General features: G+C 39.2%; 3 protein-coding genes across 4 annotated transcripts in view; 2 read left to right on the plus strand and 1 right to left on the minus strand.

Annotated features, from left to right (window-relative positions):
* Positions 1–11,052: 11,052 nt before the first annotated feature.
* Positions 11,053–16,616, minus strand: LOC109032480 (small ribosomal subunit protein uS7). The gene is made up of 6 exons (XM_019044635.2): positions 16,473–16,616; positions 15,598–15,762; positions 13,927–14,136; positions 13,118–13,246; positions 12,542–12,640; positions 11,053–11,190 (listed from the first exon to the last, which is right to left on the minus strand). The coding sequence occupies exons 2-6, from the start codon at positions 15,745–15,747 to the stop codon at positions 11,122–11,124; spliced, it is 657 nt and encodes a 218-aa protein (XP_018900180.1). The 5' UTR covers positions 15,748–15,762; positions 16,473–16,616; the 3' UTR covers positions 11,053–11,121.
* Positions 16,617–16,709: 93 nt separating this feature from the next.
* LOC109032479 (protein Fe65 homolog) lies at positions 16,710–49,496 on the plus strand. Of its 2 annotated transcripts, none has more exons than XM_072297045.1 (14): positions 16,710–16,847; positions 24,065–24,250; positions 30,420–30,660; positions 36,343–36,462; positions 37,163–37,371; positions 38,080–38,299; positions 38,646–38,844; positions 39,461–39,588; positions 41,458–41,624; positions 42,771–42,857; positions 43,636–43,838; positions 44,353–44,529; positions 45,357–45,530; positions 46,638–49,496. In XM_072297045.1, the coding sequence occupies exons 2-13, from the start codon at positions 24,109–24,111 to the stop codon at positions 45,507–45,509; spliced, it is 2,046 nt and encodes a 681-aa protein (XP_072153146.1). In that variant the 5' UTR covers positions 16,710–16,847; positions 24,065–24,108; the 3' UTR covers positions 45,510–45,530; positions 46,638–49,496. The 2 variants fall into 2 exon arrangements, with proteins under 2 accessions (XP_072153146.1, XP_018900179.1); XM_019044634.2 differs by lacking the exon at positions 16,710–16,847 and adding an exon at positions 21,796–22,129.
* Positions 49,497–70,275: 20,779 nt separating this feature from the next.
* The window catches only part of LOC109032420 (uncharacterized), a 14,683-nt gene continuing 12,869 nt past the window's right edge, over positions 70,276–72,089 (plus strand). The window contains exon 1 of the mRNA XM_019044540.2: positions 70,276–72,089. This exon is cut by the window's right edge and continues 616 nt beyond it. Within this exon, the coding sequence (XP_018900085.2) occupies positions 70,286–72,089 (1,804 nt within the window). The 5' untranslated portion in view covers positions 70,276–70,285.

The raw sequence follows: 72,089 nt of genomic DNA on the forward strand, positions 1-72,089 counted from the left end.
AGTATAACTGATTTTAGAGAAAGATAGATCAAGGTTTATAGAGCAAAACAAAGCGACCGTGCAATTTCTGTTCGAAATTTTGCTGATTTTTACACGCGTATAGAAGAAAAATCAATACAATTTTTTGTCAGAAATGTCGGACAGTTTTCGCTTGGTAAAATACGATTTGTGTGTGTGAAAGTTAGGTATGCAATGCTATATCGGAGTTACCTTATTTTGTTTTGACCCTGTATGGCTCCTGGGGGGGGGGGGGGGGGGGTGAATCGAGGTCCGTTCCAAGGTTGCTTCGTTGTGCGATAATATGGGATGGATATTTTACATGGGCTTAGATGGGAAAAGTGCTGGTTTTTCAGCGCTATCCGGCAGCAATGGTCTATTTAGGGTCATAAAATCCTAAACGGACTCCAATACATTTTGATCTGAGTGGGTGAACTTCAAGCATTTTCGAATAAGAGCGTTTGTAAATCACCGCACTAATGCAGCATATTCGAGCCTTAAAAGTTGAAATACATTAAGGGGGGGAAAGAAATCCGTGAGATATCATTTTTCTTTCGTACTGATTCGTGGTCTCTTGAATGCGAAATGTTCGAGCTCGCTGAAAAAATGGATTGCGTTTTGCAAAAAGGAACCAAGAGCATTGCAATGTCGCCAGGTTTTATCTTCATTCTCAGTTAACTATAAATTCAAGACGAAAATTATCTTGGTGAAAATTTGTTGCACGATTGCAGTAATTTGATTGCGAAGAATGTAAGTTGCACAATCCCAGCAACATTGGAATGCTCTTGGTATTCCTTTTTTCAAAATGCAATCGAAATGTCGTGTCGGCGTGACGTGGCGTCGACACGACGGTGAAACTACCATAAACCACGTATCTCGTTTGCGGTGTTTAAAAATCTACGCCCACATTTTATTTTTTTGAAGTAGACCAAATCAATATCATTCCTTGAAATTTTCACGGAATTTTCTCCGCACAAAGAGGAAAAATCACAGAAATTTTCAAGACTGGATGTTAAGTAGTTTTTCATTTAAAAAATAAAGTATGACAGGAAGTCTGCGACGTCGCAAACCGAGATACGTGGTTTGGTAGTTTCACCATCGCGACTGCGGTTTCTAGTCAGTTTCTACTGTTGGGTCCAGGCGTTTAAAGGACAAAACCTCCTTGACTCCCCCGACCCCCTTTCTCCACGAACGGATCCAGTGATGTCAGCGCATCGAATTGATGACTAATAATTATGACAGGAACATAACACTGTAACACTCATATGAATAATTACCATATCGGCCGAGTTTCGCTTTTCCTCTCCCTCGTAGAAGGTCCCTCACGTTTGCCGCTCAGAATTACGTCAACGAGTCGTCATCTTCATGTTTTGAGTCTGCGAATAAAATAAAAGACCTCACCAGATCCAAGGTGCTAACTGGACCGCGTTTAGCAGAAAGGAACCAAGGCACATCATCTATTGCCTTTAACCGAGCACTTTAATTTTTTACAAGAGAATGTTTGTGCGGATTTCTTTGAAAATGTTTTTTGAGATGAATTATTTGCTTCGTACTACTGTGCAGAAAAATCATCAGATTTGCACAAAAATCAGCTCAATCGTTTTTATGTAAACAATTAAATTGCCCAATTAAATTTGACTATAGTGGCAATGTGGCTTGGTTCCTTTCTGCTTAACGCGGTCCAACTAATAAACAATTCACAAAAGTGCTCCAAGGAATCCTTCTTAAAATGATTTGTCCTATTTTCTTTGTTGCAGGGCTAGTTTCTTTTCCATAGTTAAAAAATAGAAAGGAGACAGTGTGAAAAAGAGTGTTTAATGGCAATGATCACTGTACTTATGACTCATTTATATTTTGGCTGATAGACAAATTGACGCAATTCTTTGCATCGGTAGATTATCCCTACACGAAAGTCTGGTAAAGAGATTTTACTTAGGTACCGTGTTTTTTTAGTGGATTTGGTCTGTACCATACCGTAGCCTTGAACTCGTTTATTGGCGAAAAACCACAAGATAGACCACTGAATGTCCCCAGTCGGTGTCCCTGGTCAAAAGTTCCGAACATCCATAATCAGCTCTTACGTGAAGAATTAATATTTGCAGTTAGTTTGTTTTGTCAGTCATAATTCAAAACTCCTGTTCGCAACTCAGTAATTTAGTGTCGTGTTTTCACAACTATGTCATTCGAGTATTGGCCGAGCTTTTTTTAATTCATTTATTTATTTATATTAAACTCGTAATTTCCGAAGAGAAAACTCTTAAAAAAAACTGTTAAAATATCCGCATTAGAAAACTCCTTTCGTTCTTTTTCACGCAAAAATGCCATCGCGTTTCATACAAGTTTTATTTGATTCAGTAAATTTTACGTACATTTAAGTTCTGTATATTGCATATTTCGCAGTTTGAATTATATTCAACGTCAATATGAGTGGTTTTTAGAATTTAACACAGAGGATGGGTATGGAAAGGCAAATACTTATCTGGAAGGAGCATCTAAGGAGCAGGCCACTGATTACAATAATTGCATTCACGTAGTAAAATTATTATTGCCAGTATTGTATCAGAGTGTCGTGTATGTTGCCAATTCACTAATTGAAGGGGCTCCTCTTTGTCGTTTATTTCGATAAAATTGAAATAACTTGCAGTTTTTTTTTGTATTGAGAGAGATACAAAAAATGCAATGCAATGAAATTGCAAGCAATTCGCTGTGCTGTGCTACTTGGTCATTACAATTTTAAATTAGAGTAACTTAAGATGATAATGGAGAATTTGCATCCAAATGTTTTATTGCTTCATCTGGCAGTCCTTAAAGAGCTGATTGCACAGTATTTTTTATAATTCTTTTCTGATATGGGAAATAGTATAAAAAAGATTTAAAAGTGAGAAAATGTACAGCCTAGTGACGTCATCTGGCGGCATTTCCCATTTACACACATGTATTTTAGCAGATGAGATCATTTTGTCATATTTTCTCCAATAATTGTTCAGTTCATGAACCAAGGGTATCCTCGTGTTCAGTTCACTCAGTAGTTTCCACTTCAACATGAAATTCTTCAAATTTCAGACACCTGCGAATTCTCCAAAAGCGTCCTCTGAAAGTTGGACTGCGTAGTAGCCAGGGGACGGTCCCCTAAACCGTAGCAAACCGTCCTCTGCCCCCGCGCATCCGCAGGCACGTGCCCTCTCTTCGCGAATCGCGCCTCGTCGTTGACCCTCACTTCGTTTGGTCTTCATCATCGGAAACCGTAAATTAGCGGTTTATTTTTTCGCCTCCGACAACTCAATCAAGCAATGGGGTCGCATGCTTTCGCCTTCGGTTTTCGGTCTCAAGTCCATTGCAAGCGTCGTTTATCGATATCTCCCCATTTGATGCTATGGCAAAGGATCGATTATTAAGATGTTTGTTGCGAACACCCTGTTTATCGATCTTTTTACATAGGTCTAAATGGCAGATCAATCGATTTATCGCAAAGCACGCCACGCCACTGATTGCAAGGAAGGAGTCGGACAAATTAAGATTTAGTGAAGTAAATAACTATCCATCTGAGAGGCCAGACGAAGGTCACCGCACTGCCTGACCCCCCAAAATTTCTCTTGTCCTGTCATGTCACTAAAATTAAGTCATTGACCTCAAGTTTACAGTGCAGTGTAAGTAACGTAAAAAAAAATTATGGAATGAAAAAGTGAGGGAACCCTCTTCTTTGCACTTTTAAAGTACCTAGATAAGAACAGGAATTATATAAATTAAAAATTGTGTGTGTGTGTGTTTTTTTTTAGAAATATTAAAACATATAAGTTACTAGTTTAATTGACATTCTTCCTTTCGCACTTTATTCATACAAGACAAACAAAGTTTCTATTGAAATATTTTGTGAATTTTATTCATTCAAACAAAAAAAAAAAAAAAACAAAAAAAAAACCCATCAAATTGTATGGAAGCACTTGGATTAATTTTCCTTGAAAACACGTTGCAATAGAGTCACTAAAATGTGTGACATGTCATAATAACACATCGTCGTCGTGTATGTCTTTAACCATCGATATTCTGAACGCATCTTCTCCTAATTTTTTATAAGACCTTTCCTCAGGATTGTCAAAAAGCAGAGTTACGGTAACATTCGGCACCGCAGCATTGCAGGCGCCGCGGAAGTATGCGCATTCAGGACCAATTTAGCCCCGGATCAAAGTGAATCGAAGCATTCGAGCACTTCCATTACGTGATAAATACCCATGCGATCGTGAGATCAACCACCTGATTGTTTACCATTAGCACCCATTTATCAGTAAACAAGGTGGTAAGTACTTATGCCACATTACTTATTGCTGCGAGGCCGCATCGGTTCTTCCAAGCCGGGTGGGAGTCAGTGGCGTGGCGTGAATTGCGATATATCGATTGTTATGCCATTAAAACCTATGGTAAAGAATCGATTGTTAAGGTGTTCGCTGCGAACACCCTGTTTATCGATCCTTTTCCATAGGTTTAAATGGCATAACAATCGATATATCGCAAAGCACGCCACGCCACTGGTGGGAGTATCTTGAAATTTCAAAGAGTCCTCACGCGTTGTCTGGGGTTTGTTTGGGCTGGATAAATTTAAATTTGCATTAGCCCCGAGGATGGGTACCTACAATTTACGAGACCATGCGATGAGAGAATTAGGAGAGCAAATTAGAACGCTATCCATGGCTAAATGCGGAAAAAAAATGCGTATCTTTATTGCAACGTTCCAAAATCTGCACGTCCAAAACCGCTTATCTTTGTTTGCAGTGTTTGAAAATCTTCGCTCCTATTGAATTCTTTTATAAAATAACAAATCGACATTACCCTTCGAAGTTTTCGTAGAATTTTTTTCGCGCGGAGAAGAAAAATCACGGCAGTTTTTAAGAAGTACCGTTGAGTAGTTTCTCATTTTTAAATGAATGACAGGAAGTCTGCTGCGTCGCAAACCGAGATACCCACGTGGTCGTGGACTGACACCGTCAATATGTTTAGTTTTCTTCGCAGAAAACTGATCAATATAAACTTTAGCTCGAAATTTCGCATGATTTTTTTTTTTTTTTTTTTTTTTTTTTTTTTTTTTTTTTTTTTTTTTTTTTTTTTTTTAAGAACCAGCTAAGAAAATTTGCAAAAAAATGTCAACAGAAACTATTGGATCAGTTTTCCTTAAAAAAAGTAATCATTTAAGCAGGAGTCTCAAAACGTTGCGATCTGTTATACGCATTTTTCGATCAGCCAATTGATTCTGGGTTAGAATTTACGAGGTAAAAATGTTTGAGACATTACTCTCATGCATACAAATTTCGCAGCTCGCTTCCCGATGTGTTTGAGGCCTCGTGAAATCCACTTGTGGCTTTAAATGACTCAAATTTCCGATCGACTCTCCGATTTGCCAGGGAGGGACTCCTCACAGTCCTCAGGCTCAGCTAGTAAGGGTGTTTTGAAACGCAAATACGTACCAAAATCAAGAAAACATGGAGAAGAAAAATTTACTTGATTTATTATCTAAGATTTTATGCGAGAACTTTACACCGGCTGCTTTGAAATACATCACAATTGACTCGTTTTTTCTACGAACTCTCTCTGAATCTCTTTTGAACTATGGCTACGTTACAACGTCGTTGTCCTCCTAAAATGTGGGCCGCGATCCTTACCTTCTCCGATGTAATTGGACGACGAATGCGGCACATGGTCTCTTCAAGCAAAATGCGAGTGTGCATCTCAAAAATGTTTTTTTCTCTACTCTGGAAAGTTAGAAAAAAGTCCGGTCAGAAATGTAAATCAACCCATGGTTACGTCAGACGGTGATGCGACATGCCCTGCAACTTGTAGAAATAGCTTGTTATTCGAGTTTCACGCCGACCAGCGATCGCACTAACTTTGGCGCAATGCGTGAAGTATTCCTACAGTCCTGTAGACGCCAATATGCGGTGTGCGCCGACTAGCGACCGCACCGTGTTAGGCGCAATGCGTGAAGTATTCCTGCACTCTCGTAGGCGCTGATATGCTTTCCGCGCCGACCGGCGACCGCACGGTATTTGGCGCAATGCGGGAAGTATTTCTGCAATCTTGTAGGCGCTAATAATATGCGCTTTTCGCCGACCGGCGCGGCGGCCGCACTTTGTTTGGCGGGATTAGAAAAGCGTTAGCTTTGAAAGAAACAGCAGAAACAGAGAGGAGGTAATAAATAATAAGTTTGAAGAATGGCTGGGTAAAATTGATGAAACGGTTCATGCAGAGTGCAGACAAAAGTATTCATCGATAATTCAATGAAAAGAGGAAGCAGAAGCTAATGCGAGTAAATTTTCACCCGTGAAAAAGAGACTTATATCGGAGGAAAATTTTGACGTAAATAAACAGCGTTCATTTTGCCAGTAAATAATTGCTCTGATGTTTATTGAGAATTTGCTTTGCTCTTCCACTTCAGTTTAGAATAATTTTTTTCCATCAACCCGCCATTTTTCAGATAATTGCAGATTTCGTGAGAAAAGCGCGATTTTGAGCAAAATTCGACTTTACCAGCCGCAGAGAACTGCCGCAAATATCTCATAAACCGGAAGTCACAAATTATAATAACTGTACAATGTTTCTTATAGGTTTTGTGTTCTTTATAAAAGGTCCAATAACATTTTTTGGTAAGATTGATTGTTTTTGAGATATATAAGCGAAAAACCGGTCGCCGGCGGCGTATTTTGGCTTCCCGCCCCCTTTTTTTCAAGATCGTGGTCTTGAGGGACATTCGATTCCGGTAAACTTTTGTTATGTTGACCTGATAGCCTCTTGCAACGTGTTTTCGCAAAGAAACCTTCTATATATTGATTTTCCCAGAAAAATTCTAGATTGACTGGACTGAATAATTTCATAAGTGCAATGGTAAAATTATATTGCAGTAAAGTCTGGAAAATATAGTAGTGAAAATTTTATTGTGTTCTGCTCTTTCCCTCTTGAAATGTGGGCAGCCCAGGGTTGCCACAAAAATTTGGAAATGATTTTCCTGACTTTTCCAGGTTTTCCCTGACGAAAAATGGAGAAATTCCCTGACCTTTGAGAACGCGCGCCATGATCGCACAGCCAAATTTACACCTTGCTAGCTACCATCGCACTAATATAGCGTCTCATTTGAAACGCGCTGAAGCTAAGGAGTCAGAAATTAATCGTAGAACATTTGGAAATACAAAAAGGGTTGTTAACTTTTTCTTTTAATTTTGATGCTTTTGACTTTCTTGAGCAACCCAATAATTGTTTTAGAAATGAAAACTTTTGAACGATTGTTCTTTTGAAGAAACACTCTAAAAAAAGGGTCTTCCCTGGTGTTCGTTTCTCTATTTATCTCTCCCTTCCAGGTTTTCAAACCCTATTTTAAGTGAGCTCAAAGGTTTATTTTCAAGAACTTTGATGCTTTGCGTTTGCAATAATCCTAGACACTCGAATTACTTTAAAGAAGAAAATTAAACGGTTAGTGGTTAGTCAGTATTAGTAGTTGAAATTTCAAAAATACACACAAAAACTGGGCATTCCAATTTGCGTTGCTTGTTGCGTTGGTGACCAAATACGGCTGCATAATTTAACTCTTGAATGCATCGCGAGATATGCCACTTCATCGCAATTTATATTGCGTTCAAAACCGAAAAAAGAAAGATTTTAAGCAGCTCGTGAAAATTGTCAATTTTTCCCTGACTTTTAGCTGTTTTTGGTCAAATTCCCTGACTTTTCCAGGTTTTCCCTGAATTCCCTGACCGTGGCAACCCTGAACTTAATATTTTTGCAGTCATGAATGCATAGCTTAAGTGCGCTTCAGCTAGAATTGTATATAGCAAATGGGTAATTTCTATACGAGGATTTTAAATAAGCAAGTGGTACGGAATAAAACAAAAGAATATGAACTATACTATGCAAAACGATAATCCGGGTATCGGAACTTGGCTGTTTTGAAAACGCCTTCAAATACGGCGTTATACCTCACGCATTCCGGAGAGTTCAAATAGTTGTATCATTGCGCCTTAGAAATGCGACGGGAGATTACAATTGAAACAGCCGTCATGCACGCTGGCCTTGTCGATTTCTTTTGACATTTTTGCAGTGGTGAATGCATAGCTGACGCTCCAGCTAGAAATGTATTTAACAAATGGGTGGTTTTTATACGAGGATCATAAATCAACAAGTGTTACGGAACAAAACTAAAGATTATGAACTATGCAAAACGATAATCCGGGTATCGGGACTTGGCTGTTTTGAAAACGCCTTCAAATGCGGCGTGATGCCTCACGCATTCCGGAGAGTTCAAATAGTTGTATCATTGCGCCTTAGATATGCGACGGGCGATTACAATGGGTCACTAGACCATGAGCGAATTTTGACTTGCGAATATAGTTTTCTGAAGGAGAATGACGCGTAGAACACGATGCGCACATTAAAAACGCGAACAAGAAACTCAATAACCGAGAAATGCGCAGTTCAAATCGCTCAAGTTATACGTAAATTTCTCACGCCCTAGTTTCGCGCAGCGTCGAATGATGTCATCCGGCACCAATCAGAAGCGGGCACGGGTTTCCACGACTTCCGTGAAATGTCCATCTACTCTTCGTATCTGAAAACAATACTAAAGTCGAAATTATATCTTTTGAATTCAAGACTTCATCTCATTTATATTTTAGCTGTAATAAACGAGCAACAATTCCACATTGAAACACGTTTTATTTTAACAAACATCAGAGGAAAATGAGAGAAGATTGCGATATGACTACCGCAGTGCGTCAACACCGTCAGTTTCCCGCCATTCGGGTGCGTTAGAAATGTCTTGCAGGTTTTAGATTTTTCAAAAGCGGGTTTCTCCGCGATTTCGGCTCCATAAAAATGCGGGAAAATCACCACGTTATCTACTCACATTGTACTTTCAGAATATTCAATAAAATAAACAAGGTTTAGGGACACATTGAAACAGCCTTCATGCACGCTGGCCTTGTCGATTTCCGTTAATATTTTTGCAGTCATGAATGCATAGCTTAGGCGCTTCAGCTAGAATTGTATATAGCAAATGGGTAATTTCTATACGAGGATCATAAATAATAAGTGTTACGGAATAAAACAAAAGAATATGAACTATGCAAAACGATAATCCGGGTATCGGAACTTGGCTGTTTTGAAAACGCCTTCAAATGCGGCGTGATACCTCACGCATTCCGGAGAGTTCAAATAGTTGTATCATTGCGCCTTAGAAATGCGACGGGAGATTACAATTGAAACAGCCTTCATGCACGCTGGCCTTTTCGATTTCCGTTAGCCTTTAGTTATAATCCAAAATGAAGAAAGAATCACTGCAGACCAAAAAGAGCAAGAGTCTAATTGTTTGTGAATTTGTCGCTTTCATTTCCCACTTCATGCTTCTTAAATAAAGGGACCTAAGTAAAATACAAGATCAACTAGACGTTCCAATGAGACATTCAAAATTACAGAGTGATCTTTCCAGCTAAAAGGGTGGCTCCCTCACCCTTTTTTCCATTAGGCGCTTACAATCAATCATGCACCAGTTAAAAATTTTCATGAATGTGGCACCGAGCACAAATTACCAAAACCAAAGTTCCTTCATTTTTTTCAAAGTCAGCATTTTTACTCACTTGCATACTGATTCTGAGTGACTACAGTTGCTGAGAGATTGACAAACTCTATGATCGGTTTCCGAACCAGGGTTTAAACAGTCTTAAGTTCACTGTTTGAGAACGTAGTTTCAGAGGAGAGGGAAAAAAAAATTCATGAGCTAATCTGCCATGTTTAGGGCTCAAAATTGTAGGGTGAAAAAGTATTCCTATTGATGGGGGAAAAAATTCCAACTGATGTTGGACGAAATCACTCTCTTGAATTTGTCTATAGGATTTAGAGCCCCCTATCCTGCGAAGGGTATCATTCAGTGACTTCTTTATTTTGAAGTATTAGAGTTAACGAATTACAAAAATGAATGTCTTTCAGTATTAATAGGGTGATACTTAAGTTTTCTTGGATTAAAAAATACCCCCACTCTTTGCAGGGCTTTTGAAAAAACAATTCCCTGACTTTCCCATGACTTTTCAATGTTTTTTTACACAGTCTTTTAAAATTAAAAAATTAAATTTGAGAACAAAGAGGCAGAGATTCTAGCATCAGCCAACAGAGCATATTGGTGCAATGGAAAAAGACTAAATTTGGGCAAGATTCTATGACTTCTCCAGGTTTTTCCTGAGTTTTAAAAAAGTTGTCACCCTACATTGAGAAGAGATTGTTTTTTGAAGCAAAGAAGTACTGACAGATATAACTTGGTGTCAATACTTCTCTTCAGTTCTTGATTATTTTCAATTTGATCTCAAAATCATATCTAAAATTCCAAACTGTGGCAGCAATCTGAATTTCTCCGATGAAAGCTGTCATACTTCATACAACTTCCTTACAGTTTTAGAGCATTGTAACTTGTCAAATGAAAACTTCCTCAATGAGCCCCTTTACTTTTTAACATCAGGAGGCTGAAATTCTGTGACACTTCCTGAAACTCTTTCAATTTGAAATAGACTGATTTAGAGGCTTTGTCATGGGTCCAATGTAAACAAACACATAACCTTGTTTCCGATTCGCACCCTTGGAGCCATGGTGGTAAAGTGCGCCAAGTGTTTCTTACAATAAAAATTTCTCGTGTTTGATGAGTCCTTAATTGCTTTAAAACCAATCAATGACTAAATTTTAATAAATTAACACAGTTAACTCATGAAGAATTCGTACAAGTGGTTATGTGAGCTTGTTTTGGTTTGAACCAAGAGATTTGATGTTACATCGAACGACATCATCACTAAATCAGTCTATTCTCATCAGAATGTTATCGAACTAAAATCTTAACACTTCTGACATTTTTAAAGACACATCTTAATCATGTAGGTGCTTGGTACGGAGGCTTTGAATAAAGATATTTGTTCGACAGAAGACTGTCCAACTGGTTTTAGATTTACATTAGTGATTTCAAACTTGGAATTCAAACATGGATGAGTGAATGGTAAATTCAATAAAATGGAAGGACGGTGTTAAAGTAAATACTGAGTATTGGTCAAAATAAGCAAAGCTGTATTTTGAATTTTTTTTAAATTGTATAAAAATTAACAAAGTCTTATTCTATCGGTTGGATTTGGCGACACGTTCTAACTCGTCCTTCTTCTTGATGGCGTAAGAGTTTGATGAACCCTGGAACAAATAGAAAATTGAAATGAGGTATGGAGTCTCAGTAAAATAAGATTGAATCGTGAGAGAGACACAATTGATGGAAAAACAAAGGCACTTTTTGTTGTTGTAAAAGCTAAAATCCAGACAAGGATGAATCACCTTGCATACAATTATTGAGCTCACAGATCAGGAAAACCCATAAATTTGGGGCTGCAATTGCAGCCCCTTATTTATGATGAACTAGCAGCATAGTTTAGATTGAAATTTTGCTGCAGTGATGTCTACTTATCAGACCACTTTCATAGCCTAAACGCTAAATTTATTCAAAAGTTAGGGTATACAATTGTAGAAAGACCAAGAGGAAATTGATTGGGAGAGGCTGCTGTTTCATAATGCTTGAAATCACGGCACAGAAAAAAGCAGTTTTCATTCAACAAGAAACCTTTCAGGTGACCTAAAATTCTATATCAATGCCGATTCACTGGGAGGCCTAACTGAGCCTTAAGATTGCACAGTTTTTGGAATATTTTACATTGTTTGCAACCTTTTTGTAATTTTTCTAAAACACTAAGTTTTTCCCTGGATCTTGTGTGCGAATTGGCAGTATTTTCTTTTTTTGAAGGTAGATCCCAATTTCTTTCAACTGTCTTCACAACATCAAATGCTTTACTATTTTTTCACAGCAAACATTTATCGCTGACAATTGGTTAGGTTAACCTTTTCCTTGCTTTTTTCTTGCACAACATTTAAGTCGCAGGAACACAATTTTTTCTTTTTCTTCAATTGGAACAAACAATTTACCTATCATTTAATGTACCTAAATGATTTGAAAATAAGCATTTGAAAAAAGGGGAATGCCAAAAGAAAGAACTAAAATACACACAGTCAAACTGACACTAGGCAGAAAAATGATGGGCTCAAGCACAATGAGAAATGTATGCCTTTAGGCTATTTTGTAGGATCATCTGAAAATCCCAACTAACTGAACCTTTACATAGGAGATCTAAGCATTTTCCATGTGGCAAACACCCTCTTCATTCGCAGATTTTTCTAGCTCCATGGCTAAATACGAAAATTGCGTACTTCAATTACAACGTTTATGAGTCTCCAATGATGTTTTAATTTATTCAAGGAAAACTGTTTGAAACATGTTTTCTTTCAGTTTTGCAAGATTTTCCTACAGAATGAGAGAAGAAAATACACATGGAACCTGTAGGTTGGGTTTCTTTTGCATAAATAAAATAAGAGAGGAGATTATGTTGAGATATGAGAAACGCAGTTTTTGACTTCAGCCACTGTAATGTCCCTCTTAAATACATGTAATGTTGCTAGCTAAAGTACTCAGTCACGAGTAGAGAGAAAACACTCATACCTTAGCAGCGTTGATTAATTCATCAGCTAAACACTCAGCAATTGTCTTGATATTTCTGAAGGCTGCTTCACGAGCTCCTGTGCACAGCAACCAGATAGCCTAGAAAGGAGTTGAGAAGTTATTGATTAATAAAACATTTCAGACATTTCTAGGGTAACAAAAAAGCTATTCTGCTCCACAAGAATGGGATAGGGGGTATTTCAACCAGTAAAAATACACATTTCTGATCTTTTTTAATTTCTTAAATACCTAGCTCAGCTTGATCGAACTCACTAAAATCAGGAATTATCACTGTTGAATGCATGAATAAAACTTTTGCTTTAGTTGATAAGGTCACTGACTCAGTTGATAGGAAATAATTCTTTGCGAAGAGAAAACTTGAGGTGAGATAATGATGTTGGGACACGTTTTAAACATTTGCAATAAATTAAGAGATGAGAACTGCATGGAAAAAGGTTCTCTTGCAAAAAAATGTATAAGAAAAAGGAAAATTGAAACACTAGGGATGCCTCCCATTCCATTATAATTAAAAAACACCATTAGTTAACAAGAAAGGAGGTAAAGTAGGGTCCTTACTTGATTGACTCTCCTCAGAGGTGACACATCCACAGCCTGTCTTCGGACAGTACCAGCACGACCGATACGGGTTGAGTCCTCACGGGGTCCTGAGTTGATGATAGCGAGCACAAGGATTTGAAGAGGGTTCTGAAATAATAAAAAAGGGCGATTACTAAATGAAAAATATAATTGCAACCTTGACTAGACATTACATAGCTCTCAGTCAATAAAAGGAAATAAGTCAGAATGAGGTACAAAATTGTGGCAGAAGAGACACATTACGCACACATGACAACTTCATGCGTGTAACTTCATATGAGTTATCATTATTTCAATGAAAATTTTCTACTAGTATCATACAGTGCTGATTGTTTTCCTTGAAATTCATGCGCATGCTTTTGAGCCATTGAAAGACTTAAACAATCATTTATTCCAAATTAATCACAGATACCGATGACACTCTTTGCACCTGCAGCAGAAATGGATTCTTAATCTTAAGGTGGTCACGCAAAATTTAAAATGGAATTCTCAGACTTTTCCAAGTTTTCTGGCAACAATTTTGGGATAATTTCTTACTTTTGGAGGTAAGTATAATAGAGTGAAAATTCAAATATTAGAGGATTGCCACAGAATTTAGAAAATGAAATTCCTTGACAATTGAGGACATGCCAGATGGTTGAAAACACATGATTTGAAAAAAATTAGCCCGACTCTTTCTAAAAGCAAATGAAGGTGACTTAACAATTCTTCCCTGACACTTACGCCGGTTCACTATGGAGGATATCGAGTGTGGAGGAGACTATAATGCAGTGTAATAAGCAACTTACCTCTCCAGTCAGGAGGTGAATGATTTCAAAAGCGTGTTTCACAATTCGAACAGCCAGTAACTTTTTACCGTTGTTGCGACCGTGCATCATCAGAGAATTCGTCAGTCGCTCAACAATAGGACACTGAGCTTTGCGGAATCTCTTTGCTGCAAACCGTCCGGCAGAGTGAGGTAAATACTTTGCATTCTTTTCTTTGACAGCGATGTAATCCTGTGAGAGAAATGACACACGAAGTTAGGAACGTAGCTACAATTGGTTTAGAGAGAAAGAAAACAGAAATCCTGATACTGAGATCAGTGTTTCGCGTTGAGATACTCTATTGGAGAGACTAGTAAAATTTCAATTAGTCAATGATGTGAACTGACGTAATTAGCTTCAGTATTCATCAGTAAGTTAACAAAGATAAGCACCAAAAATGAAGATGAAAACGGATGAGTGCATTTCCACTTCTCTAGATGTTGGGTGTTCGTTTGGCAAGGCAGCAGGCAAGGCGTGAGTGATCAATTATTGATACCTCCCCATTTGAAGATATCGTGAAGAATCAATTATTAGTGCACCGAAAAAAAAACTGAAGTTGATTTAACATTCTGGATGTGAAAAAAGTGTGCGAGAACTTCAAAAATGCTGAATTACCCGCTCCAGCAATTACGATAGCAATACTGAGATGTAAAACTAACTGCTGTGGCGGGTAATTCAGCATTTTACAAGTTCTTGTACACTTTTTTTACATCCAGAATGTTAAATCAACTTTACTTTTTTTTCGGTGTGTATACATTACGGACACCCTATTTATCGATTCTTTCCCACATGCTTAAATGAAAGATCAATCAATTTGTCGCAAAGTACGCCGTACCGCTGCTAGAACTGGGGAAGGAAAAAAAAGAGACAAAAGTCGCATCAGTCTGGATGCATCAATCATCAGTTGGCCTATTGGTTAACATGTAAATATCTGTTGAATGGTGCAATTTTTGGATGTGACATTTTTCTCATCTTTTCTTTCCCCAGGTCTACAAAGAGACCTTTCAATGTAATTAAAGATTCTCTCCTGGTTACATAGACTGAGTAAAACGGGAATGTGCAAGGTAACATTCTAGAAAAATTGAGTTAGGATCAGTTTTAATTTTGACTAATCATAAACTATCTCCTGAAAATATTTTCTCAAAAAAATATATTTTGTTGTGAAAATAGTCTTCGATATTGCATTTTACAGAGGTTCAATACTTCAAAAAGCTTTTTCTCCGGACTCACATTAAGTATGTGGCCCAATTCCTGCTAAAGTTCAGTCCAAATTATTTAAATCATACTACAGGGCTTTTTTTTTATCCGAACCACAGTGGACCGCAACGGTACGCATCGCTTTATTATCGCGTTCCACTGGCGCAATCCAGTGGAACGCTTGGACCACTCTTCCGAGGTAGGTTGAGGCTGGTTGAACCAGCCCGAACCGCTATCATCGCGTTCCACGGATAAGAAAAAGCCCTGAAGATTCAATGCTGATCAAACGTTATGACTTGGTGATATGGTCTGTTTTGATGACTTGAGGAAACAGGAAAGAGTGCACAGGTTTAAGTAAGAGAAAGAGAAAAATTGGCAGAAGAGATAAAGGAAGCTCCATTGCAAATCCAGTCTATACTTAGGGTATGTGGCAATTGACTATTCAGAAAACCTTACCTGCAGAGACATATCGTTCACTTCTACATCATCGCAGCTCCACCTGCCGAACAACTTGATTTCTGGCAGCTCAGCTGCTGGGGGAGCAGCAGCAGGGGTAGTGTAGGTTACAGTGGTGGATTCATCGATTCCCCAATCGTCATCGGCCATGGTTGATTAGTTTACCTGCAAATAAAACATAGGGTTATCAACTAGAACGAAACAGATAGATCGCTATGTGGTAAAAAAATTGGGCGCACTTAGTGCTGGCGAGATAAACGACACAACAATACAACTTACGATAATTGAAGGTACATCTGCTGCGATGAAGGAAAATAAAAATTTAATCGTAACACAGAAGTTGTAATCCTGAAACTATGAATCCCGCTGAAAGGGGCCCTAACCTACAAAATACATACATCCAAATTGGCTTCCCAATGCATCTGAAAATAATAACAGAAGGAATGCAATAGCTTCGCTGCACATTATACGTTAACCATTGCACGTGCAACTACTGGAAAGGGACAGGTAATCAAGCAGAACACTGGTTTTGAGTTTTGACATTGTCTAAGGCTTGGTTTGGAGGATGCCTGAAGCAGGTGATCAATCTGTTGGGAGGATGGTGCTGGATCAGAATACTGGAAATTGACCGTAAATTAAACCCACTGGAAACCTCAAGGAATTGAATGCAGCAATTCGGCGTACATATAGAGTTAAATTTCCGCTCCACGTGGAACAATAAAGCGAGAACGCACTACCGCCATTACGAATTGCACCGAGAAAATAGGCAAAACAAGGATACAGATAACGGGCGAAATCGTGACTTTCTAGGGCACATAGAAGGTGGAAAACACTTTGAGTAGATCATGCAAAAGATACCCCGTATTCCAACTTACTTGAAGAGGGCTGCGGTTGTCAAAATCCAAAAAAGAAAGAGAAAATTTATAAAACGTAAACGGTGGCTGTGCACATGGCAGTCAGAAAACGCAAGGAACGAGTGAGACAGAGGGATTTGAGTAGGCCTATGAAGTGACCGGTTCCGCCATCTTGACACTTTTATCATGACGTAATTAGAGCAATAGCCAATGAGAATAAGGATGCTCTATCAGCAGCAGTTTCCGTACGCATGCACTCCCTCTGTACATGCTATGCGCTATCCTATCATAATTATTTGTTTACCATTTGCCGTAATCAGTAGTTAGTGAAGTGAAAAGTGAAACTAATTTTGATTTTTGGAATTTTCAGGCAGAAAATGTCATCAACAGCCGATTGTAAGTCATTTTCCTGAATTTACTTCAATATTTTTATCATATGAAGGCTCTGTCATCGCCTGGCTTTTGCTTGAGTGTCAGAGAAAAATGTTCGAAACTCAGGGCGGTTTGGGAATTGGCTTTGCTGGGTCGAGTTGTGACTCGCATGGAATTTCATCCAGATAATTGCATCAAAGGACATTTGCAGAAAACTTCCAATCATGTTCTTCTCGGTGGAGGCAAAATTTAGGAGAATGACTCCTAACCAATAAATGCTATGTAATTTTGGAGTGCCCAAATTCTACTTGTTGACAGTTCCTTCTTGGAAAAGTTGAGGGCTTGGACTCATTCCACACTGAGATGGGACGGATCGCAAAGGAGTAAGCTATTGTAGAGTGACTCAGCCAAGGTTTCAGTATCCAAAACTACCCTGATTGCTATAAGGAATTGTACATTTAAGAGGACACTGCGTTAATGTTAAGTAGATATCACATGGCTGATCACTAGGCATTACAAATTATATTTGTAGCTGTTTTCTAAGATGATTAATTTATCTATTTATTCCTACTTCTCATCATTAACAGAACCACATCCTATTTCAAGGACATTCTGCAATGCTCTGTTAAACATTGATTTGATCCGATGGAACAGGGTGATATACTTACTTAATTTGGAGATAAGCATATGAGATAAATCTTCGATGGACCTGATTATAAACTTGATTTCTTTTGCCTATCAAAACCTCCCACAGGTTCTCCTGGAAAACTGCTCCATCTTCAAGATGGAAAAACCTGAGAAAATGCAATTTAGTCACAACGAAAAAGTTCTCTCGTACCAATGATACCCTATCAACCAGCAGGTAGCCAGGATTTTGTTTCGAGGGGGGCTTGGTTGGGTGTGCAGGTTTTCATCCCCCCTCCTCCCCGATCAAGGGGTAAGTTCAGGGGGGGGTATGGAATATCTCCTCAGTTCAGAGGGGGGTCTGGGGGTCCTCCCTTGGAAATTTTTTGAAAATTTTAAATCTATTTGGACCATTTTAAGGCTTCTGTTACGCAGATTTTCCATCAAATTCTGTGGGAAAATTCTGTTTTTTTTTTGGTTTACTGATCAACCTAAAATATCTTCAAACTGTTGCATTCAACACATCTGGAAATTTTTGAAATTTTAACTCTATTTGGACGAATTTTGAAAATCAAACTTACCCTTTTCTCGACTTTTCTTATTTTCTGTCTCTTCTTTTCTTCGATGTTTTCCTCCTTTTTATTGCCCCCCGGCTACCTGCCTGCCTATCAAGATGGCTTTCCAAATTACATTTCTTATCATATACAGGCTTCATCCAATACCTGCATTTTTGCTGCTTTTGTGATGGAGAAAAAAACACATACCTATGGGGCCACTCCCATAAAAATTGTCAAAATAATTATGCCCCATTTGAGTATGCAAGTCAACCTATCTTTTGTGAATATGACCCGTGTGTCCGTTACTTTATTAATTACTGAGAAAAAATAAACAAATACTAATTTTAACATCACTTTTTTTTAGGCTCTCTTGCCCTCTACAATTTTGCCCACAGGCAACTGCCCAGGTTGCTTCCTCTATAAATCTTGCTTGCTACTGCTAGATCTTTTAAAGGAAATATTTCACCTAGTATCATTGAAATAGAACTAAAGTTAGACAGTTTATTTTGAAAGTGAATTAACACCAAAAACTTCAATTTGTAATCCTAACTGCTGGACACTTATGATCCAATAAGCCCTCTAGAAGATTAGTCCCTCTTAATTGGAAGGCTTTTTGTTGTAATTAAATGTTTTGTTGGTATAGACAGTTTCAGTTGTTATTTTAAACTGTGTCTGCAGATACCCAAGGATTAAGGAGTTGTTTGAAAGTCATTTTATAAGAAAATTCATTTTTCAAGCTTGAAATGTTTTTGATCTCTCAAAAATTTTGAAGGTTTGTAAGTACCACCAAAATTTGTAAATGATTCTTCCTTCTTTTGACGAAATAGGGAAAACAGGCTTCCAAAAGCAAGGAAAGAGGTAATTTAATAACGTGTAAACCGATTAGTCCTCATTTTACAGAGTAGGCATGATGAGCTTGCATGAGCCGTGTTGGCATTTGACCAATGAGGACGTGCCGTCATAAATGTTTTTCTTAGAGCAGGTAGGTATTCTGAAATCTATTCAGACGCGAAGGAGCCTAATTTTGCCTATCCTATGAATGAAGGCTAATCTTGTTGCGAAGAAAAAGTCATCTCGAGAATTCATGAAACTCCAATGCTACCCATTTCCACGTAATATTTTAATTTTCCCCTGGTTTAGTAGTATTAGTTCAGCCTGACTGAACGAACTCTCTGCATGAGCAACAATAGTGGTATCTAAATGATATATGGGGCGCAGCATTCTGCTTTGAATTTTTATGAGTATATTCTTCATCCTTTAGGAAAAATTCACGAAAAGTTTCAAGACGTTACGTTGTTCAGTTTTTCTATGAAAAATCAAACATAAAAGGATGCATGTAACGTGAAGTGAGTTAGGCCGATTCTATAGTTACATACCTACCTGGACCACGTTTTGAAAAAAAAAAAAAAAAAAAAAAAAAAAAACCACCATTTCTGGCTCATGTTAGGAACAATATTTTGTGCCAACATTTTCCTATGCAGATGTGTACTTTTATAAATGAACAAGAAAATGGTTGTCCCTTATCGCCAAAAGAAGTTCAGTTGGGCTACATTTTGCAATGTGGAATTACTATTTCTGGCTCATTCATGAAAGCACCTATCTGCATAGGGAAACCAACGGCGCATACGTGGCTTTTAAAATAAGCCAGAAATATTAGTTTCTCATTGAAAAATGTAGTCCAGTTATTCTGAAATAAAAGTAACATTTCATAGGAGATCCGCATCTTCGCGAATTGAATTGCGCGGTTTTTTCACCAACCGTATGACAGGACAACACGCATCTACGCAATAAAGCAATCAGTATCTCAACTTAATAATTTTACCTAACCGTTCCAACTCAGTCCTGCGTTTTTACACATCCGTGACACGCACGAACTTAAATATTGTCCCATCTGTTATCGCAGTCTCTTCCACCTTCGAACAACAAGACCTAAGCGCCAGGCGCTGACGGGTACGTTGAGGTTGCAATCTATCGATTGATCCGCCTTTTAAACCTATGGAAAAGGATCGATATTTAGGGTGTTCGCAACGAACACCTCAATAATCGATTCTTTACCGCAACTTCAAACGGGTATATGTCGAGAATCGATCATTCACGTCTCGCCACTAAACTGAAGTACCTACACAGGGAAAGTGCTGTCATGTCCATGTCGCACTCTGATTGGTCCTTTCGCGGCGCTTTTAGGCTTTAGGGCCCAATGGCAGCCAACTGGCCCAGAAGAATGTGATATTATCAGAGAGAAATGAAATTCTTGGCAGAAATATCCAACAGAAATTGCCAAGAACTCATTTCAGAAGTCGGAAATCAGATCATTTTTGTCTCATCTTGAACTCTACCGCCGTAAGGTCCAACCGCCTGGCACCGGATGCCAGAGGGTTGCAGAAACTTTACGGAAAAGTTGCGGTTACGTTTGTGTAACATTTTTATAACAAGTTTTACATTTGTCTAACGTTTTCGGCTACCACTGCGAGGCAGACAGGGTGTCTCATTTCCATAAAATTTGAAAACGTGAGATTCTATCGGGAAAAAGGTACATGTTTATCAGCCCAGCGCAAAATATAATCATCGAAACTCTACAAATAATATTTGGCAGGAATTACACAAGCGAAAGAAATAACAATCCGGCAGTAAAGAAAATAATGAAATTTCTTGCATTCCCTTACTTAACTGCGAGTTACCTACCCAGCCCCTGAAATGATAGTCTTGTAATTTTCATTTTTTCCACAGAGTCACGAAAATTCATTAAAAATTTCGCAGAACATATCCATCTTTCTTAGGCATGTTTCTCTGACATCGAGGCACTCCGTGTCCGTACACAGAGAGACATTTCAACACAAAAGTTTGGTTAATACAGGAAGTAAACACCGAAATAACCCTAGCTTTAGGTTGACGGTTTCTAGAGAAAATACTAGCTAGTTTTCTTGAAGAAATATAAAAAACGAGCGATGAATACCAACGCTATAGGAATGCATTTTCCCAGTCCCTCAATTGTTTTCTCCGCTAAATTCACCGCAAACCGTACTAAAATCAACACTGAATTTTTGTTGGTCTTCCTATTTGAACTAAAAGTACATAACACAAGGACTCAAATATTTTTGTCAGTGTACCCCAAGGGTTTCATAACGCCTGAACCTGAAACACACAGACCAATCAGAACATGGGCGCAGTTTTTCTACCGAAAGGATTCAGGTGGTAAAACTTAACCAATGTTGGCACTGAACTGCCGTGTCAAGGAAAAACGCCGTATGAGCCTTCAGACGCTGCCAAGTTTCCTTCCATAAAAACCGAATTTACTGGAAACATTGTGAATATTATTTTTCAAAATTTCCTGACAATTTTGTACGCAATTTACTATAAAATATTCTAAAATTTCAAGGAGAAATATGCATGAATTTTGTCACAAACACATGTTTTATAAAGGGAAATTTGGCAACTCTCGAATGTTCATACGACGTTTTTCCTTAGCACGGCAGTAAAGGCGAAGACACACGATACTCAGCCGCGCAGCAGTCGCCCCACGGCGCACAGTGGAACAGGCTGTCGGGAAAGCTCGGACATAATTTTTTTTTTTATAAAAACTCCAAATTCTAGTATCTATTTCGCCGTTCGAAAAACGTTTACAACCGGCGCCCGACGGAAATTTTACAAGAAAACCACTTTCAAACCTCCGCGTCTCATAGCGACGAAGATACGAGATTTTCAGTTTCCCACGTAATATCCAACCTCGCCGGTTGACCCGTTCCACTGTGCGGCGCGGGCCCTGGGAAATCAATACGCACCACCACAGTCCGTGGCGCTCTCGGTGGCCATGTTTTCCTTTTTCCGTCGGAGTCGCAACCTTTTTCCCTCTGCTGTTCGCACCCGATTTCGCGCTTCCATCGCGTTGGTTCCCGGAGTGAAATCCTCCAGTCGCCGGAAAATCTAGTCAATTTTCTCTCCTCGAATTCGGGCGGACGGGGAACTACGCGACGGCCGAACGGAGGTCCCAGAATCAGGTCGCGTTTCGGATAAGGCGCGATTTTCTTCCGTGTGATCGTCACATCGCCAGTCTTGGATTAGCACCTTTTTTCACCCCTTTCTACACTAGAAAAGCTGAAGATTTCTCCGTTCCGGTCTTATCCATTCGTGAGTATTGTGTTGTTTTCCGACAATATACCGAAAGGTTTTTGTCACTCTGAAAAGTTCACCAGGTCAAAAGTGCATCATTGTCTTATCAGCTTTCAAGGTGATCTTGTACGGAACTTATTTTTCTTTGTTCTATTTTTTTTTTAAAGTTCAGGATGGTTACGTCTACTTAAAAAATGTCCTAGGAAAACTGGTGGCGCCTTTTTTTGTATTGTTCATTTGTTTATTTTTTATTTATCAAGGTCGTGAGTGATTATCTTTTCATCACGGTTATTTTTCTACCTTCCTCCTTTTGGTCATAATAGAGGGCGAAAAGTTGTTGAAAAATCAGAGAATATTGCTCAAAGGTAAAGTCAGTGAATTTTACTGCTAAACCTTGAAATTGTTTCTGCAGGCTTGAACGTTTTATCAGAATCAACTGCAACAGACGCCGCACAAAATAAATGAACAGCAAGTAAAAAAAAAAAAAAAATAAATAAATAAATAAAAATGAAATAATAAACGTGGAAATCATTTTAATGAAATTCTATGATCACAACCCATGAAAAGTCCTGGAAGAAACGGAAAATTTTATGCTTAAAACCTGTGAAAAGTCAGGGAATTACAAAAAAAAAAATTGCCACCCCGCTCTAGGTGAAAGAACTGCGTGATCTCACACTGCCTGCATCACATCATACGTATGGTGGTATTGTTTCGTGACGGCAAATTAATTTTTAAATAGCTTTTCCCTCAAAATAACCTTTTTCTCAACCGCAAACTTCAAACTGCCCTAGCTATTTGTATGTTCTAAAATTGTTTGACGTTGTATCACCCCGATGTTCGTAGAACACCCTTTTTTGATTTGGTATTTATACGGCTTCTTCGTACTCAATTTTGAAATTACGCGGATTAAGGTCCCTGTTTCTGTGGACGATTACAAATGAAGAATAACAGAGGTCATTGAATTTTATTTCCAATCGAAAATGTAGAACAGGAGTTATTCCATAGTTAGGATTTGTTAATTTATAGGCCTCAGTCCGACACGGATGAGACGAGGTGTTGATAAAGTGTTCGGATGCAACTGTTCGCACACAAGGGATGTCCAAGTTGCGGGTGCCGAAAATTGAAGGCGCCCACGGTCCTTGTTCGACGTCTTTTTCATTTTACACGAATTAGTAAGAGCGCTTGTGTGTGCGTGGGACATATTAGCACCTGACAGGAGGGAAACAGTGGCGTGGCGTGAATTGCGATTTATCGATTGTTATGCCATTTAAACATATGGTAAAGAATCGATTATTAAGGTGTTCGCTGCGAACACCCTGTTTCTCGATCGTTTTCCATAAGCTTTAATAGCATAACAATCGATATATCGCAAAGCACGCCATGCCACTGGAGGGAAATGAGGAAGAGGTGCCGGGAACAGGAAAGCACTACCATAAGCTTTCAGAGCCTCTGACCAGTCAAGATTTGTGTGAAAGTAATATATTCACATCTTCCGAATACATTTTCATGATTTTTGGCTATCGACAAGTAATAACTGACACATGTATCGGCCTTCTTGAAACTTTCGAAGTGTAACCCAGGCTTTTTAGTATCCAAGATCCGTGCCTCCTGAGGAGCCCGGGGGCTAGAGGTGGTTCTTGCTAAGTTGCAACAGTGTTTCTCCTTCATTTAAATAATCGATTTAAAGCAATTTGAGCGAGATATTCGAATGTTCGAAATTTTTCGAGTTTCGTCAAATGGAGGTACTGATAAAGTACTGAATTTTTATGTTGAGGAGGTATTGAATATCTTGGGAACGTACTGAAAAAGCACTGTAAAAGTTCTGATTGTTGGGCAGCCTGTTTTAGTAGACATCCTGGTTACGTTCTTTTGTGAGGGAAACGACGATTTGTGTAAATTTTTCATCGGAGAATGGAGTGAAGCCTCATTGCCTTTTTTTTTGTTGTTTTAAAGGGGCCTCGGGGCGCGGCGATTAAGTGGCGATCACCTCGGATGTTATGTTGTGTGGGGAGCTGGTGAGACCGAACCTGCTGCCCGGATTGCACCCAGTGTCGGATACAAGAAGCCCCTACGCCACCCTCTTGGGCATGGCCGCCATAGCCGCCTCGCAGCAGGTCGAAGAAGACGATGTCTTTCTCGGTAAGTTCACTCTCTCTCACTCTCTCATCTCAACTAGAGCACCTTTATAGATAGAGTATGGCCATTCGTATCTAATTACTACAAGATAAACTGTGCCGCTCTTTGATTGGTCAACGAGTTTTTAGGCTTCATGATGCTCTTACGGCCGTAAATGAACAAACAAGATGGTGACTCACCGTAACATTGATAAGAAGCAAAAATTTGAAAAAAATATCAATTATGCAGCAGTAGCAATTTAAACTAGCATATCAACGAATAACACATGAAAACACTGTTGAATCACCTTTCGCCTTTATCACAGGAGGATGTAAGATGTGCATAACCACAAACTTGCTTGCCGATAACAGCCATTTTGTTTGGTTACTTTGTTTGGTTATTTACAGCCATAAGAATATCGTGTCAGCCTATTTTCTCGCGACCAATGAAAACCCGGCACAGAGATGGCCATACTCTGTCTATAAAGGTACTCTAATCTCAACAGTCTGGACCAGGACTAGACGCTCGGTGTACAGTATTGATCGGATCATTCGCTTTATCAAAGCAAACGCTCGGTTCGTGTAACCGAGCCAGCACACTGAAAAGAAAAAAAAAAGAAAAAAAAAGAAAAAAAAAACCCGCGATACTATTTGACTAAAAGCGTCGTTTCTTGTCGACAAAATTTAAGTTTTTTAAGTTAAATCCCTGCAGATTCAACTTAAAGTCGGTTTTTTTAGTTAAAGAAACGTTGATTTGCTGTCGTTTTTTTAACTTAAACTTATTGATAACAGAACGATGCTTTTTCAGCTTAAAAAAAACTGATGTTGAGTTGAATCCGCACGGATTTAACTAAAAAAAAAAAAAAAAAAAAACGCAAATTTTGTCGAAAAGAGATGACGCTGTAGGTCAAAGTAATACTTCAAGGAAATTTTTTCTGTGCGTTTTTAGCTCGGTCAAAAGAAGGTTGGTTTGCACAATATTGAGCATGCTATGTCCTGTACGACCAAACTTTTTTTTTTTTTTTTCAGTAAGGTATCTACTGAGTGGGCGTGGCAATATAATCTACCCTTTTGTCCCCCCTCCGATAAAAAAGAGTCCCAATACTTTTGATCATAGTTTGAGAATTTTGGATCGGACAGAAACGTAACCGTGATCAAGTTTGTCGGAGTTCGATGGAAAATAAGTGAAAATGAGCTGAGCTCAAGTGGAAATGTCATGGAGTATCAAGATGTTTGATGGAATGAAGGACAACTTTGACAAAGTTTGATAAATTGGAAAAGTTAGCCGAAGTTAAATTGATAAACGCAACGTTGCCACTTTGTTGAAAACGAGAAACCGTTCGAAAATGTAAACTGATGAACAGCCAGCCAGGGGTGTAAATTTTTGTACGCCTCCGCAATTTTCGAAGAGACTACGATAATTTTCGTGAACGCGCTGAGCATTCCCAGAAAGGTCAGCACAACGCGTTTACCACAATTTTATCAATTTCCGTAGTTGATTTCCATTTTCATGTCAAATATTAACGCAAATCCTCAAAGCGTGTAATATGCAGGAGACGAAAATTGCCGACCTGAAAAAATAAACAAGCAAAAAAAAAAAAAAACAAGCAAAACCCTCAATAACTTTGCCCCAGCTTCATTTATAAAGAATATTTTATGACGCTTTCACTGACAGTGACTGAGTTATCCGCCCGATGCGTTGGCTTTTGGCTGCTCGTCAATAACGGCGCTGTGATACAACTAATCGTGCCTAATGGATGCCCGTGTTGCATAGGCAAAAATTGAAGGCGCGCTAGCTTTCTCAGCATCGATGCTTGGATTCTACTATTCGCGCTCTGCTCTATGGATGTCCGTGTTGCGTAGGCAGAAAGTTGTAGGCAACCCGGCTTTTCCGATAAAAAAGTCAGCGAGCTAGTTATTGAAATAATATGTTTGTCGACTAGTCAAGACAAGACCAAGATGAAATTTGTCACTTGATTGGTTGACTTGGTCCGTCGTCAATGCCGTGCCCTTGCCGACAACAAGGTAAAGGTACTTCGTGAGTCGTAAATTGCTTACACATTTTATCCAACATATTCCGCGATTGACACGATAAAGGTCCCGTGGCGTGACGTGCTTTGCGATAAATCGATTGATCTGTCATTTAAACCAATGGAGAAGAATCGACGAATAGGGTGTTTGCAACGAACACCTTAATAATCGATTCTTTACCACAGCTTCAAATGCGGAAATATCGATAATTGTTCATTCTCGCCTCGCCACTGTAGAGGTCAATTGAGAAAGCTGACCAATCACATAATTCTTTTACCTTCGTGTTATCCCGTCCAGTGGGCAAAAATAAAATTTCAAAAATCGACGCACTAAGTGCAACAGATCGACTGATTTTTTTATCAAAAGATTTTGCACTGTTCCTAAATGGAACAAAATAAAATAATTCAGACAAGAAAAGTACGTAAGAAGCGTAGGCCAAGTTGCAGCGATCGCGATAAGTTGCGATTTGATCGGAGAATGTATCGCTATTTTTTCGACATCAATTTACTTCAATACCATTGGATAAAAACTTGCGGTAGAGTGCGATTTTATCGCATAAATTTGCAATAAGATCGCAATTTCATCGACGGCGATTTATCGCGTTATTATCGAACAAACAATCGTGATAAATTAAGATGAAGTTTCGATTTCATCGACGGCGATTTATCGCGATATTATCGAACAAACAATCGTGATAAATTAAGACGAAATCTCGATTTTATCGCGCACGATTTTGTAGAGATAAAATTGCGATAAGATTGAGGATAGGTAATCGCTCAGATGTCGATGATACCGATTTTACCGCCAAAAAATTGCAACTTAATTTCAAAGTACCGCGATTTTCCCGCTGAAAAATGTTATTCAGGACGGAAAAAATCGCTTCGTATTCCGTTCGCGAATCCGAACGAAAAAAAATGTGCGACAGGGGAGGTTCGGGGCTCCGATCTCGCGAAATTCGATATCGGGTGGTTGGCAAGCTCGGAGCTGTATCGCGAGAGGCGACAAAATTTGCCGAGACCCTGTTATAGCCGCGGCCCACCCTCTCGATCGATCCTCCCCGAGGCCTTTACCCACCCCATCCCACCCCTATACCCCCACCCCCTCCCGCTCTTCCGACTCCCTGCCTTTGAACCCCCCCCCCCCCCCACTTCGGCTTGTCCGGGCGCCTTCGCCCGTCGTCGGATCGCGCTTGTAGAACCAGAAACTATTTTTATACTTTCATCGCAATCAAGTCGGGCCCGTTTCGGTTCCCGATCGCATGATTATCGACTCCTGTCTCCTGTTTCAGAACCGTGGGTCTTTGCCCCGATTTGTATTAATTCAAATTCAGCTCTCAAGTTCGCAGCGTAGATTTGCTTTGCGCCTCGGAAAACTCCCGTTTCACCTTATAAAGGGTGTCCGGAAGTTACATAGAGTACATAGAGTTGCAATGTATAGATGGGAGAGCTGGCGCCATGTTCTGTTCGACGAGTTCCGAGCCCGGTGTGCGGGTCACTTTTCTATACATATTCGATCCAAAATGGCGGTGTGGAATACGTAGTAATTCCTCGGCCGGATCCAGAGACAAGCCGGGTCCCCGTGTATCGCAAACAATCGATTTTGTATCGAAAAAGTAACCCGGCACCGCACAGGAGTCTTGGAGTTCGGGACCTGGAAATTGCTTAAAAGTGGCGCCAGCTCTCCCACTTACATTACGACTCTATGTACTCTATGGGAAGTTAACGTATATAACTTTCAGGATCGATTTTTTGGCTCAAAACACGACTATTATTTCCCATACACATATACCCGAAAAGGCTTCATAAGTGAGCTATGCGCTTCCAAAGTTGCCATTTTCTTTCTTCCAAATTGATGCGACTCCTCGTTAATTGGTCGTAAGTAGCTGTAACTTTGTGTAAGGGGGTATTTTTTTAGCGTACTGTTCATTTTTTGTGTTTTCAAGGGCGTGCGTCTTCGGAAAATAATGTTACGAGCGTTCCCGAATCGTAAAATTGCGATCACTTTTTTGGTAGATGAGATTTGGAAAAATGGTTATGGTACGTGGAAGAGCGCGAAAAATCAAGGCAGTAGCCTTGTAAAGTACCACACAAAATTTTCTAGAAACGCATCATTTCGACAAATAGAGCTTTGATAAAAAGTTCAGATTCTCGAAGCTCCTTACTGGGTAGGCAATGTTTACTGCAGGGACTGAAAGAAAAATAGCCTATGGAGCAAGGCACCTCGAGTATCCGAAGAGCTGTCGCGATAGGCTCGGGATTTTCGAAGCCCCTTGCTCCGAAGGCGAAATTGGCGTCATTTCAGACAAACCAGCATGGAAGTAGCACTTACTCACGGCGATGCAACGTCCATCGATGAGTCCAAACCGCACCACCGGCCAATCAGAAGTGCTGAGCGGGACTTAAGTGCAATTGAGAGTCGTCCTAAGTATGTTTTGGTACGTCGGACGGACCAACAAAATTCGGCCCTTGTCTTAACCGAATGCATAGCTTAGATCACTGATGCGGAGTCTTCAGAATACAAGAGGCATCTTCAATCAAAAGGAGCAAAGTCCATTTTCCTGATGAACCCCGGACTACGCGTGAATACTAGCGTTGTGGTGCTCATCATCAAAATGGACTTTGGTTCTTTTGGCTACATTCCAGTTTGAGCGGCGTCAGAACCCGGGACTGGGTGTATTCTTCGTCCAGGGGTGCAGAGTGTTCTCGATCAGGCGATCATTAGAGTACCTATATTGAGAGAGTATGGCCACTGGGCCCCATGGAGAGGCTTAGGACCCAAAAATGGCGGTGCTTTGTTTTGGTTTTTGTGGATGGGAGGGGGGTCATTGCCAACTTTTGACGGTTATCACCAACCGCACTTGCTGCCAACCTTACTACATCTAAGATAATTTTTCTCAAAAATTGCACACGATTAGTCTTAAAAATATGTAAAGATGTCGCAATAGTGCATTTGAGTAAATTTCTCGTTACGATAAGCAAAGAAAACTACATTTTGAGTCATTTTGCATTACATTAATTTATGGCGTCCGCCATTTTTGGGTCCTAAGGGCTCCATTTAGCCTAAGATGGCTTAGCCAATCAGAGGTGGTAACCCCAGTGGCCATACTCTCTCAATATAGGTACTCTAGCGATCATGATTGCGTGGCCGCTCGCGTGAGAATTAGGGAAGGCTGCAAATATTTGTAAAAATTGGGGAATACTTTTTTCCCCCCTTCAGGGGAGTGCACTGTTATTTGTGCTAGATGCCTTTCGAGCGTGCTGCTTTTGGGGAAGGAAACCATTAAGCCAGTCGTTTCATTTGCTGTAGGTCCTTCAAGCACCCTATGCTTGTGGGGAAAGATAGGTACTTTTGAGCGCGCTGCTTTTAGGGATGGAAAGTCTTAAGCACTTTGATTTTGGGGAAGGAAACTTTGAAGCACGTTGCTTTTGGGGAAGGAAACTTCTAACTGCGCTGTTTTTTATGCCGGCAGTCTTGCAGTTTTATGTTTAATGTAGTTTTCCTGTTTTATGTAGATAAGAGGCGGAATGGATCACCAGACAAGGTAGGAATTTCAGAATTCTGCTACATGTTTCGTAACTAAAATTTCACGTAGAACACGATGTGCACAGCAAAAATTACCGCAAGCAACTCCTTACGAAGATATTTAATGATTCTCGATGCGTGAATTCAAACCACCCGCTCATGAAAACTCAATGCTCTACGCGATTCACATCGCGCGCTAAACGTTATCATGACAGTTTCTGCGATATAAAAATCTGGCAGCCTGAATCTTGACGCTTCGGCTCAGCTATAGCAAATTGCTTGTAGTTTGAAAAATACATGGCGGGAAATGAACATTGCTCGATTGAGAAGCTTGCTGAAAACGTTGTAGTGCGCGATTTGACTCAAGTAGAACTTTGAGTTTCTTGTGAGCGGGCAGTTCAAATTCCTCGTAATCAATGAGAAATAAAAACGTTAATATCTTCGTTTGGAGTTGGTTTCAGTAATTTTCGTTGTGTGAATCGTGTTCTACGTGAAATTCTGGGTAAGAAACATGTATCAGAATGCTTAAATTCGTACCTTGTCTAGTGGTCCATTATTGCAAAACAGCAAATTTTGGGAAAGGCTAAGAATTGTCTGCTCCCCTATCTTCGTCTCTAATGTGATTTGTTTGAATGTTTCAGAGAACGGGTTGTTGAGCTATGAGAACCCGAACTACCACTTGGACCCGGCGCGGCTGGCCGACGCGCTCAACTCGAACACGGAGCTGCCCGAGACGGGGAGCACCGGGAGCGCCCGCTCGACCCCGAGCTTGGCCCCGGCCACCGCCGCCCGGAGGAACTACGCCGCCCTCGACATCAACGGCATGGGGGTCGACGTCACCACCGGACCCCATCCCGCCACCATCGACAACCATAGATACAGGTAACCACCCACCACTTTTTTAGTTAGAGATCTTAAGCAGCACTGAAAAAAAATTCTCGGCGTTTTTACCACGGTCCGTTGGTACCTTTACCACCTCACTTTTCTTACCAATTATTGGTAATTTTACCAACACAGACTGGTAAGCTTACCTAAAAACCGGTATTTTTACTGTTTTTCTCAGGTGAGAATACCACTTTTATTGGTAATCAATTCCCGGTAACTTCGCCATTTTATCCCGGTAATTCTACCACAGTCGATAAAAAATATTGGCGTTTTTACCAAGGCCCAGTAAAATTACCAAGAAAGTTCAATAATTTTACCGAGATTTCTCGGTAAAATTACCAATTCCATAAATGGTAATTTTACCAAGAAAAAACTGGGATCAAATAGAACCCTGAATTCTTGGTAAATTTACCCTTTTCTTAGTAATTACACCGAGATTTTTTTTTCAGTGAGGGTGTTAAGCGACCGAGGAAACCGGGAAATGTCAGGGAAATCAGCACTGGAAAAAAAAACCACATTGGATCTAGAGTCCAGACTCTTGAAAACATTGACAAGAAAAAGGACTCTTGATTCAATCAGATTTTAGCTCAAATCAAAAGGAAATCTGCTCAATTAAGAGGCTTGGTTCTTGATTTAAGCTTAAATCTGATTGAATCGAGAGTATTTTTTCTTGTCGATGTTTTTAAGAGTCTGGACTCTAGATCCGATGTGTTTTTTTTTTCCAGTGAGGGAAAACGCCAGGGAATCTGCAAAACTTCGGTATGTCAGGGAATTTTATTTTGCAAGTGATTTTCATGTCAGGGGAAACGAAAAACACGGATTTTTCCGGCAAATGTTTCGCGAATTTTACTCTTGCGGAGATTTCTACACTGGAAAAAAAAAAACACATTGGATCTGGAGTCCAGACTCTTAAAAACATCGACAAGAAAAAAGACTCTTGATTCAATCAGATTTAACCTTAAATCAAGAACCAAGCCTCTTAATTTGAGCGGATTTCCTTTTGATTTAAGCAAAAATCTGATTGAATCAAAAGTATTTTTTCTCGTCAATATTTTCAAGAGTCTGGACTCTAGATACAATGTGTTTTTTTTTCCAGGGACCGAAGCAATCGGGAGAACGGGGAAATGTCAGGGAAATCAGGGAAAACGCCAGGGAATCTGCAAAAATTCGGTTTGTCAGGGAATTTTATTTTGCAATCGATTTTCACGTTCGGGGAATCGAAAAACACGGATTTTTCGGCAAATGTTTCGCGAATTTTACTCTTGCGGAGATTTTTACCAGAATTTCTGCTGATGTCTTTATAATTTTAAAAATGAGGCAAAAATCGTCGCTCCTCAGATGTAAGGGCGTATATCGCGATACCGACATGAGCCCTGGCAAGCATGGAGTTACACGGACAGCAGGGTTCACGTGGCAATCGAGATACGCCCTTACGTCAGAGGGGCGACAAAATATCTCGCTTTAGTCAAGGCGCCATATATTTTGCTCTATTTATTACATTATATTCCTATAACATGAAAATAATTCTTGCTTACATCTAATCAGTTTAAAGGCGTCGAAAAATTAGGAGTATTTTTCCTTTTTGCCAGAGAAATGTCAGGAAATTATTTTTCCGCCTGTCGAGAATTTTGAATTTTCCCCCGGTTTTTTGGCCATTTTTGTTAGGGAAATCATGGAAACGTCAGGGAATTTTTTTGTTGAAAATTTTAGACACCCTGTAAAGAAATTTGGCAACTCTCGAATGTTCCTACGGCGTTTCTCCTTAGCATGGTAGTGAGCGAGTAATCCACCCTGACAGTTACTTTGCGGCGCCATCCCTTCGTCTATCCCCCTTGCCCTGATCAGGTTTTCATTACAGTTCTATCCTGATTCCAACAATAGAATTATCCCGTCACTTATGACTCATCGATGACTCAAATCAGATATCATCGCAGTGTTTGAGGCTGCACGGAGGATTTCTAGGGATTCTTTGCCCCGCCGCTTAGGTCAGCAGCCCTCAGTTTTGCCGCGACCTTTGACTGCATCGTGCCGTTTTCTCTTTACCGAATCAAGAGTGTGGCCGTGGAGGAAGAGTATTTCATCTCATTTTTCGGAAGTCGCGCTCGCGATTAGGGTACTCTCGAATAAATTATATCGGTAGCACATACTGTATTCAGTCAAACGACTCCATTTGTCACATTTTCTTGCAGTAAGTTGGAATCGTTCTCGAGTGTAGTTTGTATCCCGCAAAAGTTAATTTACTCACTTGTTTTTCGTTTCTCTAAAAAAGAAAAATACATAGGTATATTCTAATAATACCCCCGTATTAGTGTGCAAAATGTTTTGCCTACTCTCAGCTTTTAATCGCTCCAAAACCAAGTAAGTTTCAGAATTCTTCTACCGTCACTTCATCCTTCATTTGCTCGGCGATTTTCGAAAAATCTTGGTTTCGTATTTTGGCTTGAGCTCGAAAAAGTCAGTCAAGTGTTGTAAAATGAGGGGCTTGGAGGACAAGGCGCGTAAGTGCAATTTTTGAAAAAATTGAAATATTAATGATTTCAAGTAAAACTATAGTCTTAATGCATATTTTGTGAAAAACTCGCTCCCCAATTCCTATTTTTAAGCATCAAAAAGTTAGTTTGAGCTTCCTTCCCGCCGTAAGGATCCGTGTAATTTCGAAACTTCAAACCCGTATCTCTAGAAATAACATAAACTGCCATTATGCGCCTTGTCTTCCAAGCCCCTCAAATATTATAATGGCACAAAAAGTTGGTTCCCCGAACCGAAGTTTGGTTCCTATGACGAAAACGTTCGGTCTCCTGGGTCGAGAACTTCGATGTCCCGTATGCACACTGAAAAAAAAGTAGTTAGCGTTGAGAACTAATTTGGTTGGTTCTCGCCAAGTAGAATCAAAATTAGGCTTCAGAACTAATTTATTGTACTGAAGCACCAATCAATTCGCTTCATACGCTGACTTGACTTTACTAGAGCGCGAACCAGAATTGGAAAACAGCACTAGCTGTAAAATTAGCGCTGTGGTAAGACAAATTCACCTTCGGGTCAAACTAATTCGCCCTCAACACTAACTGCCACATTGTCCGTTACATTTATTTAGTTTCGAAAAAGTGGCGTCGGTACAACAGCCTCAATCGCGTCAGCTCGTGAAAATAAATTAAAATGTGAAATTTCGGGCTCGTTTGACAATGTAAATACTCCCGGTATGATTTATAGTGTCCTCTCTTTCTTGAAAACGTTCGAAAGCAACATAAATAAACCTGTTAAGGTTAGAAATCGTCTGTTCAATTCAAAACGTAAACAAGCATGATATTCGTTGGAGTCGTCAATCTTCTATATTAAATTGCGATTAAAGCGTTCCGCGTTCAGTTTATATTTTTACGAAAATCTGTGAACTTACTGCTTACTTCTATAGTTCGTGTTCTCCCGTAATTTCAAAAGAATATCTCAAGTGTTCGGACGCCGACATCGGTTGGTCCAGTGGTTAGCGCAACTGATCACAGACCTAGATGTCCCGGGTTCGAATCCCGGCCTCGGTGGCAAGATTTGATGGTCTCAGATCTTGTCACCGTGGAGTGGCATGGATGTTTCTCTTCGTTTCTTCCTTCGTTTCTTCCTTTGTACTTCTGTTTCTACTGTTGTTGTAATCTTCCCATCATTTAGCGGTGGCTGTTTGTCTACACGACTAAGGCCAATGAACTATACCTAGAGTGCGCAAGCTCTCAAAAAAAAAAAAAAAAAAAAAAAAAAAAAAAAAAAAAACTTCTTTTCCTGAAAGTATTGTCCAGTTATCATTCGCTAAGCCGTTTTCTCCTCTCTCAGTTTTGAGGTTAGGTTGACCCAACCCTACCGAATGCGAATTAGAGTAGCGGAATTAGTTTCCAGCACTAATAGTGGTTAGTGTACAGAAACCAAAAATCATGTGTGTCCAAATCACACAATTTGAGTTAGTGTATAGAAACCATTTTTAGTCATCTGACGCTAACTCATTTTTTTCAGTGCATTGAATTGTTTTTCTTCGAGTGTCGGGGAATTGGACATATTTATGCCAAAAGGAACTATGTTTCATGACAATCCTATGCACATAGATCTTTTTTGCCTAAATAGGTCCAATTTAGTGCTTGTCTTCACTTCCGGGTGCTCTGTTTTCCCTCGTACTTTTGACGGAGGCGTCCCTCTTTTTGCGTTGCGCGTTGCAGTATGCAGCTATTCTGTCGTGCTAATGAAAAACGCATCATGAACATTCAAGAGTTGCCAAATTTCCCTCGATAAAACGATTATTTTTGGGGAAAGTTATTATTATTTTTCCTCGACATTTTCAGGAAATTTAGGTGAAATTGTGATCAAAATTTACTGAATAATTTGACAAAAAAATATTCCCAATTTTCTCGGTAAATTTGACTTTTATTGAAGGAAATTTGGCAACGTCCGAAGGCTCATATGGCGTTTTGCTTTAGCATGGCAGCATTCCCCCGTGTCCACGCTTTTCCATCGGCTCTAATTATTATAATGTAGTCAAGACGCAGTTTTACGATCTCCGCAAGGCTCGATCCAGACACGCCATGCAATTTGCCGACTTTTCAGGCGCCACCGCTCTTGCCCGTATCGATCCCCCCGCCCCCTTCGGGGCCTGGACCCCCGTCTCCCCCCGCTTTCCGCCGCACCCGACCCAGTTCAACTTGGATCTTTTTCCTTCCTTACCTTTTTTTTTCCCTTTGCGACGCCGCGGTTCGCTGCAACTTACATGTTCTCGTGTCTTGCCTCGGTCAATGCACTGCACTGCCCTTGTAAGAGAAAGCACAGTGCGTCGGGGGAAAATACTGCCGTGCTAAGGAAGAACGCCGTATGAGCCTTCTGCTGATGCCGAATTTCTCCCGATAAAATGTCTATTTCTGAGGAAAATTATCAATATTTTTCCTTAAAATTTGCAGAATTTTTAGATCAAATAGAGAATTTGCAGGTGTCTGAAATTTGATGAATTTCGTGTTTAAGTAGAAATTACTGAGTGAACTGAACACGAAGATACCCTTGGTTCATGAATTGAACCATTATTGAAGAAGATATGACAAAATGATCTAATTTGCTGAAATACGTGTGTTTAAACGGAAAATGCCGCCAGATGACGTCATTAGGCGGTGCATTTTCTCACTTTTAAGTCTAATTTCATACTATTTCCTATATCAGAAAAAAATTATAAAAAATAATGTGCAATCAGCTCTTCAAGCACTTTCAGATGAAACAATAAAAAATGTACTTGCCAATTCTCCATTGCAAGCAAAATTACCAGAGAAATTGAAAGAAAAATATTCACAAATTTTCTCGAAAATTAGTGATTTTTCAAAGGAAATTTAGCAACGCCTGAAGGTTCATACGGCGTTCTTCCTTAGCATGGAAGAATAGATACTCATTATAAGTTGCCTCATTCTCGGAAAATTTCAAAATTATGACAGAAACCTCTCCTTTCAAAATGAGGACCTCCTTTTGACCCACCCAAGGGGCTTGGACGGTGAAATTCGTATTCCTTGGGGTCAATGCCCAATGCATCCCTGCTCTGCTGTCCCCGACCTAAAACAACCGAGAAAATAATCTGGACGGGAAGTCTGGGACACCCTGTATACGATGTACTATTACGGTTACAGCCTCCGCAGTACAGCTTTCTCATGATTTGTATTTGTTTTTCAATAGGAATGGGATTCCTGACAACGTAAATGTGAACAGGGGCTTAGATTTGACTACAGCATTACGTCACACGAAACCAGATCTCATTGATTCCACCACTCAAAATTGGAATGGAATGAAGGATAAGTAAGTATTGTTAATCTCCGAATATATAATTCATTGTGTGTGAAATTTTTTTTTGCCGATATTAGATTTTTTAGCTGCTTATTTTCATTCCTGATAACATTAGTATTAAAAAAAAACAATTATCTATTAATCGATTTGAGAGGATATGTACTATTAAAACATCTAAAAACCGTGCACATGATAGAAATTCCCCAAAAAAATAACAAGGGCTCAAAATACTGTGAGGAGTAGCATAAAAAGTTCCAAATCATCGTCTAAGAAGCACCTATTTATTGTTCTTAATGGTGCACGAACATTTTTGTCAAAACACCTGTTTGTACCAAAAAATGAATCATTAATCTGCATTTCGACAATTAGCCAAAAATAATGGTCCCTCTTGATACATACATTTATCTAAGGCTCAGTCAGGCATTTTGATATATTAGATAAGTTGGCTTATCAGCACTCTTTCAGTGGTGGCGTTAGGAAGTAATGAGATCTACACCTGCATCACTGTGAATTTCAAACGGTTTTCTTTGAAACATAGCAGACGTAATGTTTTAGTGAAAGACATAAATTATATTTTTTTAAATGCATATTTCTCGTGCGCCACTGTGAATAATGAGCCCTTCCCATCTCAAGCTTTAATGACTTTTTTTTTATTTTTTTCAAATCCATACATTACTTTTTTTGGTAAACAATTTGTTGCGTTTTTTTACAGTATGTTTGAAAAGCATCAACCTCCAACAACCCTTCTACTGAATAGCACGGACTCTCCTCGAAAAATTCCTCATGTCATTGGTCAATTAAATAGCGATATTTATGCTGTCCCCGTCAAAAGGAGATCTCCTTCTAGTCCCAAAAAATTGTCTCCGCCTTCATCTCCTTGTCAGGATGAGAATCTTCCCGCTGGTTGGGAAAAGCATGAAGGTATGTTTTCAAAAAGATTTTCATTAAATTTTTTTCATCTTAACTTCAGAGTAAGCACTTTGTCTCAGTTACAAAAATTAGTTTCAAGCGAGGCTTACAGCTAGTGTGAGAAAGAATTATTTTTCCCTTGGAAATAAGCCGCTGGCAATGAGTTTTGAAGAAGAATTTTGAATTTCGATTTTACTTTGATTATGACTGTTTGCATCAAGAAAGGATATAAAATGAATGATTCATGAATGACCTGTGACTTTTGCTGATCATTTTTGTTATGCAAAAATTCCATGTTCTAAAATTGATATATTCTTCTCGATTCCGTAATCAATTTCAAAATTTCTCTGCATGATTACATGTACAATTTGTGTGAGTATTTCTGAAGGAAAATTCAAATTTTCCTTCTTCTGGCCGAAAAAATCTGACTTTTTCGTCACCATATATGTATTTCAGTCTAGTAAAATTTTTATTCACTCAAACAAAAATTTGTAGCAGTGTCTCTTTTCTAATAAAGCTGAATTTGAATGGAGAAAAATTGAAGGAAAAATAAAAAAGAAAATTTAGCAGTATCTACATGACTTTACCTTGAAATCAAAATAGAAGATAAATTTCTATTGAAGCTTTGCATGATACCGGAGCATATGAGCACACAAACCTGCACTTGTGCTATTTTGAAGGATATTTAACATTAATTTTACTTATTCTTTGCTCTGATAGATAATGATGGGGCATACTATTGGCATATTAAAAGCGGAACTATTCAACGGGAGCCACCAGAATCAGCCATGAACGAACCAAAAACTCCTCTAGTCAAAGATGCTGAAACAGCTTTAACAAGTTTTCAGCAAACAGGTGGTATTAGTTTGGTGACTCGAAGCAATACAAGCTCTGCTCTTGAAGATTTAGATGGAAAAAAGAAAGAAGACCTAGCTTTCAAGTGAGTTTATTATAGTTTGAGGTTTTTTTCCCTTCACTATAAGTTGATTATGCAAGTATAAAGTACCTGCATGCAATATTTTAACCTCCTATATTATGCCTTAGTTTTTCCTAAATTATGTAAAGTAAATAAGTTTACTCTAAAGATCTTTTGTAGTAACAAGGCAAGTGGTCACACACCGATTCAAAGTCAAATTGTGAAAAATTTGGTGTTTCTGTGCAGGTGAGGCTGCAAACAGCCATGTTTTTCACAATTTGATCTTTTGTATTTCTCAACTGCAGTGCTAACCTGTTTTCTAATGTTGCTAAACTTTGCCATTTAAACATTTAATTTATTTTTTTCTTAGACGGCGGAGTTATCCAGCCCGTGCAGAGCCAGAAGGCAAAGAGAAAGTGATTCGATTTGCAGTGAGATCTCTTGGTTGGGTTGAAATTGCGGAAGAGGACTTAACGCCTGAACGTAGTAGCAAAGCTGTAAATAAATGTATAGTTGATTTATCTCTTGGGAGAAATGATCTTATTGATAATGTGGGACGATGGGGAGATGTAAGTATTTTAAATCCTATTCTTAAAACATTCTTTCCTCCTTGTATGTTTGTTGGAACGTTTACCCGCTAACTGTTTTTAGTATATTGCCCTCAAAATTGAAATATAGTACCTTGACTTCAGTAAAGCGGAGGAAAAAATGTTTCTCTTGTCTTTCAAAATGAATACCTCTTTTCCAGAGCTAAATTTTAATTTACTACATTAGTTATGGCTACACCGAACTTAAACAAAATTTTAAAGGTAGTTACAATGAGCATAAAACAAACCTTGGTTCTGAGACTACCCATTAGTAAAGAATTCACAACCTTCCACTGGCATGCAATTTTTCTCTCTTCCTATACGAAGAATTTAAGGAAATTGAAAGTTATCATGATCTATGCCCAATATTCAGATGGCTCAACTGTGAATGCATGAACCTCGAAAAATCTTAACTTTATTTCAGGGGCTTAAGAAATTTAATTTTTTCCCTTTTTGACGCACTTAAAAACATTTAAACGTTCAAGCATTTCCAAGTTATCTTCTGATTTTGGTAAGAGGCCTAATTAGTTAGGATTCTAAAGAAATTTTTAGGACTATTCAGATTGCAACTCGCTCATTCTCTGTTTGACTGCTGCAGGGTAAAGACTTATTCATGGATCTGGACGAAGGTGCTTTGAAGTTAATCGACCCAGAAAATTTAACAGCACTGAATGCACAGCCTATCCATACTATCCGGGTGTGGGGCGTTGGTCGTGATAATGGAAGGTAAAGTACTAAGGCTTAAGTGTCATATTATTCTATGTAAGATAATAATCTAAGATGACAGTTCAAAAATATCTCTTAGTTCTTTGAGCTAAGGAAAGGGTAAATTTTAAAATAATTTTTATTTCAGAAAAAGTGAATGGGGTAAAGTGTCATTGCTCACTGTGAATCTTCAAAGTTTGACCATGATCTCTCAAAAACTGATTCTTACTACTCTTTTGCAGAAATATTTGTATCTTTATGGTGTTTCTCAAAAATATTGACTCAGTGCCGCATTCGAAACGAAATGAGTACAAATAAACTTAATCAGTGGTAAATGAAAAGTATTCTTAAAAACCTCAATCTTGAAACCTTTTCCCAATATTTTAAGCAGATATAATAAAATGTGAGTTAAGTGATAGCCGGCTGAATCCTCCAGCTGAACAATGTTTTATACATTTCTAGAATTTTCCTCTAGTATGTGCCATGTGTTGTCACTCATTTCTTGTTTTTTCTCTCTTATGCCTCTCTTCTATTGGTGATGGGATAAAAACTTTGCGCTCATTCTTACAGAGAAAGGTAACATTAATTTTTTTCCCACACATTTTTATTTGCTTTGCTTCATTGATTATAAGTTTCAATTTAGTGTCTGATTCCTATGTGGCTTTTGCGTTTAATATAGTTCAGCCTTGGTTGCTGATTCAATTTTCTGTAGCATCATTCTGGTTGAAAAAGTAGGTGGTCTGATAATAAAAAAAATTCCAAAACATGCCTTCAGAACTCCTGCAATTAGTACTTCGTTGAAATGATGCAAATGCTTGAGAATCTACTCATAAAATTTATGTGCTTAACTAACTCTTTAATTCTTGGCCAAAATTCAATTTCTCAGTTTGCCTTGCTCAAAGATCATGAAGTGAGCATATTTCGCAACAATCAATCATTTAGGAAGTTTAGTGATTTCCGATAAGGGTTTTGTAAAATAACCTTCTGTTAAACGTTGAGAATGTCAAGAAAAACTTGCTATAAAAGAGTAGGAAAATACTCCATAAATTCATTAAGCATTGAAAAAATATGCATTGGGCAACTTATATAATGGGTTGTAACTGTATCCTCTCTTATTTGTGTGAATATTAAAATTCAAAATATCATTATTAAAAACTCAGCATTTTTACCTTGTGTAGGTATATCCCTCCTTAGGACATCTTAAGATTCATCATCAGTATCGGGCTAAGTGCCAAAAAGTTGACTCTGAATTATTCAAATTTTCATTTCTGAAAATGGCTGCAAAACAAACCTTTAGCGCCATCTTCCAGACGTTATTTTCACCTCTTCATTGCTGATGGCTTTTAGTCTGTCATGCAGCATGATGGCCTCGGTGCTGAGGACAAAATGTCTTGTCTCATTCAATTTTCAACTTTTTGGCCTTTATACTGATATTCATGACGCGTCCTCATTTAGAGTACAACATATTTAATGTTTTGCATTGCGTATTAATAGTCAAAGTGCAAATCCATGTATCTCCAATGCAGTGTTTTAAAATCTTCACACCTATTTTGTTTTTTTGAGGAGAAACAAGCCATCTTTATAGCTGGAAATTTTTATAGAATACTCTGCAACAGAGAAAAGAACTCAAAGAAGTTTTCAAGTAATTTCAATGACTAATTTTTAGAAAACAAAAAAACAATTTAGAGTATGCCGGGAAATCTGCCATCTTGAAAACAGAGATAGGTAATTTGGCCATTGATTTACTGCTCTCTTCTGTAGCCTGATGAAGTTGCTTCTCCTCTATTGGCGAAATGACAGACTGGTAATAGGTGCACGATTTTTATGCTTAAAATGGTGATATTCATAGTCTGCCCTTCGTAGTATTAATTCTCAACTTGTTTTTTTCAGAGATTTCGCGTATGTGGCCAGAGATCGAATGACTAGGAAACACATGTGCCACGTATTCAGGTGTGATATTGCTGCCAGAACTATTGCCAATACTTTAAGGGATATTTGCAAGAGGATAATGATTGAAAGGAGTCTTCAACAAAATTTAGCAAAGCCAATTGACTTAAGTGAGTATCTTTTTTTAATTTTCTTGAATGAGCGCATCGATTGACATTGACTAAGACAAGACTGCGGAATCATCTGAAACCTGTCAGCCCAAAACCAAATTAAAAGCCTCCTTATCGAGGACCTCTTTTTAGCCTTGTACTTTTCCAAAGAATATCTTGATCTGTTGATAGCATTAACAGTCTTTTTTAAGATTTTGCTATTATTTGCAGCTTCTAAACCTCTTCCTTCTTGAAATTGTTTAGTATTTTGAGTGATTTTTTTTCCTCTGTGAGGGGAGGTAAGGATTTTTGAGCAAGTTCAGTTTGCATGCGCGCATATGATGAGAAGTATCTAGTATTGTAAATTTAGCTTTTAATACAATATTTGAAAGTATAAATCAAAAATAAACAGAATTAAAAATCATTGACATTATGGCCTCATTTTGTGTGTGAAAATTATACATTTTCAAGTGATGATTGCAGTTTTAGAGAGATTCTGAACTGCTGAACTGTGAGTTACTCTCTGATCAGATTTTAATGATGTACTTTAGATTTCTTGCGATTGTATGGTTGATCAGTATGATAATGCCAAGAGATGAGATGAAAGGGTCTTCAATTACAACAGACCTCTAGACAAGATATGAATAAATGCTTTACACATGTTATCTTTTAAAAATTTCAGTAGGAAAACGAATCACCAAATTGGGAAGTCTAGAAATCAACTCTTAAACAAGATACATACAAGTGTTTGAAATTAACATAGCATAAATGTTAAAAATGCAAATAACGTCATTTGTATAATCTAACTTCCTTTTGATCTATGTTTAATATATGTTGACTCATCAATATCTTCTTCAGGAGCAGATTTTCGAATATTCTTTCGTGCAAATTGTTTTCTACCTAAGAGTTTGAAGAGAAAACATGTGATGTTTTTTTCTAATCCAAACCTTGTCTAGAGAGCGATTGGAATAATGAAATAGAGCAAAACTGCAATTGAAATTAAAATCTTGATTACTGTCGAAGGGTATCAACGTTGTTGAGAATAATGCAGAACCCTCAGCAAGTAGTCATGATGATCTAATTTTAAGGTGAACTCCTCATTTTCTGACTCAAGTATTGATGAAAGCTTTCGACCAATACTGACGGTAAAACATATTTTTATTCTAGACGGTTGCAGGACTGGAGCAACACGGCCAACAAATCTGCCAACAGAAAATCGCAAATCTCACCATCGAAATAGTGCAGCACCTGTCAGTAAGTAGAAGAAAACTTTTCATTAATCCACTGCAGCTACACCTTATCAGCAGCTTATCACAATTATCATCAAAATTTGAGAGTTACGTAAAACAAGAAATGAAGGAGTGTATGAATCCCTCTCAGCGTTATCCTTCTGAGTATGTCTCGTTTCGATTTTGAAATTTTCTTTTCCAGCTCCTATTTAAATTTTTATTTTATGTCTACATTTTAGTATCAATTGAAGAGCTTTAGATCAAAAACCGTCCTATAAAACTCGATGTGCTTACATGAAAAATTTCCCTCATAGAACTAGAGGATAAATTTGTTTACTTATAGACCAAGCCTGGAAAACACGAAAGCATGGAGGAAAAATGAGACTTGTGACATGAAATTTGCATCTTGCATCAACAAATGACTCAGCCGGAAGATTCCTCTTGCTGTGCTAATTCTGCCTTCAAAAAATTGACTTCAAAGGATTACATCCCTCCAAAATCAAAAGCTGAATCAAGAGACTTCCTCCTCTCTTCTCACCCCCAATCAGGGCTCTTTTGTGCATTCTGTGTCCATATTTACGCAAAGCCTAGGAAATTCTAGAATTTTTCCAAATACGCAAGTGAAGCTCCTTCCAACAGGATCAGTGTTTTTCAAGTGAAAGCGTGAGCTTTCTAAATTTTTCAAAAGTTTTAATACAACAGCTTTTACTGTTTTATAAAAATTTCGATCGTTTTATTAAAAGTGTTTTTCAATTTGTATATTTTACATCACTCGTCGCCTGATTGAAATGATCTTTTCACAGCTCATTGTTTCCCAACTCCAATGGAAGAACCTAGGAAAGTTTTGCCGGCAAAGTACTTAGGCTCCATGCAAGTGGACAAAGCAAGTGGGATGGACGCTCTGAACACTGCCATTGATACCTTGACGCTGAACACTCCGAAAAGTGAATGGAGTGATGTGAGCGTAGCCGTTGCTCCATCCATGATCACCATCTCACATACAGGGGTAAAGAAACACATCCAATTTTAATGTTTCATCATTTATAAGGAAAAGAGCCATAAGCAGAGAAAGTTTTTTTCCAGAGAGCAATGAGTTGGTGGCACCCATTTTTTTTTTTTAAATATCTGAAAGTGAGGAGTAAACTAAGCTTTTAAGAATTTTTTCTGATATTTTCAACCTGAAATGACCACGGAAACCTGCTTGCAAATGCCGAAAATAGGACCTGTAAGAAATGATATTTTTGGCAGGCTCTGATGTTGTAGCAAGGCGGGGGGAAATGGTGTTGACTGATTGATTAATCCCAGTTTCAGGCATTGCTTTACTACGTCTTGACCGTTACCGTTAGATTATTTGAACTTTGATCAGCTTTTCCTCCCCTTAGAAATGTATTTCCGAACTATTTAATGAACTGTTGGTTTTTTCACGAAATTTTACATAAGATGTAAGATATGTATTGACTGTGTCTAGTACTGTCTAAATGATTGTCATTCTTAAGTAGCCTTTATCTCTATTATTACAGGATGAGAAGCAGGTGGCTGAATGCAGAGTGCGCTACCTCTCGTTCTTGGGAATAGGCAAAAATGTTCAGCAGTGCGCTTTTATCATGCATACTGCCCAAGATCTATTTATTGCACATGTTTTTCATTGTGAACCTTCATCTGGAGCATTGTGTAAAACAATTGAAGCAGCTTGTAAAGTACGTTTTCTAATGTTTTCTATTAATATTATTTTGCAGTGGCTATTTGGTATTGCTGCATCAATCAGTTTTAGTTTTGAAGGTTTCAAAGTTTAATATTATCTACAGTTATTCCCATATGTAGATGTGAAATTAAAGTTTTAAAAGTGTTCTGTAAGTTTGAACTTTCTTTTTCATTTTTCTAAGAGCAGAGAGATTGTAAAAAATAGCCTGCTTGCTTAATGGAGAAAGAATAGCTGCAATGCATCGGCAGGGTCCTAAAAATAAAAATTTCACTTTGCAATCCTGGAAAATAAGGAAGACAATTGTTGACTTTGGAACTTTATAATACAATGTACTAAAATTGAATGAAACTCAAAGATGCAGGAATTGTTACTTTCTGATTTCCGTGGGCATTTACACATCTTTATTGGTAAATGTGTATTGAAATATTAATCAGCAATTTATAAGTATGCATTTTTAAGTAATGGTCGTCAATTATGCCATATTTGGTTTCTCTCTTGACACAGTCATATTTTGTATCTTTCAATTTCATTTTCATCAAATTTCCATCAAACTAAAAATCTATGCTCTTCAATGATGTTAAAGCATACTATCTTTTTGATCTGTTGAAAATCAGCCAAAAGACCTTGAAGAGAGGTAAGGCATTTTTCCCCCTTTCCCTTTTTTTGCTCTCTTTTTTAACCCTTTTAGACTCTTCAAACATTTATTCTTTAATTTCATTTTGTGAGCAAAGATGGAATGTATGTCATTTTGCATTTATCTTCTCTGTCCGAACTTTTACACCTCACATTTCAATCTTAACAATTTATGTTTTCATCTTCCAGCTGAGGTACCAGAAATGCTTAGATGCCCACCCACAAGGTTTAGCAGCTCCTCTTTCAAATTCATCTCCTAGCAAAGGTATCGGTGCTACCATTAAAAATTTTGTTGGATCTATCACTGGCCGTAAACAAAGAGCAAACTCTGTGGAGTCCTGAGATCAAGTGTATTCTCTGCAAGTAAGCATTCATCAAACATGTATCATATTTTCCCTTTTCATTTTATTTCTGATCGAATTACCCGTACAAATTATGTTCAACAAATGTTTGTTAGGACTCACCGAAAGGTGAAATTAAATTTGAGTCTTTCCTTGAAAATAGGGAAGTAAGTCATTTGATGCTGCTGAATTGTTAATTAGTGGCAAGTAGTCAATTATTCTCTCTGCGTTTGGAATTCTGAACGCTTTGCTAATTTTTGACAAAATACTGCTCTGCGTTTGTAGATCAGAAATCCTCTATAAAATTTTTGATTACCGTAAGACCATATCAATGAGCATGTGAATGAATTCCACTTCAAACTTTTTTTTTAGTTTTTTTGTAAAAAAATGATTACTCACTAATGTTACCAACAGATAATATCATCTGGGATATCAGCATCCCCTTATTCTAGATCATATGCTAGGTCTTTTAACCTAACAACTGTGTCTATACAGCATGCCCAGATTTTTTAATTCATTTCTGAAATTTAGTCCCTGGGAGGGAACCTTAATCAGGTAATGGTTAAGAAGCCTGCCCAAACCGTTCCAGTGCGCGATTTGATTCATGTAGATTCTAGTTTTTCTTGTAAGGAGGAAATTCAAACTTTTCCCAACCAATACTAAAAATAAACTTTCATACCTTTGTTTGGAGTTAATTTCCGTAATTTTTGTCTTGTGAATCGTATTCTATGTGACATTTTGAAGATGAAACATACATCATAATGTTAAGGTGATCCATTTACCCTACAGATGATTGAAGATGTACATCAATAAATATGCACAATGCACTTTAGACTCCCTCCCCCTCCTTCCAAAAAAGATGAAATATACTTGGCTGATTATGGTACCCTGTCCAAATGGACTTCATTTTGCAATCAGGAACCACAATCTCTGGCTCTGTTTAAAAACAACGTATGTACCATTTTTTTCCCCTATGCTTATACATTTTTTCACAAGTGAGCCAGAAATTGTACTTAGTTCCCAATTGCAAAATGAAGTCCAAATGTGAAGATATTTTTCCACTATTTGGCTTAAAGTTACCTATCCAGTTATATCCACTAGTCCAACTAAACTGACATTCTTGTTTTAGGAGTTGCTGAATGAGCGCGAGGTGATACAGCATCGGCATTTGCAGTCACCTATCTCTTGCCAGAGAATTGATCAGCCCTCTCCCAGCTTGCAAAGCCTCCTCTCCCCAAGTCTGGATTCGCGCAGAATACAGCAGTTGGTCTCCACTCATTTCCAGTTCTAATTGTTCACAATGCCTTGTTTTTTTTTTTTCTGTATTCTGCTCCATTGTAGAAATGCTGTTATTGGTGTAGAATTCAATGGATAGGAATCAACTGAAAGAGGTTGGATTCAGGGGCCTTTGTTGAGTTGAGTTTTATTCAGTTGCAAGGGGTGTTAAAGTCTGTTAGTTGTCATCTGACTCAATGGAATGAAAGTTTGCGGTAAGAAAGTTGACTTTAAATCCAGGCAAATTATTTTCGTTGGCTTCAAGTTATAGCTGTTTTTTTTATTCCCAATTCTAATTTGAAAATAAACACAAATAGTTTCAAAGTTTCTTGCAAAACTTTTGTCAAAATATTTCAATTTTTAATCAAATTTTTACCAGGAAGAATTTTGTATGTCGCCTGTACAGTAGGTGTTCAGGTTTATGTTTTCGTTGAAGCAACTGTGTTAAAAATTAGGAGTTTTCATTAATTTTGACTGAGGGGGCTCCCTCTTTTAAGCAATGCATTTATGGAAAATTTCCTAAACACTAAACAAATCATAACAAATTGTAACTCCCTGACAGATTAAATTATCTATCTTTAAATGAACCAACGTCAAAACTCATCATGAATCTTTTCAGAGTTTTCAAGCACTGATTCTCCCGCATCAAAAACTTCTGTACATTAGCTTTTGCTCTGGCTCTGAATTTTGTTTGTTTCTTGAACATTTAATGTAACGGAGTTACTGCGTTTCTGAATGCTATAATTTGATTGTCCTCGCTGAGTATGTTCTGTCAACTCATTCAAATAGTGGGTGTATGGGAGATTGACAAAATATTAAAAAATGAAGTAAGTTTTTTCTAAAACTAGTCTCAGAAAAATGCGTGTTTTGAATACTTTTAATTTAAATTTGATTCTTGATTCTTGAAAATGACTGCAGAAAAACAAGCCTCTGCATCGCAACAATTTTATCAGAAGTGAATCTTTGGATCGTTGAACTCGTCTTGATGCATTCTGGTTCTTTCTAAACTAATTTTATGTGTGTCTTACCAGTCATTACCAGGAATCACCAGTATAAGTAATGATAGGAATTCCAGTTAGCTCTTACTCAACAATTTAATCAAAATTTTCTACGCCAATTTTGTTAAATGAAGATTAGTGTTTCATCTTTTGAAAGAAGCAATGTATTGGTTCTATGGAATCATTTGTATCCATGCACTAAGTACTTTCTAATAGTTTATTTGATATTTGAACTATTGTATTTTCATGTTGAGGAGTATCATACTGTTAAAAACGTGCACTAAATTTTTTTTTTTTTTACAATTCTAATCTCCAACACTCTTTTAATAAATGTGAATCTCATCGTGTAGTTTAGTTTTAGCTGTACCTATCCTTGTTGGTAGCTAAGTTTTTCTCTGAGGTTTACTGAGTCTTCTGTATAACTTCAAAACTTGTGTTCAATGTCATCTAATTACCGTTGTCATTTTTTCCCATTTATGTTAATTTGGTTTTGATCGGCAATTTTCGTTGAAAGGTCACACAGTGGAGCAAGTCATTGGAAGAGGTCAGACCTGATGTGGTATCTTAAAAAGCTCATATTTTTGTTCATGCAAAATGTAGAAGTTTCAAAGTGATCTCATTGGTTTTTTTGTAAAATTTTCCTCTATCTACACCTCTTAAAATTGATTCTGTAACAAAATGAACATCAAAATATGCAGTTTTATTAAACAATTTCATGTCTGACCTCTCTTAATGGCTCATTCTACTGTGGGCAAGCCAAGTGCAGTGCATCGTGCTGTTTGAGGACTCCAGGTAAGAGCAAAAACCATGGGAAAATGGGCAAACATCAGGGAAAACATACAATTATTAAAACTCTTTCATGTAAAAAATAGATAATTAACAAAGCAATATTTTGTAGAAGGCTCTCTTTTTTAAAGGAGAAAAAAATATCAGTCTCGATGATAACTTAACTGAAAAATATACTTCAACGTTTAAAAGTGATGAAAAAGAGTCCTGTCACATTCCAATGTTAAACTTTAGGAGTATTGACGAGAGTGTTATTTTGCACCGCAGAATTTTAATAATTTTTGTAATTGGATTTTTGAAGCTCTATAAATTACTGGAATTTAAATCAAAATTACACCAAGAAAATCACCTTTCTTTCTTACACTCTAGTCCTTAAATCTCTTTGCCTAATTTTTGGCTGGTTAAACTTAAATTATCTTAAACTTTATCTCTTACTTGATCCTCAAAATCGAATCTTGCATGCATAGTTTGAAAGAATGACAATAACTTCGGTAATTAGAACTACTCACTGAGAAATACTCACAAATTAATCTGCTGTTTGCTTAAGGTAAATTATGAATCCCATAACTGTTTTGTATTCCAATCTGCAAATATTCCCAATATACAAATTGAATGTTGAAAAATACCTTCAACCAGCGTATCTGTGTAATATTATAATTTCTAACTTCTTTGTACTCCCAAATTATTGTTTAAAAATGCCCGACTTTTGTCATTTTTGGGCATCCAAAGTACAAAACGTCTAAATGCCATTGCTTGACTCGTGTTTTTATCTTGCTTTGATCTTGGGTAATTTGAAACCCCTCCCAAAGAGCATCTAATCAGAGGAGATTAGTGTTTTTTGAGTATTAAAACCTATTTGTAAAATGTATTGGATTGTACATAGCTTTATGACCTGATCATTAGAAAAATAAAAAATAACAATATTACAACTTTTGTATTTTTTTTTTGCTTTCAATTCCACCCTTTGAAATGAGACACCTCATAAAAAGAAGGGTTTGTCTCGGTCGTTTTCATTATTTTAAGTTCTATTTTGTGCATTAAGTGCCAAAGGCAACCCGGACGACCGCCCAAGAGATGGGCACAGAACTGCCTTTCATCCGAGGAGAATTAACCCTCTCTCATGGCCGTCATATGTTATTTGTCATATTTATTTTTAATTATTCATATTTATTCATATTTATTTATCTATTTATTATCATATTTGTCATATTTATTTATTAATTTAGAGGCTAGACGAACAGGGTCACGGCCCTAGTCAAAGGAAGAAGAAGAAGAAGAAGTTCTATTTTTAGGCTACCTTTTCATAGGAAAATTTTTTGAAGAACAGAAGTTTATGTCCCAAGGGGACTGCGTGTCATATTAACTCACCTGCGGGCCGATAATAAAAATTTTAAAGCAGCCCGACAAGACATCGAATTGTGATATATTGCATGGTTAAGATATGGCTATGTCTTGTCGTATCGGGCTGACATAGTTTCAATAATCGGGCCGCAGCCTTTTCATTGGTCAGTACATCGTACATGGTAATTACGGTCGCATTTTGTCTTTGTCAACGCAGGGCCGGATTTACCTACATGCCGTCCATGGGCCGCCTGTATTTTTCCGCCCCCATTGCCATTTGGTACTCAGGAGAATAAAAATTCGATCACACAAGACCCGTTATCTCAGATTTCTAAATTGAGATTTGAGGCATTGGTTACATATTGAACCAATCGATATCAATATAGTCTCACCTGTGTGATCTGTCGAATACGATCTATAAAAACCATCAAGTGAACGTTTTTTGTGAAAGCCCTGTCAACTTTAACAAAAGTTCAGTTCCGTAAACCCATCCCTGTTTGGACAAGGCCTTCCATTTATAAAAAAGAACGAAAAAATTATGAAAGAACAAACATAAATGTGGTTGAAAATTTTAACTTCCTCCGCAATGCGCGAGGTATTCATGCAGTCTTGTAGGCGCTATGTGTTTCACGCCGACCGCTGCTGACCACACCGTTTGGTGCAATGCGTGGAGTATTCATGTAGTCTTGTAGGCGCTATGCGTTTCATGCCAACCGCCGCGCCGCTCCGTTCCAGGTCAAATTGCCTGTTTGGTTTTTCTCTTAACTCGACTAATTAAAGGTGTTGTCTCTTGTATCACCGAAAGACGACAAAATTAGAAATTACTATACTTTTACTCTCAGGAAACGAGAGATTTTGTCGCCTTTTCTCATTTGTAATTTATTCTCTGAATCCGATTGGTTTCTCTCATTTTTTGATACCTACATTCAAAAAGATTGCAAAATTTGCCGCCCCCTAAATTTTGCCTCCATGGGCCGCGGCCCATGTGGCCACCCCCTTAATCTGGCCCTGCGTCCATGGACTCAGGAAAATGTGCTTGTCATATGGAGTAGGAGAATCTAACATGGAAGTACTGGGGTGTTATTTTTCATTGCCCCTAATAAATGTGTTCCCCATGAGACTTATACGAATATTGATCTAGATTGTCATCCTGTATACCAAGTGGCAGGAAATTGATATTGTAAAAATGCTAGTCATATTCTCCAGAATATAATTTTGGAGTTAGGTAATCATAACTTGCAATATTTGCTTCAAAAATTCAACTTTTTTGGGGTCTATTAGGTGCAGTGGATCGGCAAGCAATTATGAAAAATCTTAACAGTCAAGTATAAAGAAAATACAGGTCAACTCAAAAAATGAGGGGATTTGACGAAAGCAATTCATCATCTCCATAATTAGTTCTCATTGATGGATTAAAAATAATTTTTTCTATCTAGAGATTTCTGTTCAAACAAGCAATTAATAAATAATACGTCTTAAAAAAGAATGATACATCGAATTGAAATTAAAAGAAAAAAAATCGAGTGTCAACACAGCTGAAGAGAGGGACCAAATCGGTCCTTGCTTCGTCACCTTTCTCCCGAATCTGAGCGACACCTCATTGGCAGCATAAACGGGAGCATTGCAAGTTCACGCCTCGCGCCATCGCGCCTTCATTTTTGCAGATGCAACACGGACATCTATCAAGCACGAATAGTTGTATCTCTGCGCCGTCATCAACGCGCGTCATCTCTCTTGCTCTGTTTCTGTATAGTGTTTGTTTTATTTATAGTGGTGCTTCAAGTGCTACATAAGCAACTCAGCCGAAGATAGGAGAGACGTAATCGGGCCTCGTTCTTTTAAACTTTTCTCCCGAATCTGCTGAGATGTCGCTTGATATTTCTTAAGCGGGAGCATAGAGCGTGAGCAATGCAACTTCACACCTCCGCATGCATTAAGACTGGTTATACTTAAAATCATTAATATCTCAATTTTTTTTTTCAAAAACTACACTTATGCGCCTTGTCCGGTCCTCCAAGCCCCTCAATTCGTCGTTTTCCGCATGAAAGAACGTAACTACCTTTCAATGCCGCCAAATTTCCACTCTCTAATTGCATATTTGCCAGGAGAATTTTGAGCACGTTTACTTGAATAATTCATTGATTTTCTCCTGGTCTCATGGAAAAATCAGAAAAATGTTGAACAAATATTTCACAGGTTTGCGTAATTGCAGTCGGCCTCCTGTAATGTAGTGATTGTAGCGCTTGCTCTATGATTGGGAGGTTTTGGGTTTGATTCCCGGCCAGGTGACCCTAGTTTGATGCTCTAAAAAAACGGCTATCTGGGGCTGGCTTGATTTGGGACGGAGGAGGAATGGGACTATATAGGGACGGCAAAGCGCGGGATTACTCTTCGTGAGATATTTTAAGTGAAAAAAAGGTACATTATTATAAAAAATTAAATTTTTTGGATCAATTTTGCAACCTCGTAATGCAGTTACGTTCCTTCGCCCAGGCAACTTGATCGCCCTAGTAAAAATTGGCAGTAGAATATGTGTTCCAAAATATTATAGACCTAAAGCCGGCTGTAAGATTTCCAATAGCTTCTGTAGCCGGCTGTACAATTTCTTATAGCCTTTTATAGCCGATGGCGATTAAGCAACAGCCAGGCGATAAAGTTTATACTAAACGTTACTAAATACGGATACCAGGACTTAGTTAGTTTTTAGACTACCGCTCTCTTTTTGTGCCGTATTATCTTGATTTATTTTGCGAGGAAAGCTCCATAGTTTGGAAGGATGCCTGCCAGTCCTAATATATTAGAGCGCCGTCAATTTCTTATGATACTGTGCAATACATCTGGTGTGAAATAGTTGCTTCAGACGCCGTGGCACGCTGCGGCGCGGCGGGCGGGCAGAGAGTGCGAAACGCGCATTGGCGCCTACAAACCTAACAGGGATACTTCACGCATTGCGCAATGCGTGAAGTATCCCTGTTAGGTTTGTAGGCGCCAGTGCGTCGCCACTCCGCTTTGTGTTAGGCTCTAATATTTAATCTCGCGGAGTCAGCGTTTTTCAACTCATAATTTTGAATTGTTTGCACACTCTGTATGGACTATTCTCGTTTTAATTGATGAAAAAAAAATATGTTTTAAAGGAAAATATAATGTGTGTTTCGTAAATATTAAGGTAGTTCCGTATCAAACTTAATGATTTCCAAAGCACACGAATTTCTACACAATTTCTTATAGCCTTTTATAGCCAATGGCGATAAAGTGTAAAGCCCGGCGATAGGAACTTTAGCCCGACTGTATACTTTTTTATAGCTTCGTATAGTCCCGCTATATGATTTGCTCCGTTTTCTACAACCAGCTATATGATGTTCAATAGCCTTCTTTAGTCGGCTATAAGAACTCCTATGGTATATTTTGAAACGCAGCTCCTATCGCCAAGTTTTACCAGGGCAAACTTGGCCAAATTTTCATCGGCCTTCCTGAAATTTGACCAAATTTTCAAGAGATCCCTCAATTAAAAGACCCATTTGACGGGGACGACCAATGAACAGTGAAACCACGTGCAAAGCTCGAGTCGCGTTCGATTCTCTCGTGACGTCAAGATGGAGCCTGGCGGCGCGGCGCGGCGCGGCGCGGGGCCGACATGTTGTCTCTACCTGTTCTTCTGCCCTCCAGTTCTCCTGGCTTCGGCGGCGACAGCGGCTCGTTCGAGTGGTCACACCGCACACTGGACCGGGTTAATAGGAGAAGTCAGACAAAATCGGGCAACTTTGAAAGCTTCTATTTCAGAAAATATGAAAAAAGTAAGTTTAAGAGTGGCTCCATTGGGGTTTTCATGAAATTTCCGTTTAGAATCACCCCTTGAAATTGAATTTGTGACGAATTAAACATCAAACTTTGAAATTTCAGCCCAAAATTTCATGTCCGACATCTTCGACTAGCTCGTTCCACTGTGTCGCCGTGCCAAGGAAGCACGTCGTAAGAGCATTCGAGAGTTGCAAAAATTTCCACTCGGAAAGTAGTTATTTTCGAAGAAAGTTAGGAATATTTTTCTTTGAAATTTTCAGGAGCTTTAGGTGAAATTGCGAACAAATTTACCTGAAAAATTGGAAGAAAACTATTTCCAAATTTTCCCGATAATTCGTGATTTACCGAAGGAAATTTAGCTACACCTGAAGGCTCATACGGCGTTTTTCTCTAGTACGGCAGTGTTCGGCGGCTCCTCTTTCGTCGGGCGAGGTCTCGGGATGGCGCTGCAAGGACAAGAGCAAGAACAGGAGCAAGAACAAGAGCAAGAACAGAAGCAAGAATAGGAGCAAGAACAGGAGCAAGAACAGGAGCAAGAGTAGGAGCAGGAGCAGGAGCAGGAGCAGAAATCGAGCGTGAGTCAACTACACCCGTGGCGGCGCGCGGCGCGGTGATAAAAAAGAAGAAAAAACTCGAGGAGAAGAGGAAGACGACGCGACGTAGCGCGGCGCAGAGCGCGCAGAGCCCAGCTTTGGAGAACTACTGACCTGCAAACGAGTTACCGTTAATAATTATCGAGAAATATTCATCCGTTTTGTTTATTTCTGTTCCGTCCGTCGCGTGAATTCGACGGCATGTCAGTGGTGAGCGTGCGCAGTCCGTTGACGTGGTTGTCCTTCGCCGTCTGCCTTTTCCGCGCTGCCGCCCTCCCCGTCGTCGACCCAGGTACGCACCCCCTCCTACCTAATTAAATAATTACATAATTAAATAATTAAATAGTTAATTAGTCCCTTATGGCCTTTGCCTTTTTCGGGTGGGACGATGGAAGATAAACAAAGTGACACCGGGATTTCCCGATTTCAATTTTCGGATTTCCGATTTCCCCCGGATTTTTTAATTAATTTTGTTTATTTATATATTTTATATTATCTATTGATATATTCCTTTTTTTACATTATTTTATTTAATTCAATTTGTTATTTTTCTTACTTTAAATACTATCCTCCTCACTCCCAATTTCAACTCGCAAAGGCCCATGTAGCATAGTTCAAAAGTAAAAATTCGATGGCAAAAAATTGTCAGGTAGGTACCTATAAAATCCAAAATTTGGGGGCCAAACTTCAAAATTGTGAACTATGTTTTATTTTCAGGGAAAACGTTATAAAGTAAACAAAATAAAATCGGGATTTTTTAATGCCCAATTTCTACCGGCAAATGCGCCTAAAGCAGAGTTTCGAAAAGTAGAAATTGCAGTGAAATAGTGAGGTACCTAACTAGTACTCAAAACTTTGGGTCACAAATTTGTCAGACTTTAGATTTACCTTTCCCTTTTTTCGGGGTAAATTAACTCTCGAAAATAAACAAAATGAACTCGGGATTTGTCACCTCCGCTTTCGACCAGCAAGTGCCCATGCACGTGACAGAGTTTTTGAAAAATAAAGAAATATCAGGAATTTGACTTGAACTTGAAAAATTACGGAAAAATCTATGGTCTAAGATAAATTTTACTCGTTAATGCTGTTGTTTAATTAAAATTTGAGTTATTATTCTAAATATTTTACGCGTTATGCTTCGGTAAACAGGCTTTGCTCGGAATAATAAGTACCTACATTTTCCCCAAAAATTGTCTTTTATCATGTTCATACCTTGGACCTATCGATGAAACAGCTATTTAATACTTAAAAATTGGGCTGTAAAATTAGCCTCATTATATTTTTCATTTATAATAATAATTTCATACATAATTTTTTATATTTACTATTATTCAAAACTTGATATACTTATCCATGAAGGTTTATATCGAATGGAACCTATGAATTTTTTCCATTTTCTTTTTCTTCTTTTGATGTTTGAAAGTGAGGGTTTGTAAAAATCCTGGAACATCCCAACTTTTCTTTCTTTGTCTCCAGCTTCTTCCCCAGATTTAGTTGTTTTTTTTCTTTCTTTTCTTAATCCTGTATTTTTGGCCAACGCGGTGTTTTTTGATTTATCTTGTTCTCATTCTTCGCAGCCCTCTCGAGCTAGTATTTACCTCTAAAACTATAGATCGATTTCAAAGTAGCTTTCCATGTACCCATCATCAAGGACTTGGAAAAAGCGATCGTTAGCAAAATGAAGAAATTTCAAAATCGGTTCAACTTATGATTATATTTAAATAACATTTGATCTCGCGAGTCAGCCATAGGAGTAGCTTTGTGGACATTTTCATGATTACAAAAACAAACTCTTTGAGCAGACATTTGAAACACGTAACGATGGTGCATTAATAAAACTCCTCTCCGAACATTAAATTTAATATAAGTCTTGTAATCTTAAAATTTGATGAATAATTGGGAGATTGAGAGATCTTTCCGAAGAATCGTGTAATTTTTAGCCTCATCGTTTTAACATCTTTACAGCCCAGCTTCATTCATTTTTGAGTTCAACGCTCAGTTCAGTTCAAGTTTTGGGAACGAAATTCCCTTTTAGCCCGGGTCGTTACCTACCACTAGCCCCTATAACTGGTTGTGAATAGATTTAATTTAATAGTTTAATTCCCTTTAGATGCCAACTACTGTTCACTCACTTATATTACGTCGAACGTGTTATGCCAGATGCACTATTTTATTAGTTCCTTTTAAAAATGTCACTTAGCGCCTTTCCAAGTTTACAATCATAAACTTTCGGAATAATTTATAGCATATTATTAGCAAGGGGAGTGGGTAAAATATTCTTAACATTCTGCTGGCTTAAAAATTGGCTGCCTTTGGCAATGCTGCAGCAATACTGCAGGAATATTGCTGTGCCGGTGGGAATTATTTTTATTTCCCCCATGACCGTATAATCAGTTCCGCCGTCATCTGCAGTCATGTTTTCGTCGTCTGTCGAAGCATCTTGCAGAGATCGCATCGGGCATCCATCGCGGCGTGAGGAAAATTCCAACTTCACCGCTATGTCCTCTCAGCTCAGGCCAGTATCTTCTGCCGCTACAGGTTGTAGACCTCATCATTTAATTAATCCTCATGTGAGGAGGAACATCTCTGTTCGTTGCTCCTGAAATGCCTCTACCAATGATTCTTTCACGACAGGAAAATTTCACTACTTATATACACAGAGATAAATTTCAACAAAAAAGTTTGGTTAATACGGGAAGCAAAACACAAAATACCCCTAGCCTTCGGTCGATGATTTTAAGAGAAAATGCCAGCTATTTTTCTTGCGGAAAGAACGGGTGGTGAGTACCATCGTCGCAATTGGAGGAATGCACTTTCCTAGTCTGTTCATTGTTTTCTGCGCTAAACTCCCCGCAAACGGTACCAAAATAACCACAAAATGTGTGTTGGTTTGTGTCTTACTTCCTACATTAACCAAAAGTAACACACAAATATTTGTATCAGTCTATATATACTACTGTTTTAATCAAGAGAACAGTAAGCCGAAACATGGTTTTTTTTTTGGTGTGGAAAATTTACTATTCTGCGTTTTAAATGGGAAAAGGTATATTAAGGAAATCCACCGTTTTTCAAATAAAATTATCAGTAACCATCAGTTAGGCTCTCGAAAACCATTGCCTCGAGATTGTGTTGTAAGATATCCATTTTCTGGTTATAAAACAGGTGGACTGGACATTTCATCGTCTCCCGGACAAAAAAACGTAACACCATTCCAAGGTTGCCAAATTGACTCAAACAATTATCTCATTTTACAAAAACGTACCTGTGCAATTTATACCCAAAATTATCTGCTTTTTGTACGAAATCTGAAGAAAAATCAGTGAAATTTTCTGCTAGAAATGCACAAGATTTTCCTGCCTAATGTGCACTTCAATTTTGAGCAATTATTTTTGAGCAACGTTTCCAGCAGTACTTTCAAGTCTCGTTGTAAAGCAATATCGCTCGATAAGACTCTTGTTGGGTGCAAAAGTAATATTGTCTGTCTATTATTGCGACAACTCTTCTTTGCCCCCTTTCTTCTCCCCCCCCCCCCCTTTGAGGTGGTTTTCCGGAATCTGTGCGGGGTACCACATTGCGATCTCATGACGTAACGATGAAGATCCATGTTTAACAATCCCTATTCTCTCACTTTCTTATCCTAGCGTTGAAGTCTCTCACCGCACAGAAACTGCGGATGTCTTTATTGTCTTTGTATTGAGCTTTCAAAGACGATCTCATGATTCTTATTATTAAATGATCTTACCAGCGTTTGAGGTATATGTTTCCAAGACTGACAAAAGTGTTACCTACCAAACTTTTAAAGTGGTCTTCTCGAACTCTCTTTTTTTCGTCTTGTCGAACTCTGAATTTCTTCTGAAGGGTCAATTTCTGAGAGTCTTGGGTGTAATCTTTAGAGCAAGTGATGCTCAATGAACGCCACCATGGTGCTGGTGCGGTATGTTATCTTATACACCCCTCCCCCACTAGGCACATTTTGCCCTTCTACGTAAAAATTTGCCAGCAAATTGATTTGATCAATCTGTTTGACAAAGAGTGATCAGTTTATCAAAATTTACTCTCCAAATTTGACATTCATCAGTCTACTCTGAGTGTTGGAGTCGACAGGGATATACAGAATCCCGGACATGGAGTATTAGTACCATGAAAACGTTGTGAGGTCTAAAATCCCTTCTCAGCGTCCCACCAGCAATTCTAAGTGGATGTCCTTAGCTGAGTTTTTTAACCTTGAGAGGTCATTGCTACGAGCTGCAGAAAAAGATGGACACTTGTCTCTTTTTGGATGACTCAATCGAGCACGTATCACTCTATGTCAAATTACCTGTTGAGTGTTGACCGCTTCATCTGCTGTCGCTTCATCCTCCACCCCCCTCCTCTCCCTCCTCATCCTCTTCTTTCTCTTCCACTTTGTTGCATTTTCTTCCGTTTCAGATGAAGCTTGATTGACACATCAAACCAATATTGTCAAATTAAATAAAAATAGAATTCAATCCTATTCCCGACAAAGGAGCGTAACTCAGTTCCAAGGTTGCGAAATTGACTTGAGTATTTAAATTCTTTACAAGATTATAACCGTTAATTTTCCAAATAAAATTTGCCCGATTATTGAGTTTACTTGGAAGAAAAATCCGCGCTATGCTCGGTTAGAGACGTTGAACACTTTCCCGTTGAAAATATACAGTTTATGAAAAGACATTTTGCAATGTCGAAACATAATTACGTTTTTTCGTCCGGCAACTGACGAATAGGCTCAACAGGAGTAGGCATCAATTCATAACACTCGCTAATGACGATCCAGAATCGCGTTGAATTATACTGCCGAGCTACGGAAAAACGCCGCATGAGCCTTTAAACGTTGCCAAATTTCCTTCGATAAAATACGAAATTCCTGGAAAACTTGTGGACTTTTTTCTACCAATTTTTTACAGGATTTCAATCACAATTTATTCAATGGTATCTTAAAAAATCAAGGGAAAATATTAATAATTCTCCAGCAAAATTAAAATTTTACTGGAAGAAATTTGGCAACTCTCAAATGCTCATACGGCGTTCTTCCCTATCACGGCAGTATAACTGTATTTCAACTGAAATGTTTCAAAATATCAATATCTCTAATAGATTACTTAGAGTAGGCCAACTCTTAGTTTTTTTGGGACAGCCTTTGTATTTTATGCCGAAACCTGGCAAAAAAGTTCAATAAACATTAAACATTTACTGTGTACACTTGCCGTAATAAGTTAATTGCACTGATAAAAAGCTGCAAATATGAAAGCCGTGCTTTTGAACTATATGATACTACCGTCCTTTGCGGGCTGAGAGACCAAAAGTTACGGGTGCAGCACCCGGTGCAACGGCCTCGGCACCCGGATTAGTCGGGCGGAACCATACGGTTCCAGCACCCAGAACTCTAAGCCTTTGAGCCCGTAACGGACGGTAGTCCTACACAGCCCGTAACTACGGGTTCCTTTTCGTAGTTCTTTACCAGTGTAAAATAGTGAAATTGGCTGAAAAAAGAAGAAAAAAACCCATGCACAATTATTTTCAAAGTGTTACACACCCCAACTATTTCTCTAATCGTTAAATCATACGACTGTCCATCAAACTTTCGGACTGCGCTGAGAAAAATATTTCAGTTCTAGAGACGATTCGGTTCGTATTATACGTTACGGTCACCGGAAACTTCGGTAACTTTATCCGGTTGTAGGAAACGAATTTTGATTGGTTGAGCCAATGTTTCGTTTTCGTGACCGAAAACTTCGGTTACTGGGTCGGAAAGCTAATTTGGTGTTCATGGTGGAAATTGTAGGGAAATTCCGTCACTGCATGAGGAAATCCTCTAAAATTTGCATCAGGACCTATACTGCCTTGCTGAGGAAGAACGCCGTATGAACCTTCAGGCGTTGCCAAATTTCCTTTGATAAATCACGAATTTCCTCGTAAACTTGTGAATATTTTTCTTCCAATTTTTCAGATAATTTTGTTCGCAATTTCATCGTAAATATTCAAAACTAGCCTAAAAAATGAACATTTTTATCGGTGGAAAGTTGACAACTCCCGAATGTTCTTACGGCGTTCTTCCTTAGCCCGGCAGGATACACTACTGATACACGTAGAGTACATAGAGTCGTAATGTAATTGGGAGAGCTGGCGCCACTTTTAAGCATTTTCCATGTCCCGAATTCCGAGACTCCTGTGTGACGCCGGGTCTGTTTTTCGATACATAATCGATTGTTTGCGATACACGGGTACCCGGCCATCCGATGACAACAACAACAACAACAAAGGAGATAGGAATCACCATGTATTCCACACCGCCATTTTGGATCGAAAATGTATCGAAAAAGTGACCCGAACTCGGCGCACACCGGGCTCGGAACTCGTCGAGCAGAACATGGCGCCAGCTCTCCCGTTTACATTACGACTCTATGTACTCTATACTGATACACTACTTATATACTTTTGATGAAATTTGGCAACGGCTTATTTGACTTGGTTCCTTTCGGCTTTATACGGCTTGATTATTTGAGGTTACTCCTGAATGACCCTGTATACGACATTCACCATGACATCCACGGACCCTTGTGGTTGCCAATCTTTAATGAGGGTAAAAGTTGCATCTCCAGGAGCGTTGTAATGTGCTTCTAACACTTGGCCGCCGAGTTCGCCATCGCCTCGCTGACAAAAGGACGTAAGTACACTTTGTAACGCTCCCTGTCCCCCGTATAGCGTCATCTCTGGCAGGGCTCGCGCGGAAAGGGACTTGCGTGCTTCGGCCGAAGAACGGTTATCCATGTCACTGGCACCGTGACTCAAATCCGAGTGGCTCAAAGCGCGCTGTCCCGGTCGCTGCTCAATATTCATTCCGCATTCCGGTGCCTCGCAAAAATTTGCTCCCATTGTGGCTAATGGGGACTTCGGACCACTAGGGAGCCACAGGAGCGGTGCTTTCATTCCATGTCTGTCAAAAGTTCCGGGATTCGGAACTATTTTGTTCCCATTTCTCCTATTCCAGGACCGTCAAAAGTTCCAGGGTTCTTTTTAGATTCAATCAAAAGTTCCGAGAGAGTGCCGGGAAATGCAAACGATCCGGAACATCTTTTTAGATTCAATCAAAAGTTCCAAGAGTGTGCCGGAAAATGCAAACGATCCGGAACATTTCGGGCATTTTAGAAGTTCCGGAAAAAATTCAGGAAAATTTCAAAAGTTCCGGAATTTGGAACTAGTTCCAGGAAATGGGAGCACTGCGCAGGAGCCCTATTTCAGCCCGCGGGAAAGTTATCCTGGATGCGAGAGGTCGATCTATCAGTGTTACCGTTCTATGTCCGTTAAAAGTTTCGGGATTCGGAACTAGTTCCAGGAAATGGGAGCACTGCGCAGGAGCCCTATTTCAGCCCGCGGGAAAGTTATCCTGGATGCGAGAGGTCGATCTATCAGTGTTACCGTTCTATGTCCGTTAAAAGTTTCGGGATTCGGAACTAGTTCCAGGAAATGGGAGCACTGCGCAGGAGCCCTATTTCAGCCCGCGGGAAAGTTATCCTGGATGCGAGAGGTCGATCTATCAGTGTTACCGTTCTATGTCCGTCAAAAGTTCCGGGATTCGGAACTTTTTTTGTTCCAATTGCTCTCATTCCATGACCGTTAAAAGTTCCGGGGTTCTTTTTAGATATAATCAAAAGTTCCGAGAGAATTCCGGAAAATGCAAAAGATCCGGAACATTTCGGGTTATTTTAGGAGTTCCGGGAAAAATTCAGGAAAATCTCAAAAGTTCCAAAATTCGGAGCGAGTTCCGGGAAATGGGAGCACTGCGATATATCGAGACAAATTTTGTTCACACTCATAAAAGTGACGCTATTTTAGTTTAGTATTGGGAGAGGATCACCTCAAGACATATCTGGAAGCACATTTTTACCAAAATTACCAAGGAAAGGCCAGAGTTCCATATCTTGGAGGAAAACGTGAGGAATTTTGTTGGATGACGCCGGAAATATTTTTCATCTTTGAAATTGTATTTTAATCAATTTCCGAGAGGAGCTGTATAAATCGCTCACGAGGCGACTCAATATCTCGAAAATTTCCAGAAAGCTCTCGGACCCCTCCTTAGATCTAGAGGAGTCACCCTTTCCCCCTATAGATAAGGTGCCCTTTCTGCCCCCATACAAGAAATTCCTAGTTCCTATCCCATGCACTTAGTTCTTCCTCACGAATTAAGTGTTAGGCTCAAAAAATTACAAAGGAACGAACTGATCACTTGGACTCGATCTTTGATCTCATTTTGCTCTGTCTCGAATGAACAGAGAGGGCAACCCACAAAATTGAAATTTGGGTAACATTTGGGCTAAAATTAGTGTGAAGCCTTTAAAAGTGCAATCGGCATTTGTGAGTATATCGTAATTCGTACATTTAATTTTTTTTTTACCATTGATTTTACTTTTATGTTTTCATTTTTGAAATTGAGGCATTCTTCAGTAAAACACTGGAAAAAAAAGAATCTTAAATTTGCCGCCAAGAAGTATTTCTTCTCAGTTCAAGAATTTTGCTGGTTAATATAAGCTACTTTTTTGCTTAACCCAAGCATTATTTTTCTTGAATCAAGAAAAAGTCAGCTTAAAGCAAGATAAAGAAAATTCTTGGCGGCAAATTCGAGAATTATCATGCTTGATCCAAGCTACTTTTTTTTTCAGTGAAGGGCGTAGAAAACTTCCAATGCTGTTAAGATTGTTCAACATATCGACGGTGAAACTACCAAACCACGTATCTCGGTTTGCGACGTCGCAGACTTCCTGTCATACTTTATTTTTTAAATGAAAAACTACTTAACGTCCAGTCTTGAAAATTTCTGTGATTTTTCCTCTTTGTGCGGAGAAAATTCCGTGAAAATTTCAAGGAATGATATTGATTTGGTCTACTTAAAAAAAATAAAATGTGAGCGTAGATTTTTAAACACCGCAAACGAGATACGTGGTTTGGTAGTTTCACCGTCGAAATCCTTTTCAATGTAGTTGAATTAATATCAGTCAATTTTTAATGGTCCAAACGATTTTTGGGAGTCTTCCGGACGATTAGTAGCAATTTGACAAAGAACAGGTGGCTTCTGTCAATAAAATAATTTCCGGTCAGAAGCTTCTGAGCCCGTTTTCTCAAAACTTCATTTTTGCACTTACTGCTCTCTTCGCTATCACTGCAGAGTACTCCAGAGGATCTTTCAAGGGTTCTTTTGGCGACGATGGGGCAACAGCGCGGTTTTTAGTATTTCCTCCGCGTCGGTGCTCAAATCGGCGCACACTGGATCGAGTCAAGAGGAGAGGTCGGACAAAATCTGGAAACTTTGAAAGCTTACATTTTCAAAAATACGAAACAAAAAAGTTGAATTGTGATTCCACCGGTTTTTCGTGAAATTCCCTTTCGGAAACACCCCTTGAAATTGAATTTGTGACGAAATAAACATACAAATTTGAAATTTTAGCCGAAAATGTCATATCCGACCTCCCTATGGATCGTATTTGATAGTGGTTTCATGTGTCGTTTGGTTCAAAACAATAGAACACAACCTCAAACCAAAATTTTAGGAAGTCAGAAATGCTAAAAATGGGCAATTTCGTATTAATTTCACTACTATTGGCCTATTAGTAGTCATACGAATCAAAAATCTACCACCAAAAAACCCGCTCCGTCAGATTGCTCAATTGACTTTTGAGGCTATGTTTATGTTTTGAACCGATCGATATCGATACAATCTCACCCGTTTGATGTATCGAATACGGTCGTTCCACTGTGCGGCGGGCAAGTGCGGAGACCAAGAGGCAGACACGGCGCACAGTGGAACGAGTCTTCAGAAGAAGTCGGACATGAAATTTTTCACAAAAATTGTAAAATTTTACGTTTATCTCGTCACAATTTTAATTTTAAGGGGTGCTTTTGTCAGAAATTTTTACGAGAGAACCGATGAAACTACTTTAGAAAAATCAAAATTTTATATTGATGAAGATATACGCTTTTAAAGTTTTAAAATCATGTCCGACCACTCCCATTGACTCGACCCACAGTGCGGCGCGAGTGACGAATTCGGCACAATTTGAGACGAGAACATGTCCTGTAGGAAACTGAGTGACTAATCAGCGGATGAATATTCATGGCCCGTCAGCATATACCGTAGGGAGTAACACTGTCGCGGGTGATTTTACAGGTGAAAATGCACGGACTTTCTTCTGCATCCCCGCGGGGGAGTGCGCTCGGATGAGGGGGTCCCCCCCCCCCCCGCGTTGCTCCCAGGTCGTGACTCGCGGTTTTGAACGTGAACTTGGGCGGGTTGACTTCAATTACCGAGGCCCACCTCAGTGTTGCCGTCTCGCGAGGATTTTGTCCAGTGGCGTGGCGTGCTTTGCGATATATCGATTGTTATGCCATTTAAACCTATGGAAAAGGATCGATAAATAAGGTGTTCGCACCTTAATAATCGATTCTTTACCATAGGTTTATATGGAAAATCAATCGATGTATCGCAAAGAACGCCACGCCACTGATTTTGTCTTGAATGAAGTGATCATATCGTCGCCCTCCTCACATAAGGACGTAACTACACTACGGGATGAGCCCTGTCGTCCGTTTAACTCAAATGCTCTCCCGAGCTCATCTCAAAATGTTGTTACGCCTTTTTGCCGGCCGAGCGACGATATCGTCACCTACCGGCCAAAGCGTCACAAGCGCCATGCGACGTGTCAAAATTTCCACCGCCATTTTATTTTTTTACAGAGAAGTTGCTCAACGAAGCTGTCCGAAAATTTCACCGACGTTACTTTGTGCTGCCGATAAAATTCAGTGAAACAAATTCAACCAACAATGGAGATATTGCATGTGTGAGGAATTTGCGATTTGACGGTTGATTCTTATGTAAAAGTTCGCGAGAAACACGATGGTGCTACTGGTTTTCTCTGAAATCATCTCCCAAGCTCAAAAACAGCTCTCAAGTTGAGGCCAAAATGGAGGGGATATCCCTCGCTATCCCGAGAGTCCACCTCTACATCAAAACAAACTCTCCATGCAAAGATAGGGAGCAAATACATTAGCAGTGATGCCGTGTTTCTCAGTTTTAGAGTCCCCAAATAAAGTGGCAGTCCTGTCAATGTATTTGCTCCCTATCTTTGCATGGAGAGTTTGTTTTGATGTGGAGGTAGACTCTCAAAATAGCGTGGGATATCCCCTCCATTTTGGCCTCAACATGAGAGCTTTTTTTGAGCTTGGGAGTTGATTTCAGAGAAAACCAGTGGCCACATCGTGTTTCTCGCGAACTTTTACATAAGAATTAACAGTCAAATCGCAAATTCCTCATACATGCTCTCCATTGTTGGTTGAATTTGTTTCACTGAATTTTATCGGCAGTACAAGGTAACGTCGGTGAAATTTTCGGACTGCTTCGTTGAGCCACTTCTCTATAAAAAAATAAAATGGCGGTGGAAATTTCGAAACGTCGCATGGCGCTTGTGACGCTTTGGCCGGAAGGTGACTATATCAAAGGAGAGTATTCCCGTGTCTGGATCACTTTGATTGGTTCACCTGGCTTTTCATGAGGCTCTCGAGTATGGGCGTACGAAGGAGGGGTTCAAGGGGGGCTTGGCTTCCTCAGAAATTGAAAATAGTATCAACTGGGGTTAGGGGGCGTGCTCTCCAGATAAATGATAAAGTGCGAGAAGTCTGCAACGATGGAAACTGAGATACAAGATTCTTGAGTTGAGTCTTTGGTATAATATAATATTCATTTGGCAAAACTAACACAAAGTATAATAATGCCAGTTGGAGGAGCGAGAAACCCTGTACCGAGAATGGCCAATGAGCGTGGAACTAGTTTCCCGGTGCTGTTTCCAAATCAGGAACTTATGTCTCTCTAGTTTCAATTGTTGAAAGCTTCTTCAGCAAAGGCATAGGCAGGTGATTTATTAGCTGTGTGCTGTTTCCATCTAGCCTGGTGTGAATTTATGTGTCAGCGCGTGGAGACCGATGCAGTTTAAAGCACTAGACGTGATTTTTCACGATTCGAAAGCCGATGTTTATCTACTTGTCAGGTGCTCTGGTTAACCTAAGCTCAATAGTCCAATAGTTTCAATAGTTTCTAAGATGTCTGTTACTACCCGCAAGAAAGTGTATTGCATTCCTGAAAGTCAAAGTTCCCAAGTACAAACCGAATGAAAATTCACATTTCCCAATCCCCACACTCCCCTTTTTACTGGCCCAGCGTTAAAGTCACTCGGTGCGGTAGTTGCGAATGTCTTAGCATTGAACTACGTCTCGCGATGAAGACTACTTTTTCTGGCTCATTTACACAGAGAGAAAACTCAACACCAAAGTTTGGTTAATACGGGGGTTAAAACACAAAATAACCTAAGCCTTCGGTTGACTTTGGGGTTTCCCAGTCCCTCCGTCGTTTTCTGCGCTAAATTCACCGGAAACTGTACTAAAATCAACACAAACTTTTGGTTGGAGTGGGTATCACTTCTTATATTAACCAAAAGTAGTCAAAGAACACAAATATTTTTATTAGTGTACCTTTTAGCAATGACGTAGCGAGGAATTCTTTAAGAGGGGGGAGGGGGTCCATTCAATAAAGTGACGGTAAATTTATATTATTTTGTGTACGTCCCTGATAATATTTTATGTCTGCCCTCCAAAAGTAAAAAAAAAATGCACGATTAACGAGGATGAGGGGAGGGGGTCCAGACCCTCTGGACCCCCCCCCCCCCCTTGTCTACGCCACTGCCTTTGAGTCTATAGAGGGATGCAGGGCATGCATCAGGGAAACTAATGGAAAATATCGTCACCCTCTGGCCAAAGTATCACAAGCGTCATGCCACGTTTAAAAATGTCCGCCTCCATTTTGTTTTTTTGGAGAGGAATTGTTGGTTACATCTGTTTGAAAATTTCGCAGAATTTAATCGGCAGCACAAAGAGAATTCAGCGAAATTTTCGGAGAGCTTCATTGAGCTTTTTCTCTTTTTTTCTCTCTACTAGCTTTTTGGCCCATTCTGTAAAAGGGGGTTATTAATGATTCAAAACTTCACCTTTGTTAATTAAACCCCGCAAATAATTGATCGTCATATATTAAAGACTCTTTCATTGATCGATTGTTTTTCATTAGTTTTTCAATAGTAAGCTTGTAGAAAAAGCGGAAAGGTTACTTGAGACAAGTGGTTCGTCTGTTGCGTGAAAGCGTTCACTGGAAAAAAAAAACACATTGGATCTAGAATCCAGACTCTTGAAAATATTGACAAGAAAAAATACTCTCGATTCAATCGGATTTTTGCTTGAATCAAAGCGAAATCCGCTTAAATTAAAAGGCTTAGTTCTTGATTTAAGCTAGATTCTGACCGAATCAAGAGTACTTTTTCTTGTCGATGTTTTTAAGAGTCTGGACTCTAGCTTCAATGTGTTTTTTTCCATTGAGTTTAACGCACGTTGGCAAAATCATAAACACTTGTTAGAAAACGACTCGCTCGTCGATCCTCATTTCGTCCGCACTACTGCTAGAAGTCTTTAAGTAAGATAGTTTATAGTCTAAAATTGGCAACTGTGATCCAGCGCCGCGCTACGACTCGACCTTGTTACACTGGTAGGTAGTTCAACACCCTCTCAGTCTCCGAGTCACACATTGACCCATCCTCATTGACAGTGGGCTCGGGCAGTGCGTGAATGCAAATTCCTCTTCAGGCCACAGGATGCAGCCGCAGAATTAGGGCGATTTTACATTTTTGTGTCCGGCTGAATTTCCGCCAGCGAGTTTGCCGAGCCCATTGAGTCACACAAGTTCGCTCACAATCAGATCAGGAAGCCATTCTTAGTCTGAAGATGAGAGAAGGGGTCTGGAGGACAAGGTGCAAAAGTGCTGTTTTTGAAAAAATTGAGATATTAATAGTTACAAGTGAAACTAGTCTTTATGAATATTCTGTGGAAAAATTCGCCCCCAATTCCAATTTTTAAGCATCAAAAAGTCATCAAAAAAACAATTGCACCATTTGTCGTCCCGAGGAACGAAGGAACGTAACTCCATTCCAAGGTTGCAGATGTGACTCAAACAATTCAATTTTTGGTGAGGATAAAGCAGCAAAATTCTCATTGAAAGTTTTTCTAACTTTCGTACGAGATCAGAGGAAAAAACAATGTTTTCAGGTAGAAATTCCCAAGATTCTCCTCGAAGAAGAAAAAAAACAATTTCGCAAGGAATTGGGCAACATTAAAATGAGGGGCTTGGAGGGCAAGGCGCATAAGTGCAATTTCTAAAATAACTGAGATATTAATGATTACAAGTGAAACTAGTCTCAATGAATATTCTGTGAAAAATTCGCTCCCAAATTCCAATTTTTAAGCATCAAAAAGTCAGTTTGAACTTTCTCTCCGCAATAAGGATCCATCTAATTCCGAAACTTCAACACGTATCTCTCGAAATAGGAAAAACTGCTCTTATGTGCCTTGTCCTCCAAGACCTCAAATATTGTAAACCTTCGGAACGCTATAACGTCGAATATATGAATAATAGGGACCTGTGGGCCATCTTCACAGTGTGATGCGCCTTCAATCCAGCTAGCGGCAATGTGCCTATACTCGTAGTCGAATCATTATCGCAAAGAACTCTCGCATTGCGTTGGGTGCAATGAGAGAAGTATTCACGCAGTCTTGTAGGCGCTGACATACGTTTGACGCAGACCGCACTGTTTGGCGCAATGCATGAAGTATTCCTGCAGTCTCGCAGGCGCTGATATGAGTTTGACGCCGACTACACCGTGTTTGGCGCGATTATTTGAACTCGCGTTAGGATAATCGCGGCATCAAATAAAAGGGCTTAAAAGGCCCATGTTGTGTTTCGACGTCGTATGAACGCTCCAACGTTGCCTAGTTTCTCCCGATAAAATATTTACTCTAAAAAATTGAGGAAAGCTCTGTATGTTCGCTTTTTTAGATTGAATGGACCATTGAACAAGGTACTAATGTAAGCACTCTAATACATGATTCTTCACCAGAATTTTACGTAAAACACGATTCGCGCAACGAAAACTACTGAAATCAACTTCTAGCTAAGATATTTACGTTTTTAATGTTCGTTGGTTACGAGAACTTTGAATTGCCTGGTCATTAGAAGAGCAAAACCATTCGTGGGTAAAATTGCACACTACAACGGCTTTAGCAGACTACTCGATCGAGTATTGTTTCTTTCCCACATTAACTATGGCTTGAGCTGATCGTCAAGATTGAGGTTGCCATATTTTCATATTGCTGAGATTGTCATAGTGAAGTTCAAGCAATTGTGCAGCAATTTAACCCCTGTAAATGGTTCTTTCTTCCAAATTGTGTTTTTACCAGGAAATAAGTGAGCATTTCTGACGAAAGCATTTACTGATTTTTCTTCTGGCTACTCAAAGAATTAGGATAAATTTAGGATACAGAGTGCTCTGTCATATTATTCTCGCACATGATTGGACTTATCGCCTAAGAAATGACAATTTATGAAAAATTTGTGAAGCTTTTGATGGTTGAAGCTTTTGACGACTAAAGGAGAAAGTTTTCTTTTTTTTAAATTCAAGACTTTTGAAATTTAAGCAAAACTTATTTCAAAGTATGCTTGTTTGGGAATTAATTACAAAAATTGCCTTATTTTGCGAATTTGAACGAATGAAAAAGGAGGGATCATGGGTAAATTACACTAAAGGTGAAGTATGCTCGAGAGGGGTATACCTACTTCAGGAGTGATTCACATTCCTTATTGACTAAAGAAGAATAAAACAATGAAATTCCAATAAATCACGAAGCAAACATGATGGTAGTAAAAGGTTATCTCCAGAATTTTTGCTTAGATTCAAATCAACTAAATGCTCCCAGGTTACAACCTCTGTATTGTGGAAAGCGGGCCACCGAACTTCGGGGTATTTTCATGCGTGTTTTCTTCTAGCAATTGGGTAAACCTCTTCGTATTTTTATTTGTTTCAGGACTTTTTGTAATATCCGGGGTCATGACATGCGGCGGCGGAAACGGCTACTGCTTATTGGGTTTGGACTGCACATTGGACGCAGACTTCTTGCCGGACCCGCAAGGCCACTGCGAGGGCCTCAAGAACGCCTTCACACCCTCCGCCTACTTCTCCTGCTGCAAAGCGAACGATATGAGACCCACAGGGCCGTGGACCCACCCCACCACTACCGATGGACCCAAAACCCCCAAACCCACCCCGACTAACGCCTCTTACACTCAAATCAACTCCACTCCAGTTTCTACCACACCGTTAGCTCTAGGCGGGAATGCGACTGAAAACACCAACCCACCCGAAAGTACACACACAGCCGCAAACACCCAGACTACAAGTCTACCTACAACAGAATCACCAGGAGCCCCAGCCACGAGGCAGGGTGAAGACATTACAGAGATGACATCTGATGCCACCGAACAATCGACTTTCGAAGGGGAGTTCTCCTACCCTCCTCTTCGAGAGAATTCCATAGACATGGAGGATAGAGAGGGTAGCGGGTCGCGGAAGACGGGAGGGATGAGCGAAGGGACGACGACGAAGGTCACAATATCGATGCACGAGCCTGACTTAACCACGAGCCCAAGAACGGATGTACCGGAAGAAACCTACGTGGATGATGACGTAGATGGACAGGGACCCGAAGAGATGCCCGAAGAACAGGACACTCTTTTATTCGACCAAGATGAGGAGCAAGAGAACGAGGAAGGAGAAGAGGAGGACGAGCAAGAAGAGGACTTGTTTCATCGCGAAGAACCGGCAAGGCGACCGGAAGTGAACGAGATCGAAAAGGAGATTCTTAAAGTCCGACCTGATATGAGCGAAGTTCGCCCAGGTGTGAGTAAAGGCCAAGAGATATTGAGGATACATGGGCCGAACGACATATGGCCGGAAATGGTCCGACCTTCGACGGGGATGACGGAATATCACCCGGTTCAAACTCAAGTTCACCCACAGGCTGGCGCCCGACCGATGGTGCAAAAAGATCAAACTCGACCGGAAACACCAGAAAAGGAAATGCTCCCGGTAGTAACTCAATCTCCCCCGAAGACAACTCATATCCGACCGCTGATGACTGAGAACCGTGTCTCGAACGATTCCGAGATAAATATAGTGCGCATCCGGCCGACGATGACGGAGGTGCGACCGGAAACGGACGATTCCGAAGTCTACGGCACGCGAATCGACCTCCCGAAGAAAGATCTCGTAGAAGCTGACTTGATCGACGAGTACGCCGAAGAGAACGAATACGAAATGGACTTGGTAAGCCCGGAGCGACCATCAATGATCGAAATACCGTACAGCACGCAGGGTCCGAAGGAAACAAGCACACATTCAACCACGAATCTGATCAGCGGGCATAAGACTAGAATAGGATATCCAATGGAGCATCCAATGGAACATCCGATAATAGGACATCCAATGGAACATCCAATAATAGGACATCCAAACGGCGATCCCATGCATCAACAGGACTTGCAAAGATATCCCGTCAAGTCTAAAATAGGACATCCAATGGGAGGACATCCATCCGGTAACCCTATTCATCAACAAGACATGCAAAAATATCCGATCAACGGCCCTGAGTCTGGAATAGTATATCCAATGATACATTCAACGGGAGGACATCCAACCGGTGATCTCATCCATCAACAGGATATGCATAAATATCCGCTCAACGGGCATGAATCAGGAGAAGGATATCCAATAGGACATCCAATGGGAGGACATCCCACCGGTGATCCCACCCATCAACAGGACTCGCAAAGGTATCCAATGGTAAATGGTTCAT

Source organism: Bemisia tabaci, chromosome 2 (assembly GCF_918797505.1).
Source record: "Bemisia tabaci chromosome 2, PGI_BMITA_v3".
NCBI classification, from domain to species: Eukaryota; Metazoa; Arthropoda; class Insecta; order Hemiptera; family Aleyrodidae; genus Bemisia; species Bemisia tabaci.

Excerpts from the sequence above, each read along its gene's own strand:
- LOC109032480 (XM_019044635.2), bottom strand. The coding sequence starts at position 15,747 with ATGGCCGATGACGATTGGGGAATCGATGAATCCACCACTGTAACCTAC. Across the intron at positions 12,641-13,117 it reads CTCTGAGGAGAGTCAATCAA|GCTATCTGGTTGCTGTGCAC; the intron begins GTAAGGACCCTA and ends ACTCCTTTCTAG. Across the intron at positions 11,191-12,541 it reads AATTAATCAACGCTGCTAAG|GGTTCATCAAACTCTTACGC; the intron begins GTATGAGTGTTT and ends TATTTGTTCCAG.
- LOC109032479 (XM_072297045.1), top strand. The coding sequence starts at position 24,109 with ATGTTGTGTGGGGAGCTGGTGAGACCGAACCTGCTGCCCGGATTGCAC. Across the intron at positions 24,251-30,419 it reads AGAAGACGATGTCTTTCTCG|AGAACGGGTTGTTGAGCTAT; the intron begins GTAAGTTCACTC and ends TGAATGTTTCAG. Across the intron at positions 42,858-43,635 it reads AAATAGTGCAGCACCTGTCA|CTCATTGTTTCCCAACTCCA; the intron begins GTAAGTAGAAGA and ends ATCTTTTCACAG.